This window comes from Ambystoma mexicanum, chromosome 5q, assembly GCF_040938575.1.
Source record: "Ambystoma mexicanum isolate Mex_15411 chromosome 5q, UKY_AmexF1_1, whole genome shotgun sequence".
Classification (NCBI taxonomy): Eukaryota; Metazoa; Chordata; class Amphibia; order Caudata; family Ambystomatidae; genus Ambystoma; species Ambystoma mexicanum.
In genome coordinates this window covers 1007980791-1008052879 of record NC_090933.1, presented here as the reverse complement: position 1 = coordinate 1008052879, position 72089 = coordinate 1007980791, and positions in this window count along the sequence as shown.

Here is a 72089-nt window from a genome sequence, read left to right as displayed (position 1 = left end):
GGTAACTTCTTATTCCGCTGACTATTGTGGTGGTTTGTGCACTTCTTGTGATGGATGCCTATGTGGTGGAATTATACTTTTCATGTTGTGGGGCACACACAGTTTGCCAGTCCGAGAGGTGCATTTGCAGGGTGTTGTTATGGGCAAGATGCATTCGCCCAATTGAATCATTGCAAGCCATCAGGGATGTGGCTTTACTGTGAGTGTTCCACAGGGACTGGTATTCTTGTGAAGTAGGTTTTACTACCTGGTTGCGACTGTTTATTATTATTATTATTATTATTATTATTGTATTTATTGAGCATGGACCTGGTTTCGAGAAGCAACAGAGCGCTTTACATAGGTATACAACAATACAGATACATACCAAGTGCTTCACAGAGGTATGCATTAGTACAGAAGCATAATGGAGTGCTTTTCAGAGGTAACAACACAACAGATATACAGCAGGGCGTGGGATACAGATAGGAACAGAAGATGGGTCAAGTTGTACTGGGTGGCGGGGAGTAGAGGAGCGGGCGGCATCTAGGGGGTCAAGAGGCACAGGGGGCGATATGATGGCCTAGGCGTTGAGGCAGAGAGATTCCTTGAAGAGGTGAGTCGTAAGTTATTTTCTTAATTGTAGGAGCATGGCGATGAGTCTGATGCTGTCTGGGAGGAGGTTTCATAGTCATGGGGCATTGGCAGAGAAGGCTCATTTTCTGGTCCTTTCCTTTTTGCAGAAGTGGATTTCAAGTCTGCGTGTGCTCCGGCTTCTGTTGTTGCGCTGTCTGCCAGAGATGCTGAGTTTCTCTGCAAGGTAGTTGGGTGACTTGAGGGTGACTACCTTATAGATGATCCAGCAAGACTTGAAGGTGTGTCGTACATGCAGTGGGAGCCAATGAATGTTGATCAGGGCAGTGCGGATGTGGTCATATCTGTGTAGACCCTTGATGTGGTTTACAGCTGTGTTTAGACACTTGTTAGGGGCACAAGGGAATACAATGGGAGGCCTTTAATGAGTACATTGCCCCCATTCAGGTGGGATGGGACCAGTGCTTGAACAGTGGATCTAAAGCTTGTTGGGTGTCATGACCCACGTTTTGACTATTATGCTGCAACACTTGGTGCTGTAGGTTTAGGAAATCCAGGAGGGCGGAAAAGCCCACATTTGCGCCAGAATCCTGGAGAACCGCACAGTCTTTGCGCACAACAAATTGGTCGCCTGACCTGCCACCCACCAGTGTGAGCATGAGGGGCGAGGAGTGCCATGAATGAAATGTGTGCCAAAGGAAAAACAGCAGTGCCGGTGGCTAAAAAAAAAAGCGCTTTGAAATCATCTTTGCTTCTCTGAAATGCAAGCTAAAAATGCCTATTTTAAACATTGCAAGATATTCAAAAATGTCAATGAACACCAGCAGACAGTTGGCAGAATGTAGTCTTGTGTGCATACAAAATCTGGAAAGAGAAAGACCCCAAAACAATGTTTATCACAAAACTGGCTGAGCTGTGGATGTCAGCAGCCTAAGTTAAATTGGATTGAAAGCCACTAAAATCTAAATGTTTAAAATAAATGAGTGAGATACTGTTGAGTGTCACGTAGTTTGCAACTGTTAAATGTCACAGTTTTGAACTTAGAATCAGCGTTCTAGCTGCATGTGTAAAAATTGCAAGTTTGGTTTGAATGTAGAAAACTGGGAACTAAAGTGACATTTAGCTGGAGCCTGGCTTGAAGAGAGTGAATTCTGCCCGGCAACTACCCCCGACAGGAGTTGAAACTTGCTCAGCCACTCTTCCCAGGCCAGGCTGCATTCTGCTGCCCCCACCAAAAGGACATGACACCTCCCTGATTGAATCAGGGGAGGGGCACCTAGGACTGGAGGGAAACAAAACAAAGCACTGTCCTTGGCCCAGGCAAATGTTAAATTAGGGGGGTCGTAAATGGCTTCCTCTTGGAAGGAAACGGGGAGGGGCACTGCATCTGTGAGCAGGCTGAGCTTGGGGGAAGTGGATAAACCAGAAATTCCACCATGTGCTTTGGAAAACCACACCCCTTTGGGGCCAGAGCATCATTTTAAAAAGATGGATAATTCATAGTGCGGACTTGTAAAAATTATATAAAAAATATCATCATTCTTGTGATTTTTCTGTGCACAGTTTAAGAGTTGTTAGGACTCTGTGGTATGTTCTTGGGGATAGTAGCGGAAAAAAGGTTGTTACTCCAAATGTATGCATGTTAAAAATCTGACACTTTATCATCTGAATCCCATATCCCTGATGCACATTTGTGTAAAATTTGGAAAGGTTTAGAGGTCGTTATCTGGATGAAAAGGGGAGAATCCTGTCATAAGTGGACATGACATCTTACAAAGACAGGGATCGGATGGTTTGGTGCTACAGAAAATATGTTAACTGGACATATAATATTAGAAAAATGGTACATAGATAAATATGTATTTGGATCAGAAATAGATTTGTGTGCAATTTGACAAGGGGAGGATCCTCTGACCATAAACCTACCTCATCAATCTGACTCACAACCCAGTTCCCCCAATCAAGGGAGAGAGGAGGAACTAGCCAATGATAAGTTGAGAGGGTTGGGCATGCAGAATGAGCCAACCCACCCACTTTCTAAACACATAAAAGGAGACTGTGCAGGACAGGTAGGGACATTCAATTTCCTTTTCTTTGCGGAGCACGCTGACAGACAACTTCACATCCAGAGATCCAGACTTCAAATCCATCAATCTCCAGAGACCAGAGAGACCAGACCCAGACCAGATCGCTGAGAGCTGACCCAGATCGCTGTGAGCAGAACCAGAGAACCAGTACCCAGTGGCGAGAGAACCGCAGCCAATCCTGACCCGATCCGTGACCAAGTCGCATTCCTGTCCAAAAAATAGTGTGAGTACTGTGCAAAACCAATCTCTTAGTTTAAAATAATCTAATTCAAACTATTTTAACCTATTGAGAACTGCATCATAGAAATCGTGTATCTTCTTTTGATTCAAAGCTGCAAAACTGTCATCTGTCATTTTGAAACCTTAAAATTTAATTTCTGAAAACTGACCTTAACAAAATCATCCATATCTCCGGAACCGTTTGTCCCAGGAACGAAATTTAACTTTCATCCTTATACTTCCTTCATAATTGCGCTCGACGCATGCGACTTACTTGCTGCGTCGTTCCAGCCACTTGTAAAAACATTTGTCTTTTGCTTTCCTTTGCTGACGTTCGTTTGCAACCTGACAATCATTCATAGAGCATTGCTAAAGTGATCCTGAACTCATTTAAAGTAGCTATCACTCACCCTGAACCTCAAGAGGGAATTAAAAGCACTTTAAGCATATTTTCCCTTCTTTGCATACCACCTTTAAAGTACTTTGCCTGTGTTTAAAATCATCCCTGTTTCTCTAAGCTGGCTAGGGGGGAACAGAATTCGTATTGTACTGTAATTGTATTCCCGAAGACTATGGGCCTCATTACACGGTAGGCGGTGGGCCATGGCGCTACTAGCGCCATGGCTCATGCCGGTAAAATACTGGCACCGCCTTGGCGGAAAGGGGATTTACCGCCCCATTCCAAGGTTGGTGGGGCGGTAAATCCCCCTTCCACCATTGCCCTTCCCCATTCCCATTTCTGCCCCATAGGGCTCTATGGGAATGGGGAAGGCGCTAATTACGGCACTGCAATTTTGCGGTGCCGTAATTAGCTCCGAGGTCCCTTAGCGGGTTGGTTTTTAACGCCTGCAAAAAGCCGGCGTTAAAGCACCATCCCGCTAAGGGACCTCGTAGTAAGGCGGTAAGGATTTACCGGTACCGGTATTTTACCGGTACCGGTAAATCCCTACCACCATCCGTGTAATGAGGCCCTATGTGTGTTACTTCCACCTCCTTACATTGCATAGAAGGGGGGTGAATTGCCAAAAGGGGAAAAGTGATTACATTATCTTTTGCTGTAATCATATTAAGTTTATTTCTGTACTGCCTTTTATTCATCTTTGCATCTCCTTGAAACCATAAAGCATTCTCTGATACCTTATACCCCTGTTCCTAGTCATAAGTAACCAGAACTGTGCTATTGTAGGATTACCTTTTGCTGATTACTGCTCATATTCACAAGTGTGATATCAATTATTAATTTATTATAAATGTGCGATATATATATATATATATATATATATATATATATATATATATTGTTTAATTCTCAAATAAACCTTTTAAATTTGCAAAACAAACTTACTTCTTGGCTCAGTGGGGTCAGGGGGATTCTAAGAGAGGGGTGTTATATAAGGGTTGTCATCCAGAGTACACAAACTGGACATAAAAATATATAAATAATGGCTTCCCTTGAGCAATCCCAGACAAGGCACTGACTTAGTGGGACTGCTTGATTGGAGTCATTTAACAAGCTTCCAGATGGAGGAAGGGCTTGCCTTTTCACAGGAGGGGGGAGGGGTACTACCAAGCTGTCTTAGTTTCCATAGCTAAGCGTGTCTTGAAGGAGAGGTGTTTCTCTATTTGGAACTCAGGGGACTTGGCACAGGAGGTGAGTTCATGGTTGATAGCCAAGTCAGTATGTCTTGGTGTCCGTTGCTGTTGGTAAGGAGTAGGAATTCAATCTTGAAAGGGTTGAGCTTCAAGTATGCACTGGACATCCAAGACTGGATCAGCAAGAGGCAGGTTTTTGATCCCATGGATGTCCTTATTGGAGTCGATTTTGACGTATAGAAGTTGGTTGTCGTACTATTGGTGGATGTGAATGTTGTGTGTGGCTAGGAGGGCTCCTGGCAGCTCCCCATCAATTTCAGTATTAAATTTGTTTTTTGAGTTTACAAGTCAATTTATATGATAACATTAGGGCCAAAGTGCGAGCCCATACATTAATTCTCTTAGAGATGAATGTAAAATTGAACATCTTGAGCTCCAGATTATTTGAACCCAAAAAATCATCCAAAATTACATGTTAAAAATTGGTGGGAATGGATGATATCATCACAGGAGTGATTCAAACTACAGAACAGGGAACAAATGTGAATCCAACAATGCCTCAAAAGATGTCAAAGAAGGCAATAATAAAATCAATTAATGGCCAGAGGAATCAATTGAGAAAAGACATGAGGAAATATCTTAACGAACTGGTCACACAATCCGAAGAAGATAGGGGCTCGGCCAATAGGAAGGATTCTGGGAAGTCTGGACAAGGTAGAAATTCGGCATTGAAGTCTGCCGCAGAGAAAACAAACAACACAAAACGAGTCATGCACTGACTTTACGTCTCCCCTCTTTGGAGGTTGCTGAGGAAACGTCTTCAAATATCAATCTGGATGGAACATCTGTCATTAACTTGTTGGTGCATCAGAAGATAAACCATCCAAAAAATGTGGAGCCAGGTAGGGATCTGATTGCAAGTAATGGCCATCCATCTAACACCAAACACTTAAGCGATCAACTGAGGCCATATAAAGATCAAAGACTATTGGTTGACAATGGTGACATACAGTCATCAGTGGATCCAGGGTTTACCGGAAAAACTTCCCAAGAGTTTGCTAGTAAGCAGGAAAAGCAGAAATCAGCCCCAACACTGGCAAAGGAGAGATGGAAGCTGTACATTCTTTAGCAGCAGCCCCTGGAAAACTGGGTAGCTTTTGATTGTCTGTCACGACCCGTGACCCAGAACCCCACTGGCATGGTCACATGCCAGGTAAGGTTAGGACTCGAGGTTCAATCGGTGCCCCAAGGGCCTTACATTATCATCAGGGACTCTCCTTAAGTCAGTCCTGGCGCCTTTGGAATGGGACTTGAGGGGACTACTTTTTGTGTGTAAGCCTGCAGCCAACATGGAGGCACCCACACAATCTAGTCCCTAAGAACCAGACTGTGCGGTGCAGTGTTTTAGGGTGTGGTAACCCAGACTACTTTGCCTGGACTACTTTACAGGGGGAAGCTATATAAACCACACCCAAGCTACAGAACGTGCTTCGTGTTATTCTGAAGCCAGCAGCGTGACGCTCATTGTGTTCAGTGACCAGCACTCGGCGTTCCTGGAATAGCAGACCTGCAGAGGAGAAAAAAGAACATCACTAGCAGTCCCTGCTTACCTGCAGCTTTCCATCCTTCGATCCCGGCAGCTCGCGGTCTCCCATCCTGTTGGCAGCATCTTCAGGACATCACACACGCACCGGAACGAAGCACCTGGAGGGAGAGAGAAAAAAGGACAATGTTAAACAGGTTACTTACAGCAACGACAGCAGTAACCATAACCTCCTCACCTGTCTGGGCATTTCTTGGCCGGTTCCGCTCCGGAAATATGCGCACGCCCAGAAAGACCATCGCGACCTGAAAAGGACCAAAGGATACAGGTTAGCCAAAAAAGACATTAGCGCGCTGCACTTCGCACTGAACCTACCACTCTTCATATGCTCTGCGATCATAATCCCGGCAGGAGCCTGATCCAAGCAGCGCACCCAGTGAACCTCCGCACACCTAAATGGGAAACAATCAGGGAAAGACATTAATAGCACAAAGGAAAAGTAAAGGCCTTTAGTGACTGCTATAATCGGACTTACCTCATTAAAGACACTTCAATGGGTTGGCACCAGTGAAGTGAACTCGGTCGCTTCAACCTGCAGAAAACTACGTGCCCCTGTGCAGAAAGCAGGACGGAGAGCACGCCAGATATCATAACAAGGTGAGGAGGGGGCCATCAGGTCAATTCCAAGGGGCTGGTGGGGAGGAAACGAAATCTGTTTCTTAGTCCAGTCTTCCTGTGTTTTAGGCCCACCTGCCATAGAAGTCATCATCCCGAAGTGGGCATATCCGGGGGGAATCCGGCAACCAGGGCATACGGGTGTCCCCGTGGATACCAGGTGAGCGTAACATTGATCTACTGAATCCCAGGTCAAAGAGAAGCTATCCTGTGTACAAAAAGTGGAGGAGAGAAATGAATTGAAAGCCCAAGAGAACATGGGGGGTTCACGGGCTTGATGAATCAGTCTTTTTGCCCCTCCGACAGCACCAACAGAGGACAGAGCTGGGACTAGTCAGAAGTAGAGATTAGTGGGGGCCCAAGGGTCTTCAGTGGATGTGGCTGGCAATGATCTGTGTAGCAGAGTAAATAACTCATGCTATGCATTGAAATGTGGCCTGATATCGATGTAGATATTGTGCTCAATAGATCAAATATTTTAATGCTACTCAGACAAGTTGGTAGTTTGGGAAATATATCAATAGTGATATTGTCTATGTGAGTTTTCCCTTTGAAGAACGATGTGATTTAGCTAAAGTATGCTGGAGATCAGCATTTGTAAAACTCATGGTAGTGGAGGAAAGAGATGAAAATATGAAATGTGGGTGTGCGGTGTATTATCAAAGGCAGGTGGTTAAAACCTTGCTGTGGAAGAACTCCAGTAGTTTAGGGACTTATGTGGCCACCAATGGAAATACTTTACTAAGGGAATCAGAGGATGTGAGAGCTGGTCCTTTGAGTAATGAGATGCCACCTATTCAACCCTTTGAATACTCAGGGTTGATTTAGGGGCGTCTGCACTTGGTGTAGAAAGAATTGATGAGACAACTGAGTGTACCACACAAGCTATCACAGAGGAGAAAATATGTTGTTTAGAATGGATCAGGCAAGGGTATAATCGTTTCTTGAAGTATGGGGGCGTGAATCATATCTTTGTTCTTTTTGATCTCATTATATTCCACGAAAAATAGCTAACAATGAGTCACTGCTGAGATGGCTTCACGACCATGCAACAAAGGGCTAAGAAAGCCAATAGGGATAGGCCTTCAGGAGGGCTACTAACAGCTACTAGAAATTCTAAAATAACATTGGATGTAACCCTATTTAATGAAATTGAGGTGATTTTGGTGGTATCAATTCAAATGGTGTCTGTGGAGAAAATAAGAAGGATGCTAATTGTGAATATATATTGGAACCATCAATTTGACACTTTGGGCGTATTCACTGATCATACTTCAGAATTGCTCGGATCATGGCTAACTAATGAAGGTACCTTGATTGTGTTGGCAGGCGGCTTAAATACAGATTGCGTGAATTGTCTGACTCGCTCGAAAGTACAAGATAGACTAAATGTGAATAAAAGGGATAATCTGTGCCAAATTTGGGATTTGCATATCTTGAATAGAATGATGGAGTCAATACAGAGCATGGCTAGTACTTGGAAACAAGGGAACTCCCACTCTCTGATTGATTATGTAATCCTTTCTAGATCACTGATGGGCCTGTGTAATCATTTTGAGGTCAAAAATTCCTTACTCATAATTATCCATCTGCGCAATCAAAGACTGCAACGCAGAAATCCTAACGTTGCACAGCCTACAGCCGCTTTAATATGAACCTTTTCCATAAACTGCCATTACTTGCAAACGCGGTCTCCTGCTGCAAAATCGGATCGCAACTTTGCTTAACACCAGCCCCAGCCACGGATTGGCTGAGCTTTCCTATTTCCACCTCCTGCCTCTACCGGTAGGCGGAAGCCGGGCCTCACACAGAAGTGCCGTTTAAAAGTACCTGTCCATGACGAGCTGCTTCTCCATTCCGTCATTTTCGCTGAATTAGTACTCCTTGACTCTCCTACTTATTATACTTATTCTTTCTTTGACTTACCTTATCCAACCTTTCTCAGTGTAACGTTAACAGGACACAGTCGGCCATAGGTCTACTTTTGACTGCCATCTCCTTCATGTGACCCAGGCGTCTTGCTATACCGCTGATCTAAAGTCTGCCTTTACAGTATGGGTGCTGCCTTGCAGTCCCTGCTTCATCCCAAGAGCACCTGTTATGTTATGTCGCATCTGACTTGTACCTAATGCACAATACTTCTCCTGCCTTTGCACTGCGCCTGATCACTCGCCAATGGATCGCAGCACTACAACATTTGCTGCTCCTGATGTCACCATAACTGCCAAGATGCCTATCATGTCCTGTGGCACCCTATAGTTTCTATATAACAACATGCCTTCTCAATACCTCCCACTATCGTTGTTAATTGTGTAGCCGTTAGCATAATACGCACCTGTGTAATCAGCGATACATTACATCCTGTGCCTATTACCCTGCTACAATAGAACTGTTTTATGCCATAACTTTAACTGTGTTGTCCTTTGCCCTGCCTTTAACTGCGTAGCGATATCCATTGCCTTACTCTAAATTTCTCTGCCTTGCATTACTCCGTAAATTGTATTGCCTGCTGCCCTTTTACCAATTGAATAGCCTTCTGCTTTATTAAAAAAAAAGGGAGCTGTTAATGCCACTATATTTCCAATTGAGCTGTTTGCTTGTTATCAATTGCACAGCCTTCTTCCTCGCCTCACAACGATGTTGTCTTTGCTCTATCGCTAATTGTGTTGCTTAGCACCCCGTTATTAACTGCTTTGCCCACTGCACTGCTTTCCTATTGCTTGGCCAGTGCCATGTTATCAAGCGGGTGGCCCATTACCCTACTAATATTGGAGTAGCCTATCGCTATACACTGCCTATTATCATGATATTAATTTCGCTGTTCACCGCCTTGCTTTTAACTTTGTAGCTTTCAATTGTGCACCCTGCCGCTTGCCACTACCATTGTGCTGTACACTGCCCTGTCGTCAATTGCACTGCCTAATGCAGCGCTCTCAATCAGCCCCCTTACACAGCAACCCCAAACAGAGCGCTATGTCAGCTTCCTTTATGCTGCCCACTCTCATAATTCTGCTATTAGCAACCCATCAGCACCTGAAGAAATCTCATCACCCCCACCCCACTATGGATCTGCCCTGCACTGCAGGCACATATATGTAACTAGGAAAGGGCCTAGCCTGCTTACAGTGCAGACACCACCATCCTATGCCCTGCCCCACACACTTTCCCCTAGCATCCCACATCCCACTAACCTTGACTCACCCAGCAAACGCCTAACCAAACTACACTTCCACACCAAGGATCTCTCACCAGCTGTACTGCCCCCTGACACATTTACCAGACTTCACAATCTCTCTGCAAGAACCAGGCAAAGATTTGCCCATGATGCTTCATCTTCACATTTAAACAAAACACTTGTCGACAGACCCTACTCTCATGTCCTATCACGGGATCAACGAGAGCTCACAGACTTTCCTCGCGCTCACTCGTACGGCCAAGAAAATCACACACCACCACAACCTCACCTCACCACGCCCACTCACTCCCAATGCTCTTAAACCTTGTAAAGTGACTGGTAGCAATGCACCAGACAGCATGAAAGAAACCACACTAAAAAGGGGCACACATCAATGCCAGATCCATCACTGCACACGCGTTAGACATTGCAGACGTTGTTACATCCAATGACCTTGACTTTTTGGCAATCACAGAAACCTGGCTAAACTCAGCCTCAGGACCCCAACTCTCTTTAGCTATCCCACAGAGGTACACCATCTCCAGAAAAGATAGAGTCATGTCTAGAGGCGGTGGCGTTGCTGTACTAGCCAAAGACACCTTAAATATAAGGATTTACCCTGATCTCCCCTCTAGCACTGGAGCTCCTTAAAAATATCCCTTAGACCCTCCTGCACCCTCACCTTGCTCATCGTATACAGGCCCCCTGGAGCTATCTCCACATTCGAAGATGACAATACAACACTTTTGACAAACAATATGAAACCACACTCCAAAGTAATCATCATGGGCGACTTCAATTTTTTGCCTCAACGACCCATCAGACATCCAATCAGACATTATAGCCAAATCTATGTAAGCCTTTGGGTTCACTCAAAGGATCCTTGCCCCCACTCATGAAAAATGTTTCACCCTGGATTGGTTAGCAGACTCAACTGTACTACCAACATACTATCTAATATCCTCACACCTTGGTCAGACCTCAACAGTATCTTATTCACTTCCCCCATCATCACTAAAAATCAGAACTTTCCAGCTCCTGTACCCATGGCCCCATCCAGAAGCCTAAAAAATTTGAATAAAGACAACATGCTATTTCTCTGAACACCCTTCTAGACTCAAGTCACTCGAACAATGGCCCATCAAACTTGATATGTCAATACAACTAAATCATGCAAGAAGCTATCGAAAGAGTCGCTCCGCTAAAAAGTAAGAAAGCTAAACGGCCAGCACACATTAACCAGTGGTTCACCCCAGAACTCAGAATAATGCATGCCTCTAAAAGATCTGCCGAAAATAACTGGCGTACATCACCTACTACAGCAAACAAAAGCCTTTTCCAGACAGCAGCTAATAACTACAAAAAAAGAAATCCTTCTAGCTAAAAGTAAAGTATATAACCAGAGAATAACCAATGCTCAATCCAACACAAGAGAACTATTCACAATCCTCTGTGAATTAGAATCCCCAGCTCCTGCCACAGACCATACAGCCAAAGATGAACAATGGTGCTCCAACATCCAAAACGCCATAGCAGATAAAATGCTGTCACTTCAACGGAAAACAGAACAAAAAAGCCGAACTCTGCATCACCCAAATACAGCCAACATCACCTCCCTTAGCTGAGACAAATACATTCTCATTCTCACCTCTTTCCATCCCTGACATGGTCAACATCATCAATAGTTTAAAACCATTAAGATGCAAAGGGGATATCTGTCCGGCAACACTAATAAAAGAATGTGCAACAGAATTTGCTCCTTTTACCACTAGTCTCGTTAACAGCTCATTTGCCTCCAATACAGTACCAAGCAACCTAAAAATAGCCTGGGTCCTTCCCTTACTTAAGAAACCAATACTAGACCCCAACATCCCTACAAACCTCCGTCCAATCACCACTTTACCATTCTTATTAAAAATACTCGATTGTGCAGCCTACCTGCAGATCCAAAAACACCTGGAAGAGAATAACCTCCTGGGCCTAAGACAATCAGGCTTCAGGCCAGGTCATGTCACAGAGACTGCCCTTCGTGATTTGAAAACACAAATGGATCAATAGAAAGACAAAGGGGAACTGTGCATCCTCCTTCTTTTAGAACCCTCTGCAGCCTTCGATCTCGTCAATCAAGACATTCTCTCTAAGTAACTCGAGACCACTTCCCAATTCTCAGCAGATTCCATCATATGGATCAAGTCCTTCCTGTCCAACCGAACCATGAGGGTCTTCTCCAACAACTCAGCAGCCCCTCCAGTCCCTGTGACCTGTAGCATACTGCAAGGTTCTTGTGTGTCACCCACATTATATAATGCCTTTACCAAGCTACTACTCGATAAACTTGACAACATGGGTATCACAAATACAAACTATGCGGGCGATATGCAAATACTCCTACCCATTACCGGATGCTACGACACCGACTCCAAAAATGTAAACAAGATGGATGACGCTCAACAAAGTGTGTCTTAATGATAAAACTGAGCTGATCCTCATTGGCAACACAACCAAACTTACCAACCTCCCCCTGACCTACAAATCGTTTAGTATCGATGATAACACTATTACAGTCAGCAAGGAAATAAAACATGTAGGAGTGTATATCGACTCCTCCCTTACCTTAAACAGACAGGTCAATGCTGTCATATCCTCAGCAGCTTGCACTGCCAAATTAATAAGTGCCAGCACACCCTTCGTCTCTTCTGACAATGCTATCACCTTAGCCAGAGCCTTAATATTATCCAGGATAGAATATTGCTACTCAATATTTGCAGGAACTAGCTCAATAAACATCAAAAAATAACAGATTGTGCAAAACAACATCATCAGAGCTGCCCTAAACATCCCTAGTCACAAACATATTTCTAACATCAGGGGGAAAATTCACTGGCTCCCGGTTCAGGACAGAATACATTTCAAAATCCTGATGCTCACTCACAAATATATGACTAACAAAGCACCCCTATTCCTCAGCAACCTCATCTGAAAAATCCATTCCAACAGACCTACCCGATCCCAGTACACCAACCTCCTCTCCATCCCCAAATACATAAGACAGAAAAATGGAGGAGCTAGCTCCCCTACCACAGCTCCCAAATTGTGGAAAGCCCTTCCTAGTCATTTCAGAAACAACACCTCCTTCTGGTCCTTTAGAAAACACCTAAAAACTCTTCTTTTCAGGGCAGACCTCCCGCATTAGTTGTGAACGCCCCTGCTGATTACCAGCTGAACACCTGAACAAACTGTATATATAATTGTACATAATTTTATTTTGTAAATCGTGTATAAAGTTTATCGTGTAACTTTGATGCTTTGCTCCAAAGAACTGTAACCATCTTGTTAAGTGTCTAACAGCGCCTAGTCGCCTCTGGGCTTTGAACACGATATAAATGACTAAATAAAATAAATAAATAAAATAAAAGACACCAAGTCGAGTGACCAACAAATGTTAATTGCTACTTTTGATTTGAGAGTGGGATATAATTTGTCCCAACAACACACAAAGGTGACGGTTAACCCGCAGGGAACCAAATTCGGACATTTAAGCAAAAAGGGATTTCATTGAACCAGAAACTTGAGCAATTTGTGAGTCTGGTGGAGGGGACGCCTTGTCTTCACTATGCACGGTGAAGGGCTTCAATGAATTCCTCCTGCAAAGGGAAAGACCACAAAAAGTAACTATCCCTAGAAAGTGGCACACACATCAATTTCGACAAAGAAATTTGGTTGAAAAAGAAAAAGTTGGACTACCATCTGAGGCAACTTAAATTAAATTGTAATTTACCAGAAATGAACAAAAAGAGGAGAACTGAACTTCAGCAAGTCAACAAACATTGGGTTAGGGAGCACAGATATATAAATGCAACAAAAAGTCAAGAGGAAATGTTAAGTGTATAAATTAGGAAGGATGTAAGACAATTTTGGACATTAATCAATGACATGGAACATCCACAATTTGTACATCAATCTAGTGGTTTGACGGAAGCCGCTTGGAGAATGCATTGGGATACAATGAATGAAAAAGGAGATGAATCATTCATATGGGTGGTAACTAGGTAAGAGCCGTGGGTGCTGGACTATGATAAGGGGAACATCGAAAGGATAATCTCGAAAGCATCTGCATCATCTGCATGTGGCCAAAACAGTTTGTCTAACACTATGTTTAAGTCTAAAATCAACTTTTGGCCTGGTTTATTGGACATGCTGTTCAAGGATATCATATTTAAATGCCAAATTCCCAAATCAGATTGAGCCGACCCAGCGAATTATCAGCCGATCATGTTGCTAGATCCCGACAGCAAGATATAGTGTTAGAGAAATTGACTGAACGGGTTAAAGGCCTGCTACCTAAAACCCAAACAGGGTTTAGAAAAAGAATGGGCACTACGCTCAATTGGATGTTTCTATCGGTTTTGAAGGACAAGGTAGGGAAAGATTGTATGTCCACACAGAATAAGGTCTTTGTGGCCTTCAATGATTTTTCAAAGGCCTTTGACCTAGTGAACTGGGATCAGCTTTGGAGAACATTACAAGCCTGGGGCATACCATCTGTATTCCTGGTGATCTTGGAACATATCTATAAAGAGTTATTGGTCTCCCAGGTGTCACTGTCGTCCCCACTTAAAATTCTGAAGGGACTGAGGCAGAGGTGAATTTTTGGCCCCTGCCTCTTCACTCTATATATGTCTGATCTTAAGAATGCTCTGCAGGGCGTGGGACTAGATCCCTTGAAATTGGGAGGGGAAGTACTAAATTGGCTAGCATACGCTGATGTAGCGCTCATAGATTCCACTCCTGTGGGCTTGCACAAGATTGAACTACGAAGGGAGATCATTTATCTGGGTTGTTATTTCTTAGATAGAACATCGAGGGAGGATGCTATAAAACAGATATTTGCTAAAAGCAATCAGCTAAGGTTTCATCCAAAGAAAATCTATGGAAAACTTTGCAAGTACACAATACAGCCTTTGATCACTTATTACATATGAAAAGTTGTCCCAAAGATTTTATGTGGAGTGGAAATTAATCCCACATCTTTAAAGCTGCCATGGAGTAAAATTGAGGGATGTTTGTGGAAAAATGCACTCAGTTTACCTTATCCGACTCTGATGCCTTCGATCTGCTTTGAGCTCAGTATACACTCCTTGGAATATTGGTTTCAATGAAAAGTACTGAACCTCATGACTAACATTTTCTAACCAGAAAAATACACCTTATTTGAAGATCTTGCCAGAGAATTACCTGCAAATAGTTTGCCCTTTCAAAGGGACCTAGAGACTTACACAGACGGCATCCCGTGTGTAAGTGGTAATCAAAGATGTGACCTTAATGAAAATCCTGATGTTGTTAACAAACGTGTAAAAGAAGCAGATTGGATAAAGACAATTGCACGTGTAAGGGGTTCTAAGATCTCCTCTACTGTTGCCAAGACTGATAGACCACAAGGTCTATTTTCAACATATCTCAAACAATCCCCTTGTGCCAAGGTTAATGCTCAATTCTTGCGTTTTAGATTAAACCTTCTTCCAACTTGTGAAAATTCTCTCAAAATGGGAAACATGCAGAGGGGAGGACACAGGTTCATGCCAATATTGTAGACTTGTGTTCTGTTTAAAATCTTTGCCACTTAATGGTAGAATATGCTGCCATAAGAGACCTGAGAACGTGATTTCTGAGTAGGTTTTTCATGATAGCTAATGCAGGTAGTGCGCAGGAACACACCTAAAAAATGAAATTCTAGATTTATTTTTTAATTTTTTTTTGTTGTATTGTTAGTTTACATAAAACCTTATACAACATTTCACACACAAGCAGTATACACTTCATTTTATAAAACCGATATACAAATATATAAAATGAAGAAAATCCTAAAATGCCATACAGGGGAAAGAAAAAAAATTCATCAAAATCACAAACAGTATCATAAAATCTTTTAAAAAAAATATCTCTCCCAGCCTTAAAATTCAGATTACTATTGATTTTCTTTTCTTTACCTTTTTTGTTTTCATTACCATTATTCCCTATAGAGACATTACACGTTAAATTTCTTATTTTTTTCCTCCAATTCCTCCATTATATTTTGGAGCAGTAGATTCAATGCAAGAATTAAGGAAATATTTACACCCCACATACGACAACTCCAAAACAGATGGCTAGACATTTGAAGATCCCGATTGAATCTATCTTTAAGATAGAGTGCTCGTTTAGACTCAAAGTGGGTACATGTTAAGACAAGGTGCTTAAGAGTTTCTAACATGTCAGTTTCTCCACAGAAACGACAAGTGTAGCTGATTTGGTTTTGATTAAGCACCTTTTCTTTATGTACCCAATGTTGAATTCTTTATAAAGTTGGCATCTGATTGAGTCTAAAACGCATAAATATTACTCTCGCCCTATAGCAAGGGAATCTTTGTAAATAAAGGGGAGTACATTCCCTTGCGTGCCCAAAGTTAGCATATTCCTTATAAGTTGAATATGACTCTATGCCATTTACTGTGTCTACCCAATCTGCCTTAAATAAAAGTCTCTTAACTAGTCCAGGTCGTTGAACCAGGTCATCTAAGCAAAAACCTAGAGTATCTAATAGAGAATTCATTCTATCACTGAATCCTCTAATAGATTTTACTGACCCAGATTTAACGACCTTATTTAACAACTCATATAGGGTGTTTACAGGTGGATCATTCATTTTTCTAAATAAAGATAATTGTCTCCACAAATATCTAGCTTTGAGTGGGATAAGACATAACTCATGGCGGATAATGGCATTTGGCATTGCCATAGATAGGCCCATTACTTCTTTCCACATTTTCCCCTGGACCACATTCAGATACGAGCTCATATCCTAGGTACAGATGTCCAAACCATACAAAAGAACCGGCTTACATTTCGCAAGATAGAAACGTCTTATTGGTAAGAGCGAAAATTTCATTTGAGTCTTTAATTTAGACGCTTTTTCTACTAGACTCAATTTACACATCTTCAGGCTAGATTTATTGGAAAAAATTATAGCCTAGGTATGTTTTAGCCTGGACCTGTTCCAATTGTTTTATTTAAATGTTTTAATTTTTTTTTTAAAAAACTTTTTTGATCAATTATATTATTTGTTAATGTTAATGTTAATGTTAAAGGACATTTGTACCGCGCACTATCACCACCGAAGTGGTCCCCTGGCGCTCTGGCGGCGCTGAAAAAGGGGAGGAGAGGGGGTTAGTTACTGGTAATAAGCTGGAAAAGTGCAAGAGAGCAGTGATGTGCTGTTGGCAGCCTCAGCCCGGTGGGTCCGTTGGCTGGGCTTAGGGTGTTTTATGGTCCGTAGTCGTCGTGTGCTGTTGTGCAAGTCTATGTGTGGTTTGTTTTGTTGTTGCATTGTTGTGCAGTTTGTGCGGATTGCTGCGTTTAAGGCTTGTGGTTGTGATTGGTTATAGTTTGAGAGGTGTATGCAGAGGGATGGAATTGTTAGTTGGTTGGTTAGTTGGCATTGCTGTCCTTGCAATTGTGGGATTCCATCTAGGTGCGGTACATGCTAACAGTCACATTTCCATCTAGATGCCGCGCAAGCTAAAGTTCAGAACTCCGTACTAGTGTGGCACATGCTAACAGTTACATTTCTGTCTAGATACGACGCAAGATAGGTTCATAATTCTAAGTGTGGTGCATGCTAAGAATCACACTTCTATCTAGATGCGACACAAGCTAAAGTTCAGATTTCCATACTAGTGTGGCACAAGCTAACAATCACATTTCTATCTAGATGCGACACAAGCTAGGTTCAGAATTCTAAGTGTGGTGCATGCTAAGAATCACATTTCTATCTAGATGCGACGCAAGCTGAAGTTCAGATTTCCGTACTAGTGTGGCACAAGCTAATAGCCACATTTCTATCTAGATGCGACACAAGCTAGGTTCAGAATTGAAAAGTGTGGTGCATGCTAAGAAAGCAGTGGTTTTGTATAGCTTGATTACAGTTTGTTTTATCGATTTCTAGTACTAAAGTAAATTTGTATCCAATTATTTTGTTAATGTGTAAAAGTTCAAAGATTTAACATATGCACAATAAAAAAAATAAAAAAAACCTGATCAGTGGAGACATATTGCTGGGTACTAAAGCTGAGTGTCAAGAGAGTTGCCTGTCCCACAGTTGATTTGTATTTGCCTAGAAGAACTGTTGTTCTGCTAGAAGGTGAAGAAGCAGCTGATCAAATATGCTGCTTGCTTTTTTTGCCTAGCTTTATTCTGACTTCTGTCATCACTGGCTTCCTGAGTGTGACAGCACAGCAAATAAATACTTTAAATTAAGAAAGGCGATTACAGTGTCTTGTATTAGATCTTGTAATCATCAGATACATGTATAAATAGCACAAAGGAGCTACCCCTTTTTCTTTTGTTGATATAGTGTTGGGGAGTCCAACGCCCTTAACGTACATGTAAATACAAGCTTCGGAGGTCTCGGTGAAAAGGTACGCAGTTAAAAGAAAACAACCACACACAAACATAGATTTCCCTGTATTGGCCCAAAAATGCCCTAATAACCATGCTTAAGAAGGGCATATCTATGGACTCTTTATTTGACCTTTGTGCTCTCTCCTTTCTCCTCTTCTCCCATTAATGGTGGCACCCGCTGGGAGGCTGTCCTTGCCCCCTCCTCTCCTCTAGGGTTATCATTAATGTCTCCTTGAATGGCACTCCTCTGACATCTGCTGCCTCCTCGAAGAACTTGACCTCAATGTCCTCGATATCACCGAGACATGGTTCATGGGCAGTTCTGTCACAAGCTTTGACACTCTCCTCCCTGACGGTTACAAGATCCTCTCTGCACCCAGATCCATCCAGTCCGAAGGGGGTGTAGCCTTGATCTTCCCAGAGTGGATCCCTGCCTCTGTCATTCATATGCAGACCTATTACTCTTTCGAATCCCTTGTTTGCAGGCTTTCTCTCTCTCCTGGCCACTCTTTTACACTGGCTACTATCTATCGACCACCATGCTAGTTCACCTCCTTCCTCACCGAGTGGGCGGACCTCTCATCCTCCCTCCTGGTCACAACCACTCAACTCCTTCTTCTTGGGGACCTCAACATCCATCTGGATGCTCTCTGTACCTCCTCTGGACTCTCATGACAACTCTGTGATACTGTCCCTTTCTATTCTCCACTTGGGCCTGTCTCACTCTGCAGGGAACATGCTTAATGTGCTGAGATCCTCTGACTTCCCCCTCTCCACTACTCTGACACTCTTCTCTCTTGAAGTGATCATTCCCTCCATTACTCCCATCCCACCCTCTCTACCCCTCAGGCCAAGCCAACTCCAACACTGCCACCTACCTTCTTGGTCATCCGACTCATGAAGCGTGTGTCACTTTCTCTCCCCTCCTCCTCCTCCTCTTGGCCACTCACATCCTGATACAGCTATTTCCATGCTCTACTCTTCTATCTCTGATACTCTTTATGTTCTTGCCCCTGTCATAAGGATCTACTTGAAGCGCAAAGCCAAGTGCAATTCTTGGTACAACTCCAACCTAGCTACCCTTAAACCCGAATGTAGGGTGGCTGAGAGGAAATAACAGGTTTCTGGTACTTCCTCTGACAAATTGGCATGTCGCCTGCTCCAAAGTCATTACCAGCTCTGTGTCCGAACTAAGAAGAGTGCCCACATCCAAGCTCGTGTCTCTACAGCATCTAACAACTCGGCTGAACTCTTTAAAATCTGCAAGGAGCTGGCCATCCCTTCTGCAGTCTCGACCTCTCCTGTCGCTCTGAGGCCCTTTGCTCAGCCCTTGCCTTTCCTTTCATTCTCAAAAACCCAAGACATCCTGGCCATCCCTCTCGCCCTCTTCCCCCTTCTCTCTCCGCTACATCTGACCCTCCTGCAGCCTCCTCCCCTCCTTCTTTCTCTTCCTTTCCCCTGTTCTCTCCTGACAAGATTTCCAGACAAGTCCAATCTATGAAAGTCTCATCAAAACAGGTTCTGCCCTGTTCATCCAAAACCTTCAAGGACCACATTGACACAAACGCCAACTTCTACAACTTCTCCTTCCACTTTGGAGCCTTCCCCTCCCCTCTGAAGCACTCTCTTGTGCACCCTCTTCTCAAGAAACCCACAGCCGACCCCTAATGCCCGGCTAACTATCTCCATCTCCATCACTCCTTGCCTTGGCAAACTCCAGGGAAAGCTGTCCATCTCCCAGCTTAATCTTCACACCGATTCAGTTGGTTGTCTCCATGACCATCAGTCTGGCTTCAGAGCTGCCAGAAGCCCTGAGATTCTATCTCTCCAGCCTTGAAATCTCTTCACTGGCTCCCAGTGGCTGAAAGGATTGAATTCAACACCCTTTGCATCATCCACAAGCCTTTCTGGAGCCTTGGTCCACAATACCTTCAACTCTCCCTCCATGAATCCCTTCCTACTCATGTTCTTCGCTCCTCCAATTCCAACTCTCTCAGAGTTATTCGCTTCTCTAAGCAAAGAGTTAGGGGTAGATCTCTTTCCTCGGCTGGGCCACCCTCTGGAACAGACTCCCTGCCTCTCTGAAACTTGAGGAGAACCACCGTTGGTTCCGGAAACACCTCAAGACCTTCCTCTTTCATTCAGCCTTCACTCTCCCTCTCCCCGGCTGATCTGTCTGCTTTGGTGCCGGGCACCTGGTTACTCTCTGAGTTTCAGGCCAATGTCCCTGCCCACCCAGGCACACACCTGCACTGCCTCCTGGCAACCTTTGCACTTGTGTCTGTATCTGTAACCCTACAGTCGCTTTCCCTGCACTTATCACACACCCCTTGTCTGCTCTTAAACCTTGCACTTGCCACCTTGCTGGTTGCACTACCAGTTGTTGTTGTTTTATACCCTGCTCAGCACTCTCCACTGCTCCCCTCTCCATTGCACTTTCCCCCTTCCCTCTCCCATGCACTTGCGCGTTCTCAATGTCACGGGGCCTAGTAAGATTGTTGTTTTGTCCTCCCTTGTTCCACTCCCTTGCCTCGTTGCGGTATGAAACACTTGTGCATGAGCGCGATACAAATAATATATCATATCATATCACAACTGTTCATTCGCTCTTTCGGGGTGTTTTATTGAAGGAGCTCTGGCATTTAAATGGCAGAGATTGCCCATACAGGAGGAGTGGGTGAAGGAAGAAGCTGAATTTTGAGTGGTAATACATCATGCAAATGTGTGACCTTTCTAATAACTGGGAGTTTAAATGTATTGCTTGCATGAATTTAAATGCTTTCAAGTCATTGATACACTTTTGCAAAGTGATACACCATATCACTTTAACTTGATAATTGTTTTAATCTCTTGCTGAATTTCTGGTCAAACAGAAATATGTGCCTGTGTTTGTCCATATCAGGATGGATATTGAGAATACTAAATAGATGCTTGCACCAACAGCCCAATATTATACATACGGGAATCCGGTTAGATAAATTAACATTGATTTTATTCTTGAGTTGTTCTGTACAGCAGCCCAAGTCACCTCCATCCTCCACTCTCTCTCTCAATTCCCTCTCCTTTCCAACCCCAACATTTTCTCTCTACGTGCTCTTCTGGGTCTTGCTTGGTACCAGAACCTTTAACTGTGATTCTTCTGATGTTTGTTCTCTTAACTAAGTTCACAATACAACACAACTCTCTCCCTAATCACTTCCAGCACCATTTCATCTTGCTCCTTCATCCTCTCTCGTTGATGTCTTCTCATCATATTTCAGGATGAGGGCCACTTTCTTCTTGCTGCAATTGTCCTCATTTTCTTACTACACCAAATTCCCCCAATCTTCTTCAACCACACAAGCGGGGTAATTCATAGATTTCAGCACAGAGGCAGCGCATGCGAGCAGCGCAGAGAGGGATCGTGCGCCAGTGTGCGCCAGCCGTGTGCACTAAACAGCACTCTGGCGCACCGCATATTCATGGAATTCCCAAGGCAAAAAGAGCCCTGGCGCAGAGAACATCCCGCAGTGCCAGTTACACCCCCAAGAACGCCCCTCGTGCATGGAAAAGCCATCAAAATCCCCAATCCAGCGCAAAGGGCTGCGCTAACCCTGGACCAGCTAACAGGGCTGCTACACAGCAAACGCCGAGCGGGGAACGTGTATTCCTGGGGTGTGCTGGAATTATCACACGCGGTAGGCCCTGTGCGAGCAGGCTACATGTATTTGGGGGGTTCGCGGGGACTATCACACGCGATAGGCCTTGGCCGAGCGAGCACCTATATTACTAGGGTACGCGGGAAGTTTCACATGCGATTGGACCTGTGGAAGTGGGGTACATGGATTTCGGGGGTGCGCAGGATGTTTCACACGCGATTGGCCCTGTGCGAGCGGGGTACGTGGATTTCGGGGGTGCGCAGGAAGTTTCACACGCAATTGGCCCTGTGCAAGTGGGGTACGTGCATTACTGGGGTACACGGGAAGTTTCACACGCGATTGGTCCTGTGCGAGAGGGGTACGTGGATTTCAGGGGTGCGTGGGAAGTTTCACACGTGATTGGCCCTGTGCGAGCCGGGTACGTGTATTACTGGGGTACGCAGGAAGTTTCACATGCGATTGGCCCTGTGCCAGAGGGGTACGTGGATTTCGGGGTTGAGCGGGAAGTTACACACATGAGTGGCCCTGTGCGAGCAGGGTACGTGTATTTCGGGGGTGCGTGGGAAGTCTCACACATGATATCGCTGTCAGAGCGGGATACGTGTATCCAGTGACTACCCTGCACCCCTGGTCATGTCCCGCAGGCAGCTTATCCACTATGGCCATGCCCCCCCAGCCAGGCAACGTGTCACCTTGCACTAGTGATCACCAACTCATGTCCCCCTGCACCCCCACCTCCTAGCAGTGAAGGGCACCTGCCAGCAGGCCCCCACTCATGTCCCCACACCCACCCACCCACCCAGCAGTGAAGGGCACCTGCCAGCAGGCCCCCACTCATGTCCCCCTGCACCCCCACCCCCAGCAGTGAGGGGCACCTGCCAGCAGGCCCCCACTCATGTCCCACTCATGTCCCCCTGCACCCCCCCAGCAGTGAGGGGCACCTGCCAGCAGGCCCCCACTCATGTCCCACTCATGTCGCCCTGCACCCCCACCCCCCGCAGTGAGGGGCACCTGCCAGCAGGCCCCCACTCATGTCCCACTCATGTCCCCCTGAACCCCCACCCCCCAGCAGTGAGGAGCACCTGCCAGCAGGCCCCCACTCATGCCCCACTCATGTCCCCCTGCACCCCCACCCCCCAGCAGTGAGGGGCACCTGCCAGCAGGCCCCCACTCATGTATCCCACCCAGCAGTGAAGGGCACCTGCCAGCAGGCCCCCACTCATGTCCCCAGGCACCCCCACCCCCCAGCAGTGATGTGCACCTGCCAGCAGGCCCCCACTCATGTCCCCCCCAACACGTCAACATGACCCACAATTATGGCCCTCATGGCCACTCAAATCCCACGGCACGCCACCCCTGCCCAAATAACCAACCAAGCATAACATACACCCCACATTGAAATGCCCATTACATGAAACAACCCAAATGGCATGTATGTACATCAACACATGTCCGTCACACACACACAAAGGGTGCCAGTGAATGTGAAAACCCACATTGTGACATGCATGAAACCAAAGAGAGAATACCACACATTGATGTATGGGAAAAAATGTATTGAACAAAAAATGTGGTGAAACAAATTCAAAGACCAAACAATGGACATAAGGACAACAATGCAGAATGTCACATAATGATAAAAAAAGGAAATCAGAATCCATAATATATGAAATCAAAAATTTCTCCAAAGTCTCCCTTCAACAAAGCAAATCCAAACAGAAATGAAAAAGTAAAATCCATTGCTCCTTGGAAAATTCAAAAAAGAAAATGCTGACAAATCCACACTCCAACTATTTACAAGGATGAAATCCTGGGTCCATGAGCCCAACTGTCCAAATGAAACCTACAAAAGTACACTAACTAATGAAGAACTATATACAAAAATGTGGGATATTGTCCAAGTGCCCCAAAAAAAAATGAAAACAAAAATGAAACCTAACACTAACTAACTAACTAACTATTTACAATGGCAGCGGGCTAGTCCGACGGCTCACTTTTTGATGTCCCGGGACAGGGCATCATCGAACTCCCGCTCAATGTCCTGGAGGCGGTCCTCTTCCATGGCCCTGAGGGTTCGCAGGGACGATGACATGCTGACCTCCAACTCCCTGCGAATTGCCTCGAGGCACTCGGCCGCCTCAGTGCCCTCCGCATGGTGTTCTCCGCCCTGACCATTGTGAGCCGTGCCTCTTCCGCCCGCTGCCGCTCCACATCTATGGCGTGGCCCAACCGCTGCCACACGGAAGACACTTGCAATCCTGGGTCCTCCTGCCCTCTGGCCGATGCCTGCCCCTCCAATGTTGAAGGCCCCGAGCCATCATTGCTCCCACCATGTTGCTGCTGCTGCTGTGCCTGTGCCTGCGCCCTGGCTCTTGCTGCCTGCACGTCCTCCTCCAGCTGGGATGCAGTTGTTGTGGTGGCCACCCCTGCTGGACGTCCGACTCCCGACTGTGGCAGGGATGTGTCCTCCACCAGCCTGGCCGCTGAGTCAGAGGCAGCTCCACAGGGTACCCAGGTGATACATGGGTGGGAAGATGGCATGGAGGATGACTGGCTCATAAGGGGTTCAGGTGAGGAGGGGGTCGCAAGAAGGTCCAACACACGGAGGAATCCAGCACAGGTGACCCGTCCAAGTAGGTCAACGCAGTCAAAGAGGCATCCAAGATGACGTGCAGTGTCTTCACGAAAACACTGCAGATCACCTCGCTTGCCCCGTTGCGGTATGAAACACTTGTGCATGAGCGCGATACAAATAATATATCATATCATATCACAACTGTTCATTCGCTCTTTCGGGGTGTTTTATTGAAGGTGCTCTGGCATTTAAATGGCAGAGATTGCCCATACAGGAGGAGTCTCTCAGCAACACAAATGTGGGTGAAGGAAGAAGCTGAATTTTGAGTGGTAATACATCATGCAAATGTGTGACCTTTCTAATAACAGGGAGTTTAAATGTATTGCTTGCATGAATTTAAATGCTTTCAAGTCATTGATACACTTTTGCAAAGTGATACACCATATCACTTTAACTTGATAATTGTTTTAATCTCTTGCTGAATTTCTGGTCAAACAGAAATATGTGCCTGTGTTTGTCCATATCAGGATGGATATTGAGAATACTAAATAGATGCTTGCACCAACAGCCCAATATTATACATACGGGAATCCGGTTGGATAAATTAACATTGATTTTATTCTTGAGTTGTTCTGTACAGCAGCCCAAGTCACCTCCATCCTCCACTCTCTCTCTCAATTCCCTCTCCTTTCCAACCCCAACATTTTCTCTCTACGTGCTCTTCTGGGTCTTGCTTGGTACCAGAACCTTTAACTGTGATTCTTCTGATGTTTGTTCTCTTAACTAAGTTCACAATACAACACAACTCTCTCCCTAATCACTTCCAGCACCATTTCATCTTGCTCCTTCATCCTCTCTCGTTGATGTCTTCTCATCATATTTCAGGATGAGGGCCACTTTCTTCTTGCTGCAATTGTCCTCATTTTCTTACTACACCAAATTCCCCCAATCTTCTTCAACCACACAAGCGGGGTAATTCATAGATTTCAGCGCAGAGGCAGCGCATGCGAGCAGCGCAGAGAGAGATCGTGCGCCAGTGTGCGCCAGCCGTGTGCACTAAACAGCACTCTGGCGCACCGCATATTCATGGAATTCCCAAGGCAAAAAGAGCCCTGGCGCAGAGAACATCCCGCAGTGCCAGTTACACCCCCAAGAACGCCCCTCGTGCAAGGAAAAGCCATCAAAATCCCCAATCCAGCGCAAAGGGCTGCGCTAACCCTGGACCAGCTAACAGGGCTGCTACACAGCAAACGCCGAGCGGGGAACGTGTATTCCTGAGGTGTGCTGGAATTATCACACGCGGTAGGCCCTGTGCGAGCAGGCTACATGTATTTGGGGGGTTCGCGGGGACTATCACACACGATAGGCCTTGGCCGAGCGAGCACCTATATTACTAGGGTACGCGGGAAGTTTCACATGCGATTGGACCTGTGGAAGTGGGGTACATGGATTTCTGGGGTGCGCAGGATGTTTCACACGCGATTGGCCCTGTGCGAGCGGGGTACGTGGATTTCGGGGGTGCGCAGGAAGTTTCACACGCGATTGGCCCTGTGCAAGTGGGGTACGTGCATTACTGGGGTACACGGGAAGTTTCACACGCGATTGGTCCTGTGCGAGAGGGGTACGTGGATTTCAGGGGTGCGTGGGAAGTTTCACACGTGATTGGCCCTGTGCGAGCCGGGTACGTGTATTACTGGGGTACGCAGGAAGTTTCACATGCGATTGGCCCTGTGCCAGAGGGGTACGTGGATTTCGGGGTTGAGCGGGAAGTTACACACACGAGTGGCCCTGTGCGAGCGGGGTACGTGTATTTCGGGGGTGCGTGGGAAGTCTCACACATGATATCGCTGTCAGAGCGGGATATGTGTATCCAGTGACTACCCTGCATCCCTGGTCATGTCCCGCAGGCAGCTTATCCACTATGGCCATGCCCCCCCAGCCAGGCCACGTGTCACCTTGCACTAGTGATCACCAACTCATGTCCCCCTGCACCCCCACCCCCCCAGCAGTGAGGGGCACCTGCCAGCAGGCCCCCACTCATGTCCCACTCATGTCCCCCTGAACCCCCACCCCCCAGCAGTGAGGAGCACCTGCCAGCAGGCCCCCACTCATGCCCCACTCATGTCCCCCTGCACCCCCACCCCCCAGCAGTGAGGGGCACCTGCCAGCAGGCCCCCACTCATGTATCCCACCCAGCAGTGAAGGGCACCTGCCAGCAGGCCCCCACTCATGTCCCCAGGCACCCCCACCCCCCAGCAGTGATGTGCACCTGCCAGCAGGCCCCCACTCATGTCCCCCCCAACACGTCAACATGACCCACAATTATGGCCCTCATGGCCCCTCAAATCCCACGGCACGCCACCCCTGCCCAAATAACCAACCAAGCATAACATACACCCCACATTGAAATGCCCATTACATGAAACAACCCAAATGGCATGTATGTACATCAACACATGTCCGTCACACACACACAAAGGGTGCCAGTGAATGTGAAAACCCACATTGTGACATGCATGAAACCAAAGAGAGAATACCACACATTGATGTATGGGAAAACATGTATTGAACAAAAAATGTGGTGAAACAAATTCAAAGACCAAACAATGGACATAAGGACAACAATGCAGAATGTCACATAATGATAAAAAAAGGAAATCAGAATCCATAATATATGAAATCAAAAATTTCTCCAAAGTCTCCCTTCAACAAAGCAAATCCAAACAGAAATGAAAAAGTAAAATCCATTGCTCCTTGGAAAATTCAAAAAAGAAAATGCTGACAAATCCACACTCCAACTATTTACAAGGATAAAATCCTGGGTCCATGAGCCCAACTGTCCAAATGAAACCTACAAAAGTACACTAACTAATGAAGAACTATATACAAAAATGTGGGATATTGTCCAAGTGCCCCAAAAAAAAATGAAAACAAAAATGAAACCTAACACTAACTAACTAACTAACTATTTACAATGGCAGCGGGCTAGTCCGACGGCTCACTTTTTGATGTCCCGGGACAGGGCATCATCGAACTCCCGCTCAATGTCCTGGAGGCGGTCCTCTTCCATGGCCCTGAGGGTTCGCAGGGACGATGACATGCTGACCTCCAACTCCCTGCGAATTGCCTCGAGGCACTCGGCCGCCTCAGTGCCCTCCGCATGGAGTTCTCCGCCCTGACCATTGTGAGCCGTGCCTCTTCCGCCCGCTGCCGCTCCACATCTATGGCGTGGCCCAACCGCTGCCACACGGAAGACACTTGCAATCCTGGGTCCTCCTGCCCTCTGGCCGATGCCTGCCCCTCCAATGTTGAAGGCCCCGAGCCATCATTGCTCCCACCATGTTGCTGCTGCTGCTGTGCCTGTGCCTGCGCCCTGGCTCTTGCTGCCTGCACGTCCTCCTCCAGCTGGGATGCAGTTGTTGTGGTGGCCACCCCTGCTGGACGTCCGACTCCCGACTGTGGCAGGGATGTGTCCTCCACCAGCCTGGCCGCTGAGTCAGAGGCAGCTCCACAGGGTACCCAGGTGATACATGGGTGGGAAGATGGCATGGAGGATGACTGGCTCATAAGGGGTTCAGGTGAGGAGGGGGTCGCAAGAAGGTCCAACACACGGAGGAATCCAGCACAGGTGACCCGTCCAAGTAGGTCAACGCAGTCAAAGAGGCATCCAAGATGACGTGCAGTGTCTTCACGAAAACACTGCAGGTCACCTCGCTTGCCCCGTTGATGCAACACTATCCCAGCCAGGACAGGCTCAACCCAGTCCCGGATAGCCACATCCGCAGGGAGAGGAAGGCCAGTTGTTGTGCGCCCATCCCCTCCCTGAAAACGGGTCTGGGCGTAGGCATCCCTGCTGGTGCCGGATGATGCAGTCACAGGATCAGGATTATACACAGGCACCTCCGCGGCGGCCTGTGCTGCCTCCTGTCCCTGGCCCTGCACTGCACCACTGGCACCAGCGGAATCCCCACCTCCAGACCCTGTGTGTGTCCCTTCCATGGCCTAGTCCTCCACCAAACCCCCCAACAACCTGGTTGACTCCATGCCATCTTCCTCCGTCGGACCCTGTGGGGTCTCAGCTGCCCCTTCTGCTGCCGAGGAGTCCATCTCCAACCTCCTCCTCTTGGACCTACCCTCGGCAGCTGCGGCCTGGGACGTGGAACCAGACTCCTCACTCCCTGAAGAGATGACAATCTGGGAGGGGAGCCGGGCCTTGTGTCTCCAGCTGGTGGTGCGATCCCTGCCTCTTTGCTCCACAGCACCCTCTCCGCCCTCTTCATCAGTTGACGCTGCAGACAGGGAGAGATAGAACACAGGGATCAGGGCACTGTACAATGGACTGATACACACATGACAGTTGTACATGAGTGGCAGTGTCAAACCAGACATGGCATCACACTCCCTAACACACATGTCATTTCTACTAACACACATGAGCAATTCCACAGCAATATTGCACCAGGCTGAAACACGTGCCTGGGAAGACAGCATGGCCAGGTCCACCGAAGACTCGAGCACAGCCTTGGCTGCCTGGAAAGACACTATGTCAAGGTTACTTCGCTCCTCCGACGGTAAGCCCCCCTGATTGGTCTACCTGGCCGACTACTTGTTCAAGACGCTCAGCGGATGCATTTGGAACTAAATCCCCGTGGCCCCGGTTGTGTCTGGAATGCTCCCACCCGCCCCTTCCTCGAGGACTAGTTGCCCCACATGCTCGAACACTTTAAATTTCACTCATTCCCGAATCGGAGACAAGTTAAGTTCAAGTTACTGTTATGTTGTTATGTATAACAATTGTTTTATTTTTAAAAGGCATGATTCTAATGTAAATGTCGATGCTACCAATTTCCATAAGATTGTAATTATAAATGCCAATAAACATATTTCAAAATAAATATTGCACCAGGCAGCACCATCCATACACATACAACAGCATCAGCATCCGAAGGTTAGCCTGACGTCACATGAAACACGGGGAGTGCACAACACATGCACACACACCAACACACTTACATGCATGTGTACATGTCCACCAACTGTCACAGTGATGAGATCGCCATCCATGTCACATCTGGCATTCAGCCTTCTACATGTCAGTGCCACATGCATCCATGTTGCATCACAGTTGCACACTTGTCAAATATACACACATGCACACAGTGCAGATACATGCAGCTGGAACCACCATCCATGTGTGACACCATAACCATGCCAACCTACATACACAGCAATACAAACTTGTGTGCTCCCACACCTGCATTTGGCCTGCATGCTTACCAACACATACATCATCCATGTGTCTCACACATGAGAGGACTCACATGTGTCAGCCTCACGCCCCTGTACATACACATCCATACATGGCCCTACAAAAACACATGTGTAACCTGCACACTACTGGCACACCACAACATGCACCGTGTCCAATCAGTATGCATGTACACTTCCCGCTCGACTCCAGACGGGTCTGCCTCTCAAGGACCTGGACGTGGAGCACTGGGCGTATGTGTTCCAGGACCCTCATTTGGGGGTCTGACAGATGGCCCCGGCGCCCCTTGGCATCCGCTGCCTTCAAGAGGCGCTGGACCTTGTCGAGGGTCCTGGACCTGAAGTCCTCCCACCGCTTCGGGACATGTTTGATGTCGCGGACTGCCACCCCCTCCTCTTTGATGGCAGTCACAATGTCCATCCAGATCCTGGTCCGTCCTTCATTGTCGGCCCGCAAACTTCCAAAGAGGGCATCATACTGACCCAGGACTTGCTCCCCCAGGACACCAGCTTCCCTGGCACTGATGCTGGTGGTCCTCTGCCTCTCTGGCTCGGGGTTGACAGTGGTGCCAGATGGTGGTGTGCCTGACATGGCAACCCCAGAGGCAGGTGTGGGTGGGCAACTGGGTCCTGGGGCTGGGCTGTGGAGCGATGGTATCCCAGTCGGGAGTCTTCAGTTCCAGCAGGGGTGGTCACAGCAACTGCACCCCTGGCTGACATGCAGGCAGCAAATAGCAGGGCACGTGGGCAGCAGGCAGGCAGTCAGCAGCAGATGGCAGGTGGGAGCATGCTCGGGGCTCTTGGGGGCAGTAATTCGGCCTTCTGGGCAGGAGCGTGGTCTTCCGTGTGTTGTCGCGTGGCCAGCTTGATACGGAGTGATTTGGCATGTGAAAAAATTGCACGTCAGCGTGTAATTCGAAGAAAGGCCCTTAGCGCGTAAGCGCATCTGTGACGTTACATGCACGGGTGTTTCCCTCGTGACCCGTGCATAGTGAATCAGCACGTGAAGACACAGCACGTACGCAAATTCATTGGACCAAAGGCCCTTTAGCGCGTAAGCGCGTCTGTGACGTGACGCGCAAGAGCGTTTCCCTCAACACGGGTGCATGTTCATTGTACACGAGCAAAAACTGCACGTCTGAGTGTCAGCTTGTGTAATTGGAGGAAAGGGTTTTAGCGAGTACACGCGTAAGTGACATTGTACGTGTGGGAATGTTGAAAAGGTACGTGTAGGATGCCATTTTCTTGAACATGCTTTTCGTGGAGAGCGAGTGGGTGAATGTTGTACTTCTAGTCGGTTACCACGCGATTACTTCACAACGGTTCAAGTTCGTACTCCCTTTTACCTCTGACAGCGTTCAATTCTTATTCTGGCCTGTTTCCTCAAACAGCGTTCACTTCTTCTTTTGTCCTGTTTCCTCAGACAGCGTACAATTCTTCTTTTGGCGGGGGTGTTGCCAATGCGCACACTCGTGTCTTTTTCACGTTCTTTTTCCAGGCATATGGTGAGTCGCGCACGTATTTACCAACTGTGCTTGCCCCGTGTGTCGCGTACCCCTTCAGAGGTCAGTGTAGGCTGCATGTATTACGCGTACGCTTATTTTTGTGTCTCTGGGTGCCACAGCGTAGTGCGGGTTCATTTTTCCACGCACGTGGTCTACGAGGGGCTGCGTGCACGTTCATTTTTGTTATCAGGGTGCCTGTGCGTTGCATGACCTGTCATATTCCCCCACGGGTCACAGACAGCCTTGCTAGAGCACTAGGGTACGAATTCCATCTACTACCCTTCCCCTTTCACCCCCAATTGCCCAGGACAAATGTTTACTGCTACTCCTATACGCACAACAACATCAGTGCCATGGTTGGGTCGGCGACCAAGCGGTAAGGGAGGCAAAGGTGGCCGACCTCCAAAAGGTGGGCGTGGAGGGCGCGGTAGGGGACGTGGCCAGGATTTTCAGGGTGCCCCTAGACCCCTGTGTGTGGAGGACCAATCAGGGACACCCATGCCCCCCCCATGGTTGTGGGAAACGTAGCTGTGTGATGGCATGTGTCATGTATGTGTATTGGCATGCCACTCACAGGCTAATGTGTGATTCCAGTGCTACCCAGCATGCAGCAAATTTGTTGCTTTTTGCCTCCCCTTCCAACTCATTGACAGTGCATGCATGCCAGGGTTATAGTCATGTGGGACATGTGTAAATCATGTACTGGATGTCAGGCCTATGTGTGTGCTATGGTGCTAATGCCTGTTTACATTTTTTGTCTTTCATGTTTTTGCAGGTGATGACGCACTTGATGCTATTGAGATTGAGGAGATGGTGCAGACCCAGGAGGAATCTCAGGCACGACCGAGCACCAGTGGGGGACGTGGTGTGGTGGTGGGTGAAAACCCAATCTTACTGCAGACCATAGTGTCCAGGGGTGTCTCTGGGTGCACCTCCCCAAACCTATATTCAGGTGCTGAATTGAATGATGAGACTTATGTGCCGTCGCAGGTGAGTGTTTCTGGCAGGGATTCTGTTCTGTCCAACCCACCTGCACCAGGGGTAGAACCCTCTATGGGGATGTCAGTGTTGGTAAGTCCGCCTTTGGCGGTTATGGATGCAGGGTCACACTCCACAACATCTGATCCTGTTCCTGGGCCAGCAGATCCGAGGGGGAATGCAGTCCTGCAGCCTCAGGCAGTGCCAGCACAGCAAGGTGCAGATCGCCTTGCCCCGAACAGGTGTGGTGCCCGCCGATGCGGTGGCCGTACGCCACCAGGCAATACTGTATGGGAAAACTCCATTTACAGTATAGCAGCCCAACAGGGAGCATCGGTTGAAATGATGGCTCAGGCAATGGAGAGGGTGGCCACTTCCATTCTCCCCCCTGAAAGGCAGGTGGAGCAACAACAGCAGGCAACAGACTCCATTTGCCAATCACACAGGGAAGACATGTTGGCATCCAACAGGGACTGATGGGCGGCACAGCAGACTCTGCGCAAAGCCATATCTATAGAGTCACAGGGCCACAGGGAAACCCTGAGGGTAGAACTCCATAACCTCAGAGAGACTCTGGGTGAACTTGAGGCTTCCCGAAATTTAAGGTCAGAACAGCAGCTGGAGCAGCTCACACGTTCTCTCTCAGCTGAGCTGCAGGCAACTCGGGAGGAGATCCTGGCATCACCGGAGGCCATGCGTGCCGAAATGCAGGCAACCCGTCAGGTACAGCTTGGGGATCTCCGTACTATCATCCTCCAGAAAGAGACCTTCCACACCCGCATGCTTGCTGCCATGGAGGACCATACCAGGGCTTTGCGTGGGCTGCCTCCCATAGCACCACCACCTCCTGATGCAGCAGCAGAGGGTGATGAGAGCGACAGCAGCATTCCTCCCACACTAGCGTAGCCGTGCAGGCCATAAGCCCATGGAGGTATTTTTTTTTCCGCAACACCCTGTGTTGGTGTGCACCCTGTCCTCGAACCTCCTGGGTGGCCTCCCCCCCTGGCCCCCACATGTACTGTGTGTTGCCTTGTGTGGCTCCCGTGGGCATCCACTGTGTATTCCAGCTGGGCACATGCAGGCTTGTCCTGTGTTTGGGTTAGATGCTTGGGTTCCTGACACACACACCCCTCCTGCTTCCCTTTCCATGGGCTTGCAAAGGGTGTGACCAAGTGACAGTGACTTACACAGTGACATTGGGCTCCCATGAGCTGTGTGGGCAGTCTCCAGTCAAAACTGTGTGTACATCCCTAGTGGGGATTGTTGTTGTATTGAACACTGCATGGTGTATTGATATGTGCTTGTGCATCCATGTCTTCCTCCTTATTTACAGGTACCTTCTTCATGTCTTCACAAGGCCTTCCTTTTTGCGGATGCACTTCATGTTGCATGCATTACACTGACACATTTGCCTGACGTCAACACTCTGCAGTTGGAAGGGGTGGTTGTGCTGGCTTATTCAGGTTGTTAAACTTGCACTACTGTTATTTGGTACTGTCATATTTTGGCAATGTTTCATCATGTGTTGCTGTACTGTGTTGCTGGTAAGTATTTGATCATGTGTGCTGTTTGTTATTGATAACTGGGAGCATATTGTCTGTGGCCTGTTTCCATTTGGGACAGTGCACTTTGTGACACTTGTGTCATGTGTTGTGCATTCCTTTGTTTGCTTTCACATTGCATTACATGCCATGGTGTGTTGGGTAGCGGAGATGGGGAGGGGTTGGGCGACATGGCGCTGTTTTCATGTTGTATTTTGCAGGGGGTAGTCATTCATGCAGCATAAATGTGTGTCTTTTTGTGACACAGCATTGGTTGTCTTTTGGTAGGTAGGGATGCACACAATGTAACACTTCCAGGTGACCAATCTCTGCTGGTATGGTTGTCTGTCACTTATGTCATCATTATTGATTGTCAGCTGGTATGTACCAGGGCTGTGTGTACTCCACAGAGGTGTAATTTTAGGTGAAGTAATTAGCCACCAGGTGCGTACGGGCTGCCTCACCACGTGCCCTTTCCCCTCCCATGCGCAGCGGCCATGCATGTGGGCGGGGCTGTGGGGGCACCACGATGTCCACCGGCAGGCCCCGGCAGGTTGCAACGTTGTGCAGAACACATGCTGCCACTATGATCCTGCACACTACTGGTGGTGCATATAGCAGCTGCCGACCAGACCGGTCAAGGGAGCGAAAGCGTGACTTGAGCACTCTGAATGTGCGCTCCACTATGCCCCGGGTTGCAATATGGGCTGTGTTGTATCTTACCTCGGGTGGTGTGGTGTGGTTCCGAATTGGTGTCATCAGGTGGGTGCTCAGAGGGTTGGCACTGTCCCCTGGGGAGGTGATGATGGGTATCATTAGTGGGGTTGTGACATTACTCAGTATCTGACATGCATGCATGTGCAGAGGCATTTATACTCACCAAGCAGCCATGTATCGCCGTGCCGCCCAGCTTCTAGGTCCCAGTTTAGGGTTGACATTCTGTAAATGAAACTGTCATGGGTGGACCCTGGATAGTTGGCATATACTGAGGTGATGATTCCCTTGGCATCACATACTACCTGCACGTTGATGGAATGCCAGTGCTTGCGGTTTCTATAGATGTGCTCAGTTGCCCTGGGAGGACGTAGAGCCACATGGGTGCAATAAATGGCACCTAGCACTTTGGGGAAGTGTGCCACCCTGTAAAAATCCAGGACGGCAGCCTACCTTTCTGCAGGTGTTCTGGGCAGGTATATGAGCCTGCGGACTGATGGGCGTGCAGTCATGATGGCCAACACCTGGTGTAGGCAGCATGACTGTGTGGCCTGTGACACCCCCCCACTATGGCACTTGTCCGCTGAAATGAACCAGTGGCCAAGAAGTGCAGTACATTGAGCACATTTTCCAAGGGGCTCAGTGCTTGGGAGCACAGGGTGGGTGATGTGAGGTCATCCTCCCACTCACTCAGCAGGTTGAGTATTATGTGAGGTGGAAACCTGTACCTCGCATACACCTGGTCATCAGGCATCCCAAAAAGGCTGGTCCTGGGTGTAAAAATTCTGGCCCTTACTGTCCTCCTCCTCCTGTGGTGTTCCTCGACCACTGCTGCGAGGAATGGTATATTCATTGTAGCGCCTGAGCTTGTTTGTTGTTTGTGTGCACTTTTATGCTGCGCGGGTCTGCGTACGCTTGCTTCCTGCTGGCGTACGTGTTTCCGGATTAGCGCGTCTTTTTTGGCGCACGCGTTTGCCCTGTTCCATTCCATGAATACGTGCTGTAGGCGCGCGTGTGGGCGTTCTGCGCATTTGCCTCCTGTACTTCCCCCGTAACGCCCACATTTTCACGCGTTGTTCCCCATTCCGCGTGTTACGCCCCGTGTTCCGCCTACTTTTGTTGTGTGCGCGGCGCTATGTGCACTTTCGCTGTGCGCGTAGCGCACGCCGTTTGATGACGTGTGCGGCCCCGTGCTCCACGCATAATTGTAGGGCACATCCCAGATCTTACATGCGCACGGACTTCCAAGAACCGATGTGCGTGGATTTCGCACGCTTGCACTCCGATTTTCGCACTTGCGCTGCAATTCGCACGCTTTCACACGCTTGAGCGGAGATTTTCAGCGCACATTTATTCCATGAATCAGCCTGAAGGTTTTGAATACTTTAAATTTCCTTTGTCTTCTTAACTTCATCATCACCACTGCTCCTTTTGGCATATGCCCATCCTGACCTCCACATATTCTGTCACCTTCCCATCCCCACAGCAATTCTTCAACCAATTTTGTGTTGGGTTTACTTCCTCAAAGCACTTCAAACAGCGACTTGATGCAGGTTTGATGCAGGGCCAACCTGTACAGGAAAACCCTTTCAATAAATTCACTCACCGACTCACCACCTGTTGCCATTGCTACCCTAATGGGATCCATCAGCATCCCATTGAATCTCTCCTCTGTAGTATTTCCTTTAGGGTTATACAACGTTGTTGCATGCTGTACTGCATTCTCACACAAAACTTTTCCATTTCCTTTGCAACAAATTGCCATTTTCTGAGACAATTATTCTAAGAAAGCCCTCCCTCCAAAAAATGGACTCCAAAAACTGTATTACTCTCTGAACAATGATCTCCCTCACAACGCACACCTCGGGACACTTCGAAAGCGTGCAAACTGCCACAATCATAAAATTCCTTTGAGCCCCTATCTCTGCCAACAGACCTAGAATGTCAACTGCTACCATATCCCACATTGTGCTGGGGCCTTCCACCAACTTCATTGATGGTATACTTGTACCTATTAATTGAATATTCTTAAGGCTCACTATACAGCAAAATAGTGTTTCCAGGTGCCATGAAACAAAAAGGGGGGTGGGGGGCAGGGGAGATTAACAACACTAGTCCTTCAGACATTTGGATCCTGCAAGTACAGTAACAGGAAGGGCTGGGGGAGAGGGGTGTGGTGGAAGGAGGAAGCAGGGGGTTGTAAGTGAACAGTCATGGGAAAGGGCATAAACAAATGCAGGGGGGAGAAAGGGCCCAGGTACTAGGCGAGTGCTAGGGGGAGCTCAGGGGAGCAATTGACAGGGGATGCGGGGTGGAAAACTATATAAGTGTGAGGAAGGCAGGTAGACTACACTCCGGAGGGATGCCCAACCAACCAGGCTAGTCAGGTAAGGGGGCCCAGTAGTGCAGTGCCGGTATAGACTGGTCAAGGAGGGCCTGGTGCCCTGTAAGAATCATAAGGGACCAGGCAACCAGTCGCAACAGCAGATGCAGGCATTAGAAAGGGCGGTGGGAGGGAAGTAAGTAGAGAACAGAAGGGTCTTGAGAAGCTTCTGCAATTTAAGGAGGTCCGGCTCAAGTCTGTGGGGTGCGGGGAGGCCATTCCAGAGGGAGGCACCTGCCAAAGAGAGAGATTTACCCCCATGCTCTGCATGTGAAAAAGGTTGAATCTGCAGAGTTGTAGCTAGAAGACCTAAGGGCTCTTGTAGGGAGGAATTTAAGGAGAGAGAGTTGGACGTACCAGGTCCCATGCCCCCAAAATCCTTGTGGGTGATGCAGGGGGTCTTGAAGTTGATACTTGCAGCCACCAGGAGCCAGTGGATAGATGTTAGGGCTGGAGAGATGCCGTCCCTTCGCTTGAGGCCAAGTATATATTTTGTAGTCCTATTCTGGATTAGTTGAAGGGGCGAAGACAGAAAAGAGGCATATTGAGGAAGAGGCTGTTGCAGTAGTCCAGCCTAGAGAGAACCAGGGCTCTGGAGAAACTTAGTTTCTGGGGGAGGTTAAAGAAGGGAAGAATGCCTCTGATGAGGTGAAGCTGAAAGTGGGCCTTCTTGGCAAGATCTGTCATGTCAGTGGAGTAGGAGAGAGAGGAGTCAAAGATGACCCCAAGGTTTCTAGCCTCACAAGATGATGAAGGGAGGAGACAGAAGGAGGGAAGCCAGAGAGTGGGAGGGAAGCAGGCAGCAGGGCTCCCAATGAGAAGGATACCTGTTTTAATGCCATTAGCCATGCACCATAGTAGTCAGACAGTCTGGAAAGAGAGATGAAGAAGAGGAGGTAATGGAGGGAAGCTTGAAAGAGAGCTGTGTGTCATCAGCATAATACTGAAAATGGGGAAGGATGGAGGAGATTAGGTGGGCCAAAGGGGCAAGGTAGATGTTGAAGAGCCAAAGCAATAGGATAAAGCCCAGAGGGACACCAGAGGTAGAGAGTGAGGTGAAGGAGACCAAATGCCCCAATTGTACCTGGGAAGGTCATTTTGATAGGAAGGAGGTCAACCAACCCAGTGCCAAGTCCGTTGTAGGGTATCACAGAGCCGCTTTATGAGGGTGGCATGTTTGACCATGTCAAAAGCAGATGACAAATCATGGAGGATGTGAACAGAGAGTTGGAATCAAGGTGTGAGAACAAGTCTTCATGGGTGTCCAGGAGAGCAGGTTCCATGCCTCTGGATGCTCTTAAGCCAGAATGGTGGTCATGGAGATAGCCAACAGATTAAGTGTGTTGGGAGATGACCAACTTCTCCAAGAGTTTGCTCAGGAAGGGGGGAGTGGAGATAGAGCGGTAGGGGTTGAAAGATGTTTTTTTAGGGTGGGATGCACAACAGAGTGCTTGCAAAATAGTGGGGAGGAGCCAGGGCAAAGGAGTGGTTGCAGAAATTGGCCAAGGCAGGAGCAAGAAAGGAAATGTTGTCCTTGATAGTCCTTGAGCATCCATGCCTCTGGATGCTCTGAAGACAGACTGGTGGTCATGGAGACAATCAATAGATTAAGAGTGTTGGGAGATGACCAACTTCTCCAAGAGTTTGCCCAGGAAGGGGGGAGTGGAGATATGGTGGTAGTTAGTGGGGTCGGCAGATGTTATTTCTTAGGAAGGGGTGCACAAGGGAGTGCTTGAGGGATAGTGGAAAGAAAGCCAGGTGCAAAAGAATGGTTGCAGAAATCGGCCAAGGCAGGAGCAGAAGAGGAAATGTTGTCCTTGATAGTTCTGGAGGAGCAGGCGAGCACCTGTTTGGAGGAGACTTTCATAGAGCCGACAGCTGTCGAAACCTCATCTGGTGCTATACGCGGGAAGGAGGAGAGTATGGGGCAGGGAGATAGGGGGCAAGGAAGGCCTGAGAGCAGGTGTGGGAGAAGGGAGGGGGTGGAGGAGAGTGAGGACATGATTTCCTGGGTTTTGGTTGTGAAGTGGGAGGCCAGTGCAATACAGACAGCATGGGATGGAAGAGGAGAAGTGGAAACTGGAGTAGGATTTGCACGTTCCTTAGAGATTTTGAACAAATCAGTCATATTGTTGATGGCCCCAGAGATGCAAGCTTGGATATGAGACCATTTCGTTGTGTGAATGAGGCGACGGTATTGCCTTTGGAGCAGGTTACAGGCCATTCAATGGATGTGCTTGAAGCCTGCCACTTTCATTTCAGAGAGGCTAGATCAGAATCATGCCAGCTGTTGCTCTTGGAAGCAGGCTTCATGTGGATCCTGATGACAGGGAAAATGGGGTCAAGAAGTTGGAGATGAAGACTTGAAGATTAGCGAGGGCTGTGTCGGTGGGAGAGTCAATAGCAGGTGTAAGAGGGGGGATGAAAGTGGCAGCAAAAGCAGCAACACTTGCTTCATTAGTCGAACGACGGAGAAGGAGACTGGCAGTGTGGGTAGAGGCTTAGCCAGGGAGCCCAGGATATCCAGGTGAGAGGAGAGCATGATCATACCTGGAGAGAGGTGTAATGAGAGAGTTCTGGATAGGGATATTTGCTGAGATGAGCGCATCCAAAGTGTGTCCAGCTGAGTGGATTGGACCAAAGTGAAGAATTGTGAAGCAAAAAGAGGCACAGAGGTTGCAGAAGAGTACAGTGGATGCATCAAAAGTATTAAGATGAATGTTGAAGTCTCGGAAGAAGAGACGCTTGGAGGTAGACATCAGGAGAGAAGAGGTGAGGTCTTCCCATTCAGAAAGGAAGAGTTAGACCAGGCAAGAGGGCCTATAGATGGTGGTGATAGTAAGCAAGAGGTAGGGGAGACACCAAGCCTGCAGACAAAGCATTTGAAGGAAGAATAAGATTGAGTGATATGATTGTAGCAGGGACCTTATCTGGATGGAAAAATCAGGGCCAGTCCGCCTCCAGACCGATTGGGCCTGGGATTGGAGAGGATCTTGAACCCCCCAGAAAGAAGAATATAAAGAGCATTGACAGAGCTGGCATTGGACCATGTCTGAGTGAGGGAAAGAACATCAAGGTCAAATTCTTCAAGAAGGAGGCAGATGTCAGAAGAGTCTTTAATGGTAGAAAGCGCATTGAGAGTAACTAAGAGAAGCTGGTTGTCATATTTGAAGGTTTACTGAGGAGGGATTCAGGGATGTGTTACCCATCAGTGGTGGCAAAGGGGGCTGGGAGGTGAGAGAAGGAGGAATGTCAGGAGAAGGAAGGAAACTTATGAGAGATGAACTATACCTATAAAGAAGGAAGAAGTTGGGCTGAGAGCCCTGGTCCATGACAGGTCCATTCTGATAAATATTAATGATACACCTAGGGGATGGGAGGTGTGTCAAGGGGTGATTAAGAGAATGGAGAGAGGATTGAGACTATATGTGGGTCTGGATAGGTGGGGACAAAGAGGATGTCAGTAATAATATGTCCTGGAGGAAACATTGACATAGTTGTCAGCGATGGGCAGGCCTGGGTTGGAAACCAGGAGCATTGTTGTCAAACATTTTCCTTCCAGGCTTCGAGAGAGAGGTACTATAGGTGATAGAGTAGCAGTTAGAGTAGATAGCGGAGATGGAGAGCACCATGGAGGCAGCAGTAAGAGAAACAGACAGAGGGACTGCACAGTGCATGAGTAATTCAACAGACATCCTATTAGCAAGATAGGCGCAGACAAATCGGATGCAGGTCACACAAGTCACCGAGACAAGGGGTTTACAAGAAATTGCAGTCCTGTGTGGGAGCCGGAGCGTAGCTCGGAGTTTGTGGCTGTGAAGTCTTTGAGGCGCCATATGATGGTGCCGATCACCTGCGGTGCATAGCACCACAACCTTAGCTTCCTTTTTCTATGTCCAATTGTAATTCAGTTGCTATCTTCAGCGTCTCCTGTTTTTATATGGTTTACCACTTCCTCCAAATATTTTCAAATGTCTGCATAGGAAAGGTACACCAGTCTGCCCAGTAGTCACCACAGACTGGGAACTTGACTGCCTCATTGCATCCACAGCCTGAGCTCTAATTCTTTCACAATTCTGCAGGTGATTAAAGTAATGATCTCTCCAGAATCAAATTGCATCCACGCAGCTTACTTTTTCTTTATTTGTATAAGTTGCCATTAGTTTCCTCTCTGCCATTCACTGTGTCATTCGGTCTCCAGGCTTGTGCAACCCCCTGGAACACTAGCCTGCACCCCAGTGGTAAAACCATCTGCTCACGCTGCAGTGCTACCCGGTGTGTAGTCCCAAAGATTTGCCATGCCGGGAGGCTTCTCCACTCTCTTCTCACCACTACCAATGGGCCACTTACCCAGTCTTGTGGCCCCTCATTGAGCCGCGATGGGCAAGGCAGCATGTAGCGTTACTCAAGGGAAACCTCCAAGATCAGCTCCCTCATATCCACTGGCACCACCACGCGATGTCCTCTAACCAACACCTCTTTTTTTGTATTAAGTTTGTTCTTTACTGTCCTGAAATACTTGTACCCTTCTCCAACTACATCATACAGCCAGCCCCTTTGCACAAAATCCATCACTCTTTATATGTATTTCATTTCTACCAAGCCAGTTCTCCTGAACTGCTTGTACCCTTCTCCCACTTCATCATAAAGCCATCCCCTTTGCATGACCTGCATCACTCTGTGGTATATTTAATCTCTAATACACCAGCTCATCCATTCACCCTCATCCATCACCTTAGAGTTTGTGTAAACTTCAACTTCCATATCATTATATCATTCATCGCTTGATCCTGTACTACTGGACAACATTTGTGTCCTCAATCTCATTTATGGACAACACATCTGCCACCATATTCTGCTCCTCTTTAATAAACTTAACCTCAAAATCCAGGCCTTGCATCCCCATTATCCATCAAACTATTCTTCTTGATTTTCACTTTAATCCTTTGCAGTTGGATATTGACACCAGGGGCTTGTGATCCATCAAAATAAAAAACGTTCTAAACCACGGATAGCTCTTTCATTTCTCTACTTCCCAAGCCCAAGCAAATGCCCCCCACTCGACAACTGAATATCTCTTTTCCGCATCCTTCAATGTGCATGAGGCACAAGCAACTGTCTGCATCTCATGTCCATTCTGCTGCATGGGCCAACACCCAAGTACATTCTCACTGGCATCAGTGTACAAGTACACATTTAAGTCATCCCTCAAAGCTTTTAGTAGAGAGGCATGCATTAGACTTTTCTTTATATTCTCAAGTTCTCTTTCACTACACTCATCCCAACTAAACCTCACATTGTTTCTGGTAAATTCGCTCATACATGTAGTCTTTTCTGCCAAAGTCTTCACAAACTTCCCATAGTATTCTACTAATCCCAAAAATTAGGACACTTTGTCCTTCTATCGGGGGTCTTCATTCTTATTATGGCCTCCAAGTATCTACCGTTGGTTTAATTCCCTGATCTGATAGCTCATGCACTAGGTATTGCACCTTGGCCATTTGGAATGTACACTTATCAAGGGATATTGTCAAGCATACCTCACATAGACTCTTCAGAACTTCCCTCAACCTCACATCATGATCCCTTTGATATGTTTTCCCCATACCAGTATGTCGAACTGGTAGCAACACACTGAAATAAGGCCAAAAGGCATTCTCTCGCCAAATAGCATTAAGAACATTGTCACAACTTCCAATGATGAATGGAACCAAATGTGCTGGTACACTGCCCTTGAATCTATCAGAAAACATACTGGCTCCAGGAATCTCAGAAAGCAACTCATTTATCTTTGGTGATGGAAACTGGTCTGGAATGACACTTCTGTTAAACACCCTCAGAAGAATGCAGAGCCTCACACCCCCACTAGACTTGCACACAACAATACTGGGGCTTATTCATTCTGGTGCTTCCACTTCCTCAATAATTCCTTCACCCATCAGGTGGGTAATCTCTGCTTCTATCTCTGATATCAAAGACATTTGTATCACCCTCACCTTCACCCTAACCAGCACTGCCCCTATCTTCAACTTGATGCAATGTGCAAATCCCTTGAGACATCTGGTGATCTCCTTGAATGTACTAGGATACCATTCCTTTATTTCCTCCCCTTTCGATACCACCTATTTTCTGTTCACCATCAACACTTAAGCCAGGTGTTGTGGGTCTAATTTGATACTCAGCTCTGCCTGTGTGTCAACAATAGCAAATTCCCTCCGTTGTCCGTGACCCTCACTAAACCCATTGCTTTGGGCTCCTTGAATTTGAAATGGGCATCAAACTCCCCAACAATATCGATAGGAACTGTAAGCATGTGTTGCTACCGATGTCTCCTGTAAATCACAATACCCCAAACTTGCTCCTCCAAGTACTCATGTTCATCTGTACATTGGGCCTCATTATAAGCCTGGCGGCCACGGTATGAACGGTGCCGGTCAGGCACCTGCACCGTTCATACTGGGCCGCCGCATTACGAGTTCTGCTCGTGGGTTCCTGACAGCCTGCCGGGTCTGACCTGGCGGGCTGTGCGGCACCCACGAGTTAACTCGTAATTGCATCAGCACCGTTTACAACAGTGCCGGAGCAATCATGCTCCCCATATCCTATGGGGCAGAATGGGGATGGGGAGCCCGGCATTACCGCCACCCACGAATTGGCAATTACCGGCCCACTCCTCTCGTAATGGGCTGGTTATTGCCCAATCACGGGAGACGGTGCGGGTTGTAATCAATCTCTACAACACCGTGCCAAATATCCCTTCTTTCTAAAGTCTCAAGATATGATATCCTGGGATAAACTTGTCATTTTCAAAGTATCCAGAGCTTCCACAGTGACAGCATCTTCTCGCATTGACTAGTCTCTTTTTTTCTGTTTTCCAACTAACCTTTTCCTAGTCTGTTGCTTGTGCATTTCCTTTGCCCTTCCTTACCTATTAATAATAATAATAATTTGGCACTTATATAGCACTAGGAACCCTCAAGTACCTGAGCGCTGCTTATTATATTACCCACGGTGTGTGGTATTCATTTATCGACCTCGGAAGGATGAAAGGCTGAGTTTGGCCCCGCCGGGATTCGAACCTGCTTTAGCAAGCTCTGCACAGATGTCAAAGCGAGCGCTCTACTCGCTGTGCCACCTGAACGGCTATTATTAGCACTCCACTCAAACTGTTTGCTGCTCTCTGCAGAAGTATGTTCAGGTTCTATACCCAGTTCCTTTATATAATTCTCGGTTTGCTCAATAATCTTGGTCACATCGATTGCTCTCTCCAATATCAAATATCTCCTTCTCTCCATAGCGCCTTGCACGCCTCTCTCATAGCGCCTCCATAGTTGCTGCACCTTTTCATCAGCTGGTCCCTCAAGTGCTCTTACTTTCAATGTTTGAATCTGCATTTGATGGCAACACCCAGCAGTGACGTTATGAACTCCTCTATGGACTTATTCTTCTTTTGTTCTCTAGTGTCGAAGTGGTACCTTGCCAAGATGCCAAGATTTTATTTTCCTTGGTGATAAAATGCTTATTGAGCTTGGTGATACTTATTTCAAAGGAGTTCAGGCCTTCTGGCAGGTCCGGCACCTGCTGTATGGACAGTGTTTGCATCTCGCAAACAATGGTACAGTAAATCATTATTTCTGTCAGCTGCAAAATGTGTCCATTAACGCTTTGTAGGTAACAGAGAAACTCCTTATTCCTTCATGGCCATTGTAGTAGCGGTTCCTCAGGAGTTGGGAGAAATAGAGTTGGGCCCGAAATATTAGCCATAACACCACCAAATTGCAATCACCTCTACTACACCTGTCACTACGGGCTATGGATGCACCGGCATACAATCACCGTCAGAACACTTTGAACAATGTGTGGGCTCACTGTCCTTCAGTTTAACAGAGCCCTGTTAGCATCAGCAAAACCATCTTAACAAGCACAACAGGTGAATCAGCGTGTCCAGCTTCTAGCATAACACCCGCTCCATTTGCTGTGCTTCTGCATGCCACCATTGAAGAGCAACACAAGGACACATCACAGGGTGGAGAGCATGGGGGGCATGCACAATACTTTACACCACCACAAGTGTGAAGCAGCATCTCTGGCCTACCTGTAGGAGCCACAATTCAGCAATTTGTGCCATATGTGTTGTCTTCCCCTTTAAGGGCACACACACGCGGCAGAGTGGGGGAGCATGCCGACTTGGACCTGGGCACAGGGGGAGAGAAATGCAGAGGCATTTTTCTCTGGTTTTCATGCCGTGGAGCCGGCAGTGTCCATGCGGTCGGCCTGCATCATGTGCATGCAGTGGTGAGGGTTGTGGCTCCTACTAGGAGTGCTTTTTTGGCACTCCTACTAGGCAACCCCATGTGCAATTTTTTGAATCCCTGTATATGGGACAGAATTGTGCTGCACAGCCTTCATTCTGGGAGTGTTTTCTGCACTCCAAGAGCATTGAGTGTGAGGTGAGAAGACGGGGGAGGCCTACAGTCTATTGTTCTTGTCTCCTGGGTCCAACGCACTAGGCCATCGGTGGGTTGCGGCCCCACTGCTCTGGTGGGGTGCCTATGTATTCACTGTTAAGGATAACCAGGGTGATGGGCAGGAGCCCCAGCACCTGTGCCAGGACCAGCTGACTCAGTGGATACACATGTGCAGAGACAGCAGGGGGCGCTCACACCAATGCCCAAGTTTGATATCTCAGGGGCCCCCTCAAGCCTTGGACCAGGATGGAGATTCTGGATTCATTGGCTCGACATGTACCTCCGGGCCACTGGAGAGACGGATGAGAACAGCAAAGTGGCCACACTCCTTTACTCAGCCGGACCGGCGGTGCATTAGGCCTTTCAGTCCTTGACAGCTGATGATGCGTCGTACATGGTGGCCAAAAACACACTGCACAAGCATTTCATGCCACTTGCCAACGCGGATTATGAGCGTCTTGTGATGTACAGTGCCAAACAGAAGAACATTGAGTCTTTGGACAATTTCCATGGACGGCTGCACCAGATGTCCCTTTCATGTGCCTGGGAAAATCCCCAAACAATGAATAGAAACCAACTCATACAGGGCTGTTCTTCTGGCAAACTGTGCAGACAGGTGCTGTGGGAATGCAGACTCATGCTGCCTCGCATACTGGAGCTTGGCCGCTGCCAAGAGGTCTTGGAGGGGCGTGATTCAAGGATGGATGCAGCTGTGCTTTCAGGGGAGATGGAGGAGGTATGTGCTATGGGCTGTGGTCATGGCGGAAGAGGAGCCCGACTTCCAAGTGGGGGCCAGAGGGACAGAGGTACTAGGGCCCTTGAATTATGCCCAAAGTGTGGGTATGACCTCCCTAACCCCGCAGAATGCCCAGTGCAGGGGAAGGCCTGTGGTAGTTGTGGGGCCTTTAACCATTAAGCCCGCATATGCAGGGCTCTGTTGCCGGTGGTGGTGGTACCCAAGTGGCCAGTGTGGGCAGGGTTCTTTAGACCACAGCACCCGCCCAATGTCTCCCAAACAGACCAAGGGAAGGATTGGTGCATCTCAAAATGAAGAAGAGGAAGAAGAGGAGGAGAACATATTTTTCATATCGATCCTCAGTGTGCTACATGCCACCACCAGAAGTCAGCCACGGTGCCTTGTGATAGTCAATAAATCAACAGAGCCATTGCTGATGGACATAGGGGCATCAGTTAATGTGATGGCCAGGGTGCACTATGTTGCCATGGTGGCACCACCCAAATTACAGAAGACTAGGGCACGCATATTCATCCCGTTGGCTTTGCCGCTTGTGGCCAATGTTGAGCATGGAGTTTCCTCCATCAAGGCCCGATTGTACGTAACAAGCGTCAGCAGCAATACCCTCCTGAGTTTTGTGGCAGCAGAAGCACTGGTCATTGTGAGTTTTGCATACTCGGTGTATGTGGAAGACATGCAGGGGCTGCTGGCGAAGTACAGCCATCTCTTCGAGGAAATTGGCTGCATGGCTGGCGACCCGGTGAGGCTGCATATTGACAAATCAATACGACCAATTGCGCTCAAACACTGTTGAGTCCCATTTCACCTGCGGGATCTTGTTGACAATGAGCTGGACAGTTTAGTGGCACTGATATAATTGAGATGGTGGAAGTCCCGACCCTGTGGGTGTCTCCAATTGTTATTGCATGGAAGCCCAAGCAACCTGACTCTGTGTTAATTTGTGTGGACATGAGGCTCCCAAATAAGGCCATTAAGCACGAAAGACACATCACCCCCATGATAGATGAAATGTGACCTTCGAGCGGGGTACCATCAAATGGTGTTGCATTCACGGTACATAACCACCTTTACCACAAACCAAGGCCTCTATCGATACAAACGCCTGAGTTTCAGAGTGTCATCTGCGGCAGAGGTATTCCAGAATATAATTCGTGGGGCCCTGGCTGACTTGGATGGAGTCCTCAACATCAGTGATGACATCCTGGTGTTTGCGAAAACAGAGGCGCAGCACCTGGAGAAGCTAGTGAAGACCCTGGAATGGCTGCAAGCACTTGAACTAACCCTGCATAAGGACAAGTGCGAGTTCCTCAAGAAAACCATTGAATTCTTTGAATTTGTATTCAAAGAGGGGGGCATATCACCGGATCCCTATAAGGTCAAAGACATTATGGAGGGATGGCCCCTGGAGAATATGTCTGAGGTCCGAAGTTTCTTGGGGATGGTCACTTACTGTGGCCCATTCATTCGGACCTGGCATCCAGGTCGGAGCCCCTGAGGATCCTAACCAAGAAAGAGGCAATGTGGCAGAAGGTCCCCTCGAGCAAGCTGCGTTCAAGGACGTGAAAGGAGCTCTGACGGTGGAGGATACCATGATATGATATGATATGATATGGCATTTGTAACGCGCCTATACACAAGTGTTTCAAGGCGCGACGAGGCAGGGAGGGGGGAACAGGGGGAGGACAGACAACGATCCTACTAGGCCAGGTGTCATTCAGACCGCGCAAGTGCAGGGGTAGGGGAAAGGGAAAAGTGCAGTACAAGGTAAGTAGAATAGAAATAAATAGATAAATAAATAAATAGGGCCAGCTGGTGGCAAGTGCAAGGTAAGTGCAGACAAGTGCTGGGAAGGGGGTGCTGTAAGGATACAGAGACAGTCCCGCAGTGCAGGGGTTGCCAGGGAGGCAGTGCAAGTGGAGAGTGGCTGGGCCCAGGACCGAGGTCGGTGAGAGTGGCCAAGTTTCAGATTCAGTGCAGAATTTAGTGAAGAATTTAGCAGGGGAGAGGGAGAGAGAAAGCAGAAGCAAAGAGGAAGGTTTTGAGGTGCTTCCGGAACCGGAGATGGTTCTCCTCAAGTTTCAGGGAGGCAGGAAGGCTGTTCCAGAGGGAGGCTCCTGCCGCGGAGAGAGATCTACCCCCAGCTCGTTGCTTCGAGAAGCGGCTGACCCTGAGGGAGTTGGAGACGGATGAGCGAAGGGCTCGGGAAGGAAGATATTTAGGAAGAGAGAGTTGCAGGTATTTAGGCCCCAGGCCCCAGAAGGCCTTGTGGACAATGCAGAGGGTTTTGAACTTAATCCTCGCAGCCACTGGGAGCCAGTGTAGAGATTTCAGTCCTGGAGAGATACGGTCCCTGGGCTTGAGGCCAAGGACAAGTCTCGCAGTTCTGTTCTGGATGAGTTGCAGAGGGCGGAGAGTGGAGGCAGGCAGATTAAGATAGAGACTGTTACAGTAGTCCAGCTTCGAGAGAACCAGGGCTTGGGAGACAGTGAGCTTCTGGGGGAAGGAGAGGAAGGGAAGAATACCTCTAAGGAGGTGCAGCTGGTAGTGTGACTTCTTAGAGACGTCAGATATATGAGGAGAGAAGGAGAGTGTGGTGTCAAAGATGACCCCGAGGTTTTTTGCCTTGCAGGTAGGAGCAGGAAGAGGCCCAAGAGAGGCTGGCCAGAGAGCTGCAGGGAAGGAGGGAGTGGGTGTGCTGATGAGTAGAATCTCAGTCTTACTAGCATTAAGGCGGAGGTCGTTGGCAGCACACCATTCCTGGATAGCAGACAGACAGTCAGAGATGAGGGCAGGAGAAGAGGAGGCCGAGGGTAGCCTGAAAATGAGCTGGGTATCGTCCGCATAGCACTGAAAGTTGGGGCAGAGGGCGGCGATGCGGTGGGCAAGAAGTGCCAGATACTGGTTGAAAAGCCAGGGAGAGAGATTAGATCCCTGGGGAACACCACAGGTGGAGAATAAGATGTCAGAGAGGAAGGACCCAAGTTGGACCTGGGAGGGTCGATTGGAAAGGAAAGAGGTCAGCCACGCCAGAGCCTGACCAGTGATACCCAGGTTATCACGGAGACGGTTGAGCAGTATGGCATGGTTGACAGTGCCAAAGGCAGAAGAGAGATCGAGCAGAATGAGAACACACGGAGTGTTGGAGTCGAGGTTCAAGAGCAGGTCATCACGGATGTTCAGGAGAGCAGTTTCCGTGTTTCTGGCCGCTCTGAAGCCGGATTGGTGGTCATGAAGACTACCAACAGCTTCAGCATGGAGGTTAAGCTGGGAGATGACCAGTTTCTCCAGGAGCTTGCCCAGGAAGGGAGTGATGGAGATTGGGCGATAGTTAGCCGGGCAGGAGGGGTCGGCAGAGGGTTTCTTAAGAAGAGGGTGCACAAGGGAATGCTTGAGGGGGGATGGGAAGACTCCAGAGGCGAAGGAGAGGTTGCAAAAGTCAGCCAGGGCAGGAGCCAGGGAGTCGATGTGGTCCTTGATAGTTTTGGAGGAACAGGGGTGAACCTGTTTAGACGAGACTTTCATAGATCGGACTTGTCTGGAAACTTCGTCAGCAGAGAAAAGGGGAAAGGCAGAGAAGGAGGGAGGAGGGGTGGCTGCAGAAGGGCCAGAGGAAGAGCAGGGAGGCGAGGGAGGGAGGTGATAGGAGGAGAGTGAGGACAGGATGTCCTGAGTTTTAGAGATGAAGTGAGAGGCCAGTGCAGTACAGAGGGCCTGGGAGGGGACAGGAGAGGTAGAGACTGCAGCAGGGGTGGCAAGCTCCTTGCAGATTTTAAAGAGTTCGGCCGAATTGTTAGATGCCGCAGAGATGCGGGCTTGGATAAGGGCTCTCTTCTTGGTGAGAACGGGGAGACGGTATTGCCTTTGGAGCAGGCGGCAGGCCAGTTTGTCAGAGGATGAACAAGAAGCACGCCATTTCCTCTCTGCCACCCTGCACTTGCGTTTTAGGGTGACGAGATCCGAATCATACCAGGAGTTACATTTGGCTTTGGGCTTCAGGCGGATTCTCATGACAGGGGCAAGGATATCAAGGGTATCAGAAATAGCAGAGTGGAGCAAGGAGAGGGCTGTGTCAGGGTGGGAGTCAGCCGAAGGGGGAGGGGGAGGTAGAAGGTGGCAGCGAAAGCCTCAACTGACACGCGCTTCATGGGTCGGATAACCGAGAAGGTGGGTGGCAATGATGAGGGTGGCTTGGCCTGTGGGGTAGGGAGGGTGAGGTGGGAGGATAGGAGAAAGTGATCACTCCAGGAGAAAGGAGTGGCGAGAGGGACTGAGAGGGGAAGGTCAGAAGAGATCAGAGCATCAAGAGTGTGCCCTGCAGAATGAGTAGGCCCAGATGGGAGAATAGAGAGTGAGAGAGAGTCGCAGAGGTCAAGAAAGAGTCCAGTGAGGGGACAGGAGGCATCTAGGTGGATGTTGAAGTCACCAAGAAGGAGGAGTTGAGTGGTAGTGGACAGGAGTGAGGAGGAGAGGTCAGCCCACTCGGAGAGGAAGGAGGAAATTTGACCAGGTGCCCGATAGATAGTAGCCACGGTAAGGGAATGGCTAGGAGAGAGAGAGAGTCGGCAGACAAGACATTCAAAAGAGGAGTAGGTCTGCGTAGGAGTGACAGTGGCAGGAATCCACTCAGGGAAGATAAGGGCAACACCCCCGCCTGCACGGTAGGGTCTGGGCACGGAGAGGATCTTGTAACCGTCAGGTAGGAGTGTGTCAAAGCTGGTGACAGAGCTGGTTGTGAACCATGTCTCAGTGAGACCGAGGACGTCAAGGTCCAGTTCCTCAAGAAGGTGACAGATATCAGAGGAATGCTTAATGGCAGAGCGAGAGTTAAGAGTGGCAATGTGGAGAAGGTTGCCATCCTTGAAGGACTTCCGGGGAGGGGTACAGATCAGAGGTACGCCCTGCGGAGGTGTAGAAGAAGGAGGTGAAGAAGGAGCAAGAGAGGGGGCAGGGAGGGAGGGTAGAGGCAAGGTAGCCGAGGACAGAGGAGGGGGGACAGCAGGAGAGGAGAGGAAGTTGATGAGGCGAGGGAAGCGTCTATCAAAGAGGTGAAGCTTGGCCTGAGGGCCTTGGACCAAGACGGTCCCATTAGCGTAGACATTAATGATGGCCTTAGAAGAGTGGAAGGGGGCCAAGAGGACATCCCAGCGGGTGCCACCATTAATGGGAGAAGAGGAAAAAGGAGAGAGCACAGAGACCATATGAAGGGTCCATAGGTCAGGCGAAGGCACAAAGAAGAGGATGTCAGTGAGAGTTTCCTTAGAGCAGGCACTAGTGTAGGTGTCAGCGATAGGGAGGCCTGGGTTGGAGACCAGGATGTCCTTTTTAAACTTTTTCCTACCGGATTTAGTGAGGAGAGCAGGATAGTCACTAGAGAAGCAGTTAGAGAAGATAGGCGAGATAGAGAGCACCATAGAGTAGGAGGGAGTGGGGGGGGAGACAGACGATTTGAGAGCCTGCAGACAGGAAGAGAGCGGCAAGCACAAGTTTACCACATTTAAGAACAGCAACAGTAATGCGTTTTAGGTACACAGTGGAGAGTCCACCTAAGTTTGAGAATCCTGCGAGGGGAGAAAAACCCTAGTTTACCACATTTAAGAACAGCAACAGTAATGCGTTTTAGGTACACAGTGGAGAGTCCACCTGGCATTCTTTGATCCATACTTGTCCTCAGAGATTGTGGTGGACGCTAGCCAGTTTGGTCTGGGTGCAGTCCTTACCCAGACATACGCAAATGGGGAGGTCTGGCTGATTGCATACGTGAGCAAGGCACTCTTGGAGACAGAGCAGCAGTACTCCCAAATCGAGAGAGTGGCCCTGGCAGTCCTATGGGGATGTTGACATTTTCGCTTGTATGTGCTGGGAAGGACAATGACGGTGGCAATGGACCATATGCCCCTGCTACCGATCATGGCTGGCTTGTCCAGCCTACAACGAGAGGTGGATGTTTGCACTACTTGAATATGGGATCTTGTTGGTGTACCAGCCGGGCAGTAACAATGCTACAGACTACCTGTCTAGGCACCACAGATGCGAGCCAGAAGGACATGGAATCATCAGTGCAGGCGAAGCAGACAAACATGTGAGGCTAGTAGTAGAGGCGGCACCCCCAAACTCGGTGCCCATCCAGGAGTGGCCATGGATGAGTGTCTCACCATTCTAAAGGCAGCCCTTCAGCAAGGGTCATGGGGGTCGGTGGTGGACATGCTGGCCCAGAGGCCCCGGAGGCAAGATCAGCGTTGCAACAACTGTGGAGGGCCAAGGATGAACTGTCTTTTGTGGAGTCTGGACTCTTACTCCTGGGTGACCACATAGTAATACTAATGTGCAAGGTTCCCCAAGTCATCGAGATGGTGCACCAGGGCCGTAAAGGTATTGCCAAGACTCAGGCCTGGCTACAGCAGAAGGTATGGTTCCCAAACCTTGAGAGAAGGATGGAGGAGTTTGTATCAGGCTCTGTGTGGTGCCAGGTGGCAGACCCAGCACAGAAGGAGCCCCTGATTGAAACTATGCCCTGAGGAACGTGGCCCTGGGAGAGTGTCCATGCTGACTTTGGGTCCACAGCCCGTGACACTCACTTCCTAGTAGTCATCGACAAATTTTCATGGTATCCTGAGGTCCAGTTTATGGACTCTGTCTCTTTTGACAAGGTGGCTGTGGCCCTAGAGAAGATCTTTGCCACCCATGGCCTGCCTCAGACCCTGTGTTTCAATAATGGACCACCATTCAAGGGGAACAGTTTTGCCCATCTGATGGGGGAATACCGGGAGGGGGGCAGGAGGTAACCCCAAAGGGTTGGGAGGGGGAAGCCTGCCCATCTCAATGACTATGTCTTGGACCCCTGAACTGGTGGGCCCAGCTCATGGGCTGAAAAGTGACTTGTGGGACTGGGAGGAATGTGATTAAAGGGGTGTTCATTTTTGGCTGCAGTGTAATGTTTTGAAGTGTTTGTTGTAGTTTACCTCTTTTGTTGTTTGATATGAAAAAGAAGGAGTGTGGTGTCTGGACGCACACACACAGCAGAGTGACGTACCTCCTCTGCGTGTGCCTTAAATAAATGGGGAATTCCACTGCTGTGTCAGAGCGACCATGGAGCCCGGACTGCAAGCACGTCTGTGTCTGTGCTCTGTGACAGGTGATGCTCACAGGGGCCGGAAGGGAAACTTGGTCACATGCAACACCATCCAGGGGACACACCAATTTGGATGTCAGACACGTGGGCATTACAGCCAACAAGCACCTCTCACCACAAGGGGGTTCGAACAGAGGTCAACGTCGGGATGCTGCGACAGTCCTGAACATCCCTGTGGCTTGTACTGGGTTCCTTCTTAAAAGACACACAGGCATATGGTAGGATACATGAATGTTGCTTTTATTCTTGAGCTGTTCTGTCCAGTATCCTCAGTCACCTCCATGCCCCCTCCCCCCTCTCTCTCTCTTAAGCCCCTGTCCTTCCAAACACCCAAATTATCTCTCCAAGTTTTCTTCTGGGGCTTGCTTGGTTCCAGAATCTTCAGCTGTGATTCTTCAGCTGTGTGTTCACTTACCTCAGCTCACAATACAAAAGCAAGCACTCCAGAAATGCTCATATACTCATATTAATGTTCTGAGTAACTAAGGGGAATGAAGGGGAATCCCCTGTTAGGAGGAGTGTTCTTAAGCACTTGGGGTCCCTAAACACTATGAACAATATAATGAAACAGCCTGGCAGACATAATAATGGTGTGCAGATGCTAGGCAAAAGCTAATGGGTACTTAGCAAAGCATACACATTGGTTTTCAAATTTGTATCCCGGCAACTAGAAAAATGGATGATTGTGTAGGCATAAGGAATGTGCCAGACACTAGGTCCCCCATAATAATATCTGTAACTGCAAAAGAGTGTATATATGAACAAGCCACCATATCCACCCGGGCAGCATGCAGAGCACTAAACCAAAACCACGGCACATCAGGCTCAACATCTGCTTCATGATAACTGCCCTTAGGTCTGTATTTCTAAAGAGAGATTTTGCTGTAAGGAGTTGAACGCCAATACGTAAATTGAGAAATGGTGCTGATGCATTTTAGTTGTCAACAGTTACAGGGAGGATTTGTTTTGTGGGGCAGTTTAACTTGACTGTTATTTAATCTTTGGATGCCAGCAAAACAAGTAAGGTGCCATTACAATATCATGAGGAAGTGTAGGGTACTAATGGTCCCGGCCAATTTCTGGAACTGGGTGTATATTAATTAAATATTATGTTGGCAAAAAGTGCAGTTTAGGAGGAAACATTATGGAGACCAATACCCTTGACTGGGGCACGAATTTTTGCCAGAAGGTATAGAAAGTGAAAGATGAACGAAAACCCCCGGAGGACTACCCAGGTGCATGTGACTGTGTAATGTAAGTTTAGAATGGCTGGCAGAAGGGACTTTTTTCACCAGTGTTACAATCCAGTGAAGCTCTATACCTGTGTATACCACCATTCTAAGGACATAAATGTATTTGATGCGGGAAAGAACAGGTGGACATCACACAAGTTCACCCAAGGGCAAACCCAGAACAGCTGTGAGTCACATATGGAAAGGACACCATTGAGTGTCCTTATGATATGGCCTGTATCCGTGGCGATCAGTGTTAGAGAAAGGAATCGTCTGCATTTCAGATCCAGTGTTAGTGGTCAAGGCAGTAAACACGGTATGTGTGTAAGAGACCTATGGGGGCACAAGCGTGGATAGGAGTGCCCAGAGATGATGAAAAGCGCCAAATGAGAGAATAGTGCAACTGTGCACTGGAGGATGATAGTAAAAGAAAATGGTGAGTGTTGGCCCTACTCTTTGTGTCTATGGAGGGGCTTGGCATGATTAGTGTAGGCCAATGCTGCATAGCAGGGAGCAATGTGCTACTGAAGGGCAGAGACCGGGACACAAAGCCAGAGTTGCTGAAGCATGTCCCAAATACAGTGGGAAGGTTGTGTTAATATCCCTGTGGAAGGAGCTGGTTACATGCCGTTAAACACTTGTTTTGCTCATTTTCAGAGAGATGATGGCCAGAGGCTCCATTTTTATGTATTTCAAAGGAAGCAGAAGAGTCGATGGAGGCCCAGGGACACAAGGAGAGGACTGGATGTCTGTTTAAAGAAGATGAGCCCTAGCTGGTGACTAACTGCCAGAAGCCTGTGGAGACTGTTCTTCCTCAGATGAGAGGATGGTTCAACTGTAGCAGAGAGGGGTGTATGTCAGGTGTGATGGCCCCTCAAATAGGAGCTTCTTGTTGCAAAGGGTCCTTTATTAGCATTTCACCAATGTGTGGAAATGAAGATCAAGTGAATGTATTCTAATTGAGTATGGTACGTGTTTTCTGGTTCAATTAATCTAACTGAAGCTGGTGGATCAGTCAGCCAGGTTTCAGGCAAACCATTACATCTGACATCCTACGACAACCCCTACACACAGCATCGTTCAGTCTTGTTAACTCACTCAGAGGCAGAACCAGACAGATATATACAAAGTGTGTACTGTTCTTGGGGAAATGTGGGTAACCAAGTTATATTATGGTTTAATACGTGTCTGTGCTTTCTATCCTCCATCATAGTTGCATCGTTGTATTAAATGCGATCATATTAAATTATGATAATTCATGAAAACAATTGTATCAACCAACATTTCTTTAAAAAGGAGCTCTATACAGATATATGCACTTATTAATTTAAAATGCATGTTATGTCATTCATAAAGGATCCACCTTATACAACAATCCCCTGAATCAAAATTTACCAACATGGATTTCATTTCTGGGAAAAAGCTAATCAGTTTCACATTTTCTTTTCTCACAAATGTTTCTGACTGAGAGCCTGATTCATGGAATTATTTGCGTGAAAAACGCAGATTTGCGCGCCTTTCTGCCCGAAAATCTGCATTTTTCACGCAAATAATTCCATGAATCAGGCAGTGAGTGTATTGGCTGTAAGGATTGTCCTTATTCACTTTCCATTACTCTCATTCTCGGAATTTCTATGATGTCTACAGAAAGTGAATTATTGGTAATTGATGGACTTGGGCACACAGCATTAAGATGATATGCAGAGCCTCCCTCAGAGCTCATACCCCCAGCTGAGTACATCCTTGTCTTATGCTGAATCTTCACATATTGCTGCATATGGCACAACAGAAAAACAATTGTGCAATGGTCTCAATGGAAATGTTGTTTGCGGAGCAGGCTGGGATGGAATGAGAGACTCTCACTCATTTACAAGTGAGTGTTCCAATCTCTAAGCAGTAATGTGGACCTAGGCTTAATAGCCAGTGGTGAGGTTTGCACACCCTTGGCACACAGCATTAAGATGATATGCAGAGCCTCCCTCACAGCGCATACCCCCAGCTGAGTACATGCTTGTCTTATGCTGAATCTTCACATATTGCTGCATATGGCACAACAGAAAAACAATTGTGCAATGGTCTCAATGGAAATGTTGTTTGCGGAGCAGGCTGGGATGGAATGAGAGACTCTCCCTCATTTACAAGTGAGTGTTCCAATCTCTAAGCAGTAATGTGGACCTAGGCTCAATAGCCAGTGGTGAGGTTTGCACACCCTTGGCACACAGCATTAAGATGATATGCAGAGCCTCCCTCACAGCGCATACCCCCAGCTGAGTACATGCTTGTCTTATGCTGAATCTTCACATATTGCTGCATATGGCACAACAGAAAAACAATTGTGCAATGGTCTCAATGGAAATGTTGTTTGCGGAGCAGGCTGGGATGGAATGAGAGACTCTCCCTCATTTACAAGTGAGTGTTCCAATCTCTAAGCAGTAATGTGGACCTAGGCTCAATAGCCAGTGGTGAGGTTTGCACACCCTTGGTCAAGCTGACCAGCTACAAAAACATGCGTTTGCACTATTTCTGCAATGTTAGCCAGTCATACTGTTGCAAAGATTGGCTCCCTTCAGTGGCTCCCAGTGGATGCAAGGATTACATTTAAAACACTTTGCATTGTCCACAAGGCTTTCTGGGGCCTGGGTCCAAAATACCCTCAACTATCCCTCCACAAATACCTCCCCTCTCGAGCCCTTCACTCCTCTAACTCCCTCAGGGTCAGTCATTTTTTAAAGAAACTAGCTGGGGTAGATCTCTGTCTTCGGCTGGGGCCTCCCTTTGGAACTGCCACCTTGAAACTTGAGGAGAACCATCTACAGTTCCGGAAGCTTCTCAACACCTTTCTCTTCGCCTCTGCCTTTGCCCCTCTTCTCCCCTGCAGATCTGCTTTCTCTCTCAGCACTGTTGCACCTAGCCACCCTCTGTCCTTCGGGCACAGGTACCTGCTCACCCTGCCACCCTACTGCACTGCCTCCTGGCTGTCCCTTGCACTGGACCCATACAGCCCTCCCCATTCTCTTGCTGCATTTATCAGATACACCCTATCTGACTAACCTTGCACTTTGCCTCTCACAGGCTGCACTATCACTGTTTCTGATCACCTTATTTATTTATTTACTTATTTATTTTGTTCTCTCCTATGCTCTGCAATTTCCAATTTCTCCCCCTTCCCTTGCACTTTCCCCCTTGTTCCCGTCCCCATGCACTTGCGCGTTCTCAATGTCACTGGGCCTAGTAAGATCATTCTTTTAGTTTTCTCCCCTGTTCCCCTCCCTTTGCCTGCTTGCGCTCTGAAACACCTGAGTATGAGCGCAATATAAATAAAATATCACATAATATCATAAAGATGACATCCAGACGTCGTTTATTCAAACAAAACCAAGCCCTATTTTAGTTAAAACAACCATTTAAGTGGCATAGGCCAAAATGCGGCATAACAGGGTTCAAAATTGAGATTTGATGAGCAGGAGCTAAAACAAGCTCCTGTGTGTTGGACATCACCCTGTAGGCACGAGCTACCGCACGGGAAACAGGAGCTACCAGAGATGCTCTTTTTACTTTTTGTCCATTTTGTATGAGCCATTATGTTTAAATGTATATTAAATCTGTTCTAATTCGTCTTTGTTACCATTGTCAAATACTCAAGATTAGTGTCACATGTACATGTTTTCCCTAGTAGCTCCTGGTAGCTGTTGGTTTCAAGATAACCAGGCTATAATATGCTAGAAGCAGGATCTAAATTGCTCCCAGCTCCCCTCAATTGTGACCCCTGCACATTGATTGCCGGCAATGTCTAGATGATCAGAAAACTACTGAAAAATATCCCAGTACTTTGGAGTACTAACAATGTTCTCCAGCACAGGTAAATAGTGCACAATACAATGAATGCAGTAGGGGCAATACTGGACTCTTATTTACATGAAGTGGAGCACTGTGCCGGGATGCGTAAGTGCCTCATCCCAACGTTCATGATGCAGGGTGCATGGCACATAGTGCACATATCTGTATGATATCTGCATATGTCAAGCTTAACTGAAAAAATATATAACAAAACGTGCGGGTACGGATCCCATTTGTATTTATGATCAAAGAATCCCACAGCACAAACGTGTCCACTGAATCAAACACCCACTTGAAGTCTATGAAGAACTCAGAAGGATTACTACTCTTAACATTTTCTCATTTCATTTTCATGCAGGCCAGTCTTGTCAGGGCTATGCACTCAATTCTGTATCTTTTAAAAATAACTTTTATATAAATATCACCTCACTTCGGGTTCACAAAGGTGTGTCTATAATTTGACCAACCTTTCTATGTCTAATTTCGTGTTTTAACAAGGGCATCTAGTTTATGTTGTCTTTCCATGTTTATTGAAGTTGCACCACACTTTTGAATCACGTTTACCTGGAAAAACAATGTTGTCGATCATCACACCAGCTCTAAGAATTCGCCATGGATAATTGCCAACACGATGTAGTCAAGATGTTGCATCAGCTCTTTAGCGAACAAATGCACACATCTTAACTCATTAACTAAAAATGCATGTTACCTCATTTATGGTATTACTAGTATTTGTACACTAGGCCCTGAGTGGTATGATCCAGTGCCAGTCAGTTCTGAATGTCCGCAAAGATCCAATTTGCAAAAACATTACAGCTACCAGCCTGATCTCAATTAACCATGTTTTATGGCAGTGTATCTCAAACCGAATAATTATTTCACAACAGCAGAAAATCAATTACCAATTTAGAAAGAAACCATTACTTTTTGGAACATGAAAGCAAGCTCTTACAAAAATGTCTAAGAATAGTGTGCACATTGTTAATCTGTATTTAAATACCTTCATGTTGCACAAAAATATCCTCTTTTACCAATCAAATGTTAATATTCCATGATGCATTATAATACCACCTGATAGCACTGCAATTAAAAAACTTTGATTGCGGAAGCTAGCTGTAAACATCTATTAAGTCGTCGCATGTAATACAGATATGACCTACACTTCAGTTGAAATGATAGCGATGATTGTACCAGCCATTCAGCCTGGCTCTTTTTGGTGTAAAACCATAAGAATATTCTGTTAGGTGTTTGCATTTTAATATGGATGTAACTGCTGTGGGGTTATTTACAGCTATGCATAACATTGTGTGTTTATATTCAGTCCAGATGGTTCAGCATACTCGTGCTAGGTTTTTTAAGAGATGATATCCCCCGAGGCGGCGGGCCGACCCTGTAGGTCACGGCATGCCGCCTAAATTGAGGGCCAGAGCGGAGTGAGGGTCCCTTACCAAATGGTGAGCATATTGCCATTAGCACCCGTGTAGACCCCTACACAGGTGCTAATGGTGTCTTTTTTAAAAAATAAAATAAAAATATAATAAACGTACCATGCTTGTGCATCCTGGCGCCGCGTAGCTACTGTTCCTGAAGTCCATTTTTCATGTCGATGGATGTGTCGTCAACAACATGTAAATAGACTTTGCAGATAGCAGCACTGAGTGGCGCTGGGTCACACAACAAAGATAAACCTAAATTTTGTTTTCATTAAAAAAAAGGCACGATTAGCACCCGTTTCAGGAGCTACATAGGTGCTAAGGTGAAGGCGGAGCAGGGAAGGGAAGCGCAGATACCAATGAAAATGCTCAGAAAGCAGGTTTCCTTAGTGAATTTAGCCCGAGTTCCAAGCATTCTCATTGGTTGATGACGCCACCCAGGATGTTAGCGGATTGTTTATTCTGTTCTAGTTTCTGTGCATGACCTAAGAAGAGCTCGACTGTTAGTGGATCTGTTGGAGCAGTAAAGTCTCTTATTTTATATGAAATAATTACTTCAAAAACTCACCTTGTGTCAGGTATGGTTGAAGACATAACACATTTTGATTTCAGGCCCGCTGTCTCCATGAGAATGCATGTGGGCAGAGATGCAGACACATTGGCCCTCATTACGACCCTGGCGGAATTCGGAAAACGATGGCGGAAATGCAATACCGCCATCGAATAGCGCTCGGTGCGACTATGACCCGTCACCGCAAAGTACGAAGCCATTAGCAACACCGTAGTGAACGCCAACGCTAACTGCACCAAGCACGCGCGCGCGCGCCATGCCAAACCGTAAACACCACCATGGCGCAAGGGTACGCTAATTCCGACCCTAGCGGACATGTACCTAACGCCATCAAGCATGGCGGAATGTACCATTCCGCCATGGTGAGAAGTACGGCATCGCGAATCAACCGTTAACGGCCCCACTGAGTGCCTGTACACCGCTCCCTGCCCACAAAGTACAACTCCCCGTAGGTGCAATGAAGTCACAATGCAACCAGTGAAATGTACAAGTCACCCATGCATGCCAACGAACAAAAGAAACACAAGAGGGGCCAATGGGAGCTGCAGGGCACAGATGGCACGAATACAGAAGCCAATCCAATGGACATGACCACAGTCCCCCCCCCCCCCCCGAAACGCACGCAAACACAGGCACCTGTGACCAGCAATATTCCGAAAATCACATCATTCCACAAGTCCACCTAGCTGACCGGCATCTGTTACACAAAACCCAATCCCCCGCCCCTGAGCATGACAACATTCAAACAGTCATATTGGCAGCCCCCATCCCTGACCTCACTGGGCTTCGTAGGCAAACGCGCCCAGTACAGTACCACGCAACTAAACTCCGAAGCTGGAACCCAATGCAGATCTCCTCCCAATACATCGCTCCCCAAATAGGAATATGCCACATCACTTGCAAAGAAGAACGCTACACGGGCCAAATCAGAATAGAAATTTAATGCACAACAAAATCACCAAGCCCATACAGCCATTAGGCCATGAACTCCAAAACACATTTCACCATTGTGGGCTGCATCCGCAAGAAATGACCAGCCACTACTTGTGTGACGCCCTGTTCCATCATGGTACACCGAGCCACATTCACGTACGAAAAGGCAACATGGAAGCGCACAGAACCGCAGGGCCGTCCCAATGGGGAGGCACTAGTCCAGCTGAAAGGCCGAAATGTTGCTCCGAGCCACCAGTACTGCGTAAGGGCATGTGGCCCATTGGCGATCGTCCCATAAGATCGTAATGCTGCTCCACTGATTAACACGAAGCAGCAGGTGTCGGGAGTAAAAGCCATCTGCAGGAGTGGCATACAGATGGCAGTGGCAAAAGGGGAGGAGATACCTGTCAACCAAAAGAAAAGAAAAAGAATAGAATGGCCATCAGAACTACATTCGAACAACTCACTTCAATGATCACACTAAATCCACAGCCATATGCATGCTAGCCCACTCCAAAGGATCATCACCACCCAAAAACCACTTGCGACTCATAACTATCTATATCGAGGTGTAAACACCATCACAAACGAGTGTACCTGTGCATGCGTCTGTCAAAACAGAATCCATCAGATGGGATTGGTAACGTGCATGGACACAAGTGTCTGAGGGCGCGTCGAGACAGGGAGGGCTCAACAAGGCCAGATAGACGATGGTCCCACTATGGCAGCCCTGCATCACATAGCGCAGGGGAGGCGGATAGATTCCAAGAAGCCCTGTACATGGCAAACTCTGTATCAAATCACCTGCCCATGCATCCATTCATCATTCCCTCATCCCGGGATTAAAACGCCTGAATATTCACTCACATAACATTAGAAATATCCATTGAGTCTGTGCGTTATGCAGCCTGCAAAATCCACAGTGCCCCAGCCCGTAATTCCAGTGTAGTGAAGTAACATGTATTTGGGAACGTCCGGCCTCATCGCCCACGTCGCTATTGCGCATCCCAAACCATTCATATCAATCATTGCATCCTCGCCATGGCCCCTGTCTCAAGGACATTGAACAATAGAACGTTATATTTGCAGTCAGACCTGTGGGCATTTCCTCGCCGCTAGCTGAAAACCGAAAGCGCCGCCCTTCGAATTCCTCATTTGCAACATCACGTCGAAGAGGCATCTGTGGCCATTTGAAATCACTAATTAATCCATCTAGTGCGGCTGTGTGTGAAAATGGCAACTGCCTTCACCCACAAATGGGACGCCCCGCCCGTCGTTGCAACTCGGTACAGTGATGCATGAGGGCCCACCGTTACTCGAGTACTACGTACCACTGACCCTTCACAAGTCTGTTCGCGACTGCACAGATAGTATGTGAAACAATGGGACCACAGCAGAATGAACATATCAACCAATGTTACACGGCCATCGGGTACAAATACATGATTGCAATAGCAAGATGCCATTCCTCGAATTGCAGCGTTGTGTGCGGGACGTGCTCGGCCAAAGGGGAGAGCAGTTTGCACAGGTGGAATGAATCACCACAGGTGGAGGCCATACAGCCTGAAAACACATAAATTGCACACCCAGTCTCCTCCCACAACCACACCCACTCCGAAATGCTACCGGCAGGACTCGCGATGTTGGCCCTGGGGGACCTGATAGCACTGCAAGTACTCCAACTCCAAGAAGAAGACGAACACCAACTACAACCGGCCGCACGGAGGAGACGCAGGAGGAGGGCAAGGCAGGGCCAGCAAGGGCCGCCAGCACAGCCACTACCACCACGCAGGCAGCCGCAATCCCACGCCTCCGAGCACATCCGTTCAACCTCACTGATGAGCAGATCCACACCCTCTACCGTCTGGACCGGGACACCATAGCCGCCATTGTGGACATGACACAGGCTGACCTTGTCAGCATGATAGATAGCCCAACCGCCATCCCACCCCTACTGAAGGTGGTGTCTGTACTCCACTTCCTGGCCACAGGCACCTACCAGCACACAGTCGGACAGTTGCATGGCATTTCTCAGCCACTGTTCTCACGGACACTATTGCAAGTGCTCGATGCCCTCCTGCAGCACGCAGACGACTACATCTCTCTACCACGCTCGGAGCAGGAAATTACCAACACAAAAGTGGGATTCCATGCACTTGCCGGCATACCGGGTTGCATTGGTGCCATCGACTGCACCCATGTGGAATTGGTCGTCCCACATGCCATGGAGGCCCAGTACCGCAACCGAAAACAATTTCATTCCCTGAATGTACAAATGGTGTGTGACTCCAACAGGATCATTACACATTGTTGTGCCCGATTCCCTGGATCAACCCATGATTCTATGGTCTTGAGGAACTCTACAATACCACGCTACATGGAGCGACACGCAGGGAACAGATCCTGGCTACTCGGTGAGTCTCATTACATGCATGATAATGTGGGGTATGTGATTCGGCAATGACCTGGCAGGAAGGGGGGGGGGTGCGTACGTAGCAATGGCATTCCACATCATACGTTTATCGTCCACATACAGGTGATGCTGGATATCCACTGAAGAGATGGCTCCTCACACCAGTCCGGAACCCACGGGACCAGCATGAGGAGGACTACAACCATGCCCACTCACGTACCCGTGTAGTCATTGAACAGGCATTCGGCCTACTGAAGGGTCGTTTCCGCTGCCTCAGCAGGTCTGGCGGGGCACTCCTGTACCGCCATGAGAAGGTTGCAAAGATGGTGATGGCATGTGTCATGCTCCACAACATGTGCGTACGTAGAAATGTGCCCATGCCCCCTGACGCAGAACTGCAAGCACCTGATGATGGTCATGATGAGGGTGGGGATGTGGCAGCACCTCAAGGAGTCTGCGAGGCACCGGAGGGCCGTGACATTCGTCAGCATCTCATTGATGCATGCTTCTAGCACTCACGCCTGGTGGCTGATACATGGACACGGGACTCGTGGCACTGTGTGTGTCTGGGAAATGCACAATATGGACTGTACGCCTATGATGGCCTAGTACACAAAGATCAATGTCCACACATCTCATTGGTTGATCGTGCACTGTTTATGGCATATGTGATATCATGTTGAACACCCTATCGACCCGCCACCCAAGTGAGCCCAACACACCCCCTCCACCCTCCTACCTCCTCCCCGAACACCAGTGTCCAAAGATGCTCATTGTCAGTGGGCAGTCGCTATTGCAAGCCCCCTCTGCGGGTATCAGGGGCACCCCTGCCTGTGGAGCGCAGGTTCCTCCCAGATCTACGTTGGGGGCTGCCCTGGACGGAACTTGCAACGGATGATGTCTCTGCCTGCTCACGTCCATGCATGTCCCTAAGGGTTTGCGAGAGCTCAGTGAGCACACGGCGCACTGCGGCAAGTTCGGCACATACGTCTTTGGACGTTGCATGCAGTTCCCCCCTCAGGCTCTCGGTGCTTCCCTCCATTTGTGCCCTTAGTGTCTCTGTACTTCTCTCCATTTCTGCCCTAAGTGTCTCAGTTGATGTTTCTATGTCTGCCTTAGTGCCCCCACATTCATCGGCATGGTCCTTGAGGAGCGTGGCCAGTTGCTGCTGTTGCACGATTAACTGGTCGAGGGACTGTTGCCTCTGCTGGGCCATGGCCATTTGCGGGGGTGTCACAGAGGGGCTGTTGACCTCATGTTGCCTTGCCACAGGGCTTGTGGGGGATGGCCAGTCGTCGTCTTGTGGGTGCCCCTGCGTGGTATCCTCATGTTGTACGGGATGGGACAGACAGGGGGATTGGGACAGGTCATGGATGGATCTGACTTCGACATCCCCGTCTTCTGTGTCGGAGCATGCTGCCATCAATGGGGTGTCACCTATGGTGCTGCTGCCACCAGAGGCAGTGCCTTCTGTGGCATCCGTTGGGGGGACCTGTGGTGGTGGTGTTGTGGGCATGCTGGCTGCTGGGGTGCCTGTTGATGTTCCCTCCTCTGTGCTGCCACCTGATTTGTGCTGCTGCCGTGTCTTGATGCGTGCAGCTGAGGTGGAGGGTCTTTGGCCGTTGGTCTTGGCCCTCTTTGCAGGTGTGCTGGTAGGGGTGTCCTGATGCTCGTCGTTTGGATCAGACCCTGTGGTGGAGTAAAGGAGGGCGAGGGTTATTGATGGGTCTGTGGGAATTGGAATGGCATTGTATCACATGCATTGGGGTGGTACCTGAGGGTGATTTGGGTCGGGGCCTTGGAGGTGCTTTCATTTGTGTGTGGAGTGAGGGTGCAGTTGTTTGGCAGCCTGCAGTTAGGGTGTGCCTGCTGCACGTGTAGTGCGTGTTTTAGGGGTTTTTAATTAATTATGTATTTATTGTGGGTTTTAACGTGCGCTATCAGGCCGATGTGTGTGGACGTTCTCCTGGACATGTGTTTCTGTTGCACTATGTGGACACATGGTACTTCACATGAATGGACTTTGTGGATTTGGCATTGTTTTATCTGGCCCACCTACCTGAATCTTCGGATGTCTGCACTCCTTTCTCCATCCCTCCGACTCCCTCTATGCTTTCCATTCCGATGGTGGAGGCACAGATTTCTTCCCAGGGGGTCAACTTGATGGGTGATTCAGGACCTCCCCCGGTGGCTGTGGCAATGTTGCGGTTGGCAGAGAGTATGCTGCGGACGCGTATCCGCAGGTCGTCCCATCGCTTTCGGCATTGCTGTGGGTTGTGGGGTGCGGTCCCCACCGCACTTACCCGCTGTGCCACCAGAGCCCATATGGCCTTCTTGTTTGCAAGTGCCGTCCTGGTCATTTGCGTGGAGAAGACGACGGCTGCATTCTCCTGGAGGGTCTCTGTTAGCACGGTGAGTTCCTCACGGGAGAAGTGGACCTGCCGCTTGCGGTCGCACGCTTTCTTCGCTACTTTTCCCATTTTTCTTGGTTTCGCTAGGGTGGATGACGGGTTGGGGTGTGTCTCAGGGTAGTGTTTTTGGTGGTTGTGTGGTTTTAGTGGTTTTATAGGTGTACGGCGGGATGTTTCCCGTTCCGGGCCCATGTTTTTACTTCCGTTTCCGTATATTTCCGGTCACCGTACTTTCCGGTAGGCGCACACTGCGGTGTCCGCTGTGATGGGTGGCGGTATTGCACCTAGGGCGCCGTACGGCGGCGGTGTGGGCCGTTTTGGGGTCATTTCCGCCATCGCGGACTTTGCACTTCCGCCATGCCGTGGTGCTCGTGCCCGATGGGTCGGAATGGGCCGCACTTTGCTCCTTCGTGCAATGGCGGAAACGCTATTTACGCTGTGGCGGTCCGGTCAGTCACTTTCCGCCAGGGTCGTAATGAGGGCCATTGTCTGTATGGGGGAGAAGATGCAGTATGCACACACCACTACCAACATTTCAAATAGGTACCTTGTCTTCATGACCTATGAGTGTGTGTTCCAAAAAGATTCAGTTGTCTCACATTTTATGTTTCCTTCCTATGTCTCTTGGGTTTGGTTGCTCGAGATATTGGGTTTGGTGTCCTCCACCTTCTGTTGACATGCTAACTGTGTGTGGATTCTTCACACTATAGCTTCATATCTGCAGACTCTGTCCCTTATGTTTTCCAATATTCTCCTGAACATTTCCCATTAACAGGATAAAGGTTGATTGACCGTAGGCATACATTTGCATTTAACATGGCATAGTTTGTGAGTGCTATCTTATTTTATTTATTTATGTCTGCATTCATATATTTTGTATTTATTTACTATTGATCTATACAACAACAATTAAAGAACAATATTGGTATGGCCCCTCAACAAGTAGAGGGAAGGGAGTGAAGTAGGAGAAGGAAGATAAGTTATTACGAGTTGGGTGGTAAGGGGTCAACGGCACCGGTTAAGGTGCCGGAGCTGTCAACCCCTTACTGCCCCATTACGAGTCTGCTTGCGGGAACCCGCTAAGGATGCCTGGTTTACCAGGCACCCTTAGCGGGTCCCACAAGCAGACCAGGGTGTTAGCACCCTCCCCATTCCCATTGAGCCCTATGGGGGATCGAATGGGAATGGGGATGGGTTCCTTGAATGAGGAATTACCGGGCCCTCCAAGGTCGGAATGGCCCAGTAATTCCTCATTCAAGGAACCCGGACCCGGTACCCGGTAAGGGGGTAGCCATGCTGCTTATAGCTGCATGGTTACCTCCTACCTCGTAATGACCCCAAGAAGTTAAATACGTTTACTTGATTATTCACAGCTCATGGTGCATTCAGATCAGGAAAGTGTACTCACTGGCTTAGGGCACTAGAACAGAATGCAAACTGTGAGAAGTAGCATGCTATATATATTGAATTTTCTATGTAAGTACCTAGCTGCGTATGACCAGGCAGGGGGAGGCAGTGTCCTTATCATCATCATTAATGCTGCAGATGTCGGCCTGGTGAATGCTCTTCCCTATGAGCCTCGCTCACTTCACTCAATTTTGAATTTATATATTTTAAATTGCTTTTGCCATTCCATGGCTTGTTTCCCTGTGATCCTGGTACCTCTTTCTCTCTTCCTGCTCCCCCTCCCTGCCTGTCACTCCTCCTTTGGGTCCGATTGGGTCTAGACCCTGTTCAACGTGACACAGGAGGGTTTCGTCACCCCTGCGTCTCATCCCCGGCATTAACGCTGCAGAGGCTGGTCTGGCAAGTGATCTTCCCTGTGAGCCTAGCTCACTTCACTCAATTTGGTATTTATATATTTTAAATTGCTCATGCTTCTCTGCGGCTTGTTTCCTTCTGATCCCCATCCCTTGGTCCCTCTTCCTGACAACCTTCCCCACCTCCGGCTCCTCCCCTGGGTCTGATTGTGCCTGGTTCTCTACATTTTCCGGTTCATAGGGTAGCCCTCTGCCCATTGCAGCCCCTGGGGCTAAGGACAGTGTCACAAAGGACAGCTCCCATGGAAGCCGCTCCACACAGTGTTTGCCCATGTTTGCCTGAGAAGCCAGCCTTCAACCAGCAGCGACTAACAAGATAAGTGTGGTCTGGGGGGGGAGAGTACAGCAATCACTGTATTCCAAAAAGCTCTGTCTCTCTTATTACCTACACAATATAAGCATACTAAAATCAGATAGCTAGGAAAGAATCCCCCTTCACTGCTGTGTAATGAACAGTGGTGTTATTCACTGGTGTGTCCCGTACTTGGACGTTCTACATCTATTTACATACCTCAAATATAGGTGTTTGCACTTCTTCTGTGTCTCCAATTCAGGCATTCACATTCTGTCCTGGTGAAGTTTAGCCATGCGTCACACTCAGATAGAAGAATTGAGAAGATTAGCATTGCGTCACATCCAGACAACTCTAATATTAGCTTGCCTCACATATCTAGACAACATTGTGAAGATTAGCATTGCATCACATCTAGACAGAATTGTGAAGATTAGCATTGCGACAAATCCAGGCAACTGTAATACTAGTTTGCCTCACATACCTAGACAGAATTTTGAAGATTGGTATTGCATTAAATCCAGACAATTTTAATACTAGCTTGCGTGACATCCAGACAGAATTGTGAAGATTAGCATTGCATCACATCTAGACAGAACTGTGAAGATTAGCATTGCAACAAATCCAGGCAACTGTAATACTAGTTTGCCTCACATACCTAGACAGAATTTTGAAGATTGGTATTGCATCACATCCAGACAATTTTAATACTAGCTTGCGTCACATCCAGACAGAATTGTGAAGATTAGTATTGTGTCACATCTAGACAGAATTGTGAAGATTAGCATTGCATCACATCTAGACAACTGTAACCCTAGCTTGTGCCACATCTAGACAGAATTGTGAAGATTAGCATTGCATCACATCTAGACAGAATTGTGAAGCTTAGAATTGCATCACATCTAGACAGAATTATGAAGACTAGAATTGTGTTAAATCTAGACAACTGTAACACTAGCTTGCATCATATCTAGACAGAATTGTGAAGACTAGCATTGCGTGACATCTAGATAGAATTGTGATGATTAGCACTGCGTCATATCTAGACAACTGTAACACTAGCTTGCGTGACATCTAGACTGAATTGTGAAGATTGGCTCTGGACATAGTGACCAGAAATCACTGTCCCCCATTAGTCTGTCTAACCCTATCATATCTCCTGTCACCAATAGCATTTAGCCTGACTGTGCCAGATAGCCATATCTCATATTTAGTCTGCTTGTGCCAGATAGCCATACCTCATATTCGGCCTGATTGTTCCAGATCTCCTGCCTCCAATAGCATTTAGCCTGACTGTGCCAGATAGCCGTACCCCATATTCAGCCTGATTGTGACAGGTAGCCATATCTCATATTCAGCCTGATTGTGCCAGATAGCCATACGTCGAATTTAGCCCGATTTTTGTAAGATTGTGTCAGGCAAGTCTCAGGCTTTCGCTCCGGAGAGACAAATGAATTACGAGACCATGCCGTTCATATTGGACAGGGAAAAATAACACTGCAGCCAAACTATATCAAACATATGGTACGTATAACTTACACCACATCTGTGGACAAAGGTCACAGGCACGGCCATTCATCCATGCACCAGAGAATGCAGCTATGGCTATGCAATTCCAGTCTAGCAGCGCACATAGCTGTCCACACTGGAACCCCTGACGTACCTCAACTCCTCTGCCACTAACATAGTGCGACGACCAACGAAAATACAATTTAGTATACCTTGGCACACATCAAATCTTGAGCAATAGCACTCTATCCTAAACCACCAACAGCCGCTTTTGATACGGTTAACCATCCAATTCTGCTTTCACGTTTGTCTTAGATTGGGATACCTGGCCAAGTTCTCGCTTGGTTCACTTCTTTTCTTTCAGAATCCACCCAAACTCTGGCCATGCCCCCCCTTTCTTTCTTATCCCTGCTCTCTTACTTGTGGTGTCCCGCAGGGATCTTCACTCTCGCCAATTCTGTTTCACATATACATCTGGGCACTGGTCTGTCTCAGCCGCTCCTACGGCCTCAATTGCTATTCTTATGCAGACGATACCCAAATCCTGATCCGCCTAAATCAAGACCAGGATAGTGTCTCATTGTGTTTTCATGATTGCTTGAGAGCCGTAGGGGACTGGATGGACCAGAACTGGCTTAAACTTAATGGTGACAAAACAGAGGTAATGGTGGGGGGCTGCCCTCCGGACTCCTCACTGTAGACCACAGCTTTTTGGCCCTCCTCGCTGGGCCCACTTCCGAGCCCAGTTGACAAAGTGAGAAATCTGGGCATCATACTTTCTGCCACCCTCTCCATGTCTAATCAAGTGACGGCTGTCTACCAAGCCGCCCATCACCAGATCAGGCTCTTTAAGAGGGCTCTACCTATGATATCAGAAGCCTTCCGCCCCCCTGTGGTGGCAGCGCTAGTGTTTTAATATTTAGACTATTGTAACTCCCTGTATCTGTCGCAGCCAATTGGTCTAATACAGCGGCTACAGCGCATGCAAAACCTGGCGGCTAGGCTAGCCACGGGCACCCCTTATGGTGCCCACATCTCCCCAGTACTTCGCCAACTGCATTGGCTTCCGGTGGGTCAGCGGGTTCTTTTTAAGTCCCTGTGTACTGTGCACAGGGCGGTTCATAGCCAAGGAGCTGAGTTTTTGCAAGCGAAATTTACTCGCTATGTCCCTACACGGGCTCTGCGCTCTTTGACCTCCAATCTTCTAGTTGTCGCTAAGTTCAACCGTGAAAGGATCGGGGGCAGATCCTTTTCTATTGCTGCGGCTATACTTTGGAACAACCTCCCCCCGACACTAAGAAGTGCCCCAAATCATCTTGGGTGGTTCAGAAGAGCTCTTAAGACCATCCTGTTCTAATTTTCTTTCCTGGCCACCTTTTGTGGGATTAGCTCTCTCTCCTCAGCGCCATGATGCCTCGGCGACCGCGGCTTTATAAGCTTAATTAACATAACATAACCTACCTAAACACCTGACCTCTGTGCTGCTTACTGGAGCCTAGCCAGCAACCTAAGTCCTAAGCCAGCGAAAATGCACACAAGCATCTCTTAATCTTAACTTCTAGAACCTCCTACACATTGACTGCGGTCACTGAGGGCGTTCCAACCACAAAGTGCATTGAGGTCACACAAATGGGGAAAAAGCGCTATATAAATAACAAATACAACACAGTACAATACGTTATCTGAATGACATCATCTTGGTCCAGGGCCCTCAGCCCAATTTCCTCCTTTTTGATATTTGTCACCCTCATCTTATCAACTTCCTTTCTTCTCCCACTACTCCTACTAGCACCTCTCTGGCTCCTCTGCCACATCCTTCTTCTGCTGCCTCAATGGCACATTACTCCTCCTTTCTGGCTACTATGCCACCTCCTGCTACTACCTCTGGCCACTATTGGACCGCTCTACCACATCTGATGGGTGCACCACAAGCCTGTACCCCACACCGGAAGTCTTTCAAATGTGACAATCTGCTCCACATCACTACTCTCATCTCTCGCTCTGCTGTCCAACACTCCTCTGACATTTGACACCTTCTCAAAGTACTTGACCAGGATGTCCTTGCTCTCACTGAGACCTGATTCATGGCTAGATCTGTCACGAGTATGGACATACTCCTCCCCGATGGCTACAAGATCCTCTCCAAGCCCAGAACCAAACGACCAAGATGTGGAGTATCGCTGACCTTTCACAAGTGGGTCCCTGCTTCTGTCATTCATATGAACCTACTCCTCCTTTGAATGCCTGCTCTGCAGGCTCTCTATCTCTCCCGGTATATCTCTGACTGTGGCAACCATCTACAGGTCACATGGGCAGATTGCCCTTTTCCTGTCAGAGTGGTCTGATCTCTCCTCGTCTCTCCTTGCCTCTACCTCTCAACG